We start from the raw sequence: 72,089 nt of genomic DNA, 5'->3' as shown, positions 1-72,089 counted from the left end.
GTCAAAAAATGTGAAATTTTTCACTACAGACAATCTGGTAAGCAAGGCAAACACTGTGTTTACCTTGTCTATTGGATACTCTGCCCCCAAATGGGGGCTGGGTCTTCTCAACAATGGGAAACTATTGGAAATTTTTAAAGTAGTAGAGTGACAGTCAAAGTGGTGCTTTAAGAAGATTAATCTGTCAGCAGTGCGTAGGATGGATGGGAGAGGGGAGAGACTGGAGGCAGTTAAGAGACTACTGCAATACAATAGTCCGGGTGTAAGGTAGTGTATTAAGCACTTGAATTAGGAAAGCCATAGCAGGAACAGACAGAATAGAGACATTGTGAAAGGAAAATAAATAGAAGTTCGTGACTAACTAGATGTGGGGGTGAGAGAGAGAGAGAGAGGTTGGAAATGAATAAGGGCCACTGAGGTTTGGAGCCTATGAGACTAAAAAAACTAGAAGAATGATAATGCCAGTGAAGGAGTTGTGGGACTGCTGTCTTGGAGAAAAGTCTGGACTTGAATAGAAAATGGTAGATATTTCTAAAAAGTGGTCCTTCCAACGATGGCAATGAATGAGATCAACTTGGGAAGAGAGGAAGTCTAAAGGCAAAAGCTTGGGGTGTGCCTTTTTGGAGTTGGCGGGACAAGGAGGGACAGTAAGTAATGGGGCTAGGCAACAGAAGTCAGACAGGGGAAGAAACAGGAAATTGTGAGAAGGGAATTTCAAGAATGTCGAATGATCAGCACTGCAAATATGGATAAGGGGTCAGAGAAAAAGGAGGATGGGAAAACACTAACGATTTTGGTGATCTGCAAGGAGCGGTTCCAGGATAGAGCCAGATATTAGAGGGTGAAGAAGAAACAGAATAGGGGTGACAAATTAGAGACAGTGAGTATATAAAATGCTCAGAATAATTTTGTGGTGAAATTAAAGAGCAAAACACACTTGTAAGGGTGCTAGGACCACTGAAAAGTCTCCTTAAGATAAGGATAAAGTAAGCACATTTGTTAGCTGAAGGGAAGAGTGGAGATATAAAGGTGTGGGGTAAGGGCAAGGGTGATAGTGGCTGGAAGAAGATCCTGATGAAGGTGATAAGGAATAGGATCAAGAGCTAAGTGGAATATTTGCTTTGGCAAACGTGAGGGTGGTCTCTTACTTGGAAAATGAAAAGAGAAAAAAAGGTAGACTGATGATACAGAGGAAACCCTGGTGGTGTAGTGGTTAAGTGCTATGGCTGCTAACCAAACGGTCGGCAGCTCAAATTCACTGGGCGCTCCTTGGAAACTCTATGGGACAGTTCTACTCTGACCTGTAGGGTCGCTATGAATCGGAATCAACTTGACGGCAATGTGTTTGGTTTTGTTTTTTTGATGATACAGAAACATTTGCAGATGGAGATGAGGGTATGAAAATAGAAACATGGATTTTCAAGGAAGGAAGTCTGTGGTGTATGCACTGGTTGGTTTTGCAGTAGATTATATGCAGAAGGGAGAGAGTGAACATGGGACTGAGAACTTCAGGAGCATGTGTCCTCAGAACCTGGCACAGTGCCTGGCACATACAAAATGTTCAATAGATATTTGTTGCATAAATGAGTGGATATGATTTAGAACAGCCAGTATGAGACCTGAGCTATTCTGTTATAGAAAGTGAATAAAAGGATTGCAGAACAATACTCAACCAGAATGGCTAAGATGGTAAAGATAAATGATACCAGAGTTGGTTAGGATGTGGAACACCTGGATTGTTCATACAATGCTGGTGGAAATGTAAATTGGTACAACCACTTTGAAAAACTTTTTGGCGGGCAATGTCTACTAAAGCTAAATATAGGTAGGCCCTGTACCCCAGCAATTCCGCTCATAGATATGTTCCCAAGATAAGTGAGTGCAGAAGACAAAAGACATAAAAAAGAATTTCCATAGCAGCTTTGTTTACAGTAGATCCAAACTGGAGGCAATCTAAATGGACCAGCACCAGTTGAATGGATGAAAAAAATGGCAGGTCATATTCATTGTTGTAGTTAGGTGCCATCAGGTCAGTTCCAACTCATAGCGACCCTATATACAACATCCTCATAGTCATTGTTATGCTTGAGCCATTGTTGTAGCCACTGTGTCAACCCATCTCTTTGAAGGTCCTTCTCTTTTTCACTGACTCTCTACTTTACCAAGCATGATGTATTTCTCCGTGGACTGGTCCCTCTTGACAACATGTCTAAAGTGTGTGAGATGAAGTCTCACCATCCTTGCTTCTAAGGAGCATTCTGGCTGTACTTCTTCCAAGACAGATTTGCTCATTCTTCTGGAAGTCCACGGGGGTATTCAATATTCTTTACAAATACCATAATTCAAAGACGTCAGTTCTTTGGTCTTCCTTATTCACTGTCCGGCTTTCCCATGCATAAGAGGCTATTAAAAACACCATGACTTGGGTCAGGCGCAGCTTAGTCCTTAAAGTGACATCTTTGCTTTTTAACACTTTAAAGAGGTCTTTTGCAGCAAATTGGCCCAATGCAATGCGTCATTTGATTTCTTGACTGCTGCCTCCATGGCATTGATTGTGGATCCATCTAAGGTGAAATTCTTGACTTTAATCTTTTCTCCATTTATCATGATGTTGCTTATTGATCCAGTTGTGAGGATTTTTGTTTTCTTTATGTTGAGGTGTAATCCGTACTGAAGGCTGTGGTCCTTGATCTTCATTAGTGCTTTCAAATCCTCTTCACTTTCAGCAAGCAAGGTTGTGTCATCTGTGTATCACCGGTTCTTAATGAGTCTTCCCCCAGTCCTGATGCCCTCCCTGGTCTTCTTCCCATAGTCCAGCTTCTTGTATTATTTGTTCAGCATACAGATTGAATAAGTATGGTGAAAGGATACAACCTTGACACACACCTTTCCTGACTTTTAACCACACACTATCTCCTTGTTCTATTCCAGCAACTGCCTCTTGGCTTATGTATAGGTTCCTCAGGAGCACAATTAAGTGCTCTGGAATTCCCATTCTTCACAATGTTATCCAAAATTTGTTATGATCCACACAGTTGAATGCCTTTGCAAAACGCAGGTAAACATCTTTCTGGTATTCTCTGCCTTCAGCCAAGATTCATCTGACATTAGCAATGATATCCTTGTTCCAGGTCCTCTTCTGAATCTGGCTTGAATTCCTGGCAGTTCCCTGTTGATCTAGTGCTGCAGCTGCTTTTGAATGATCTTCAGCAAAATTTTACTTGGTGTGTGATATTAGTGATACTGTTGGATAATTTCCACATTCTGTTGGATCACCTTTCTTGGGAATAGGCATAAATATGGATCTCTTCCAGGCAGTTGGCCAGGTGGATGTCTTCCAAATTTCTTGGCATAGGCCAGTGAGAGCTTCCAAAACTGCATCAGTTTCTTGAAACATCTCAACTGGTATTCCATCAATTCCTGGAGCCTTGTTTTTAGCCAATGTCTTTAGTGCAGCTTGGACTTCTTCCTTCACTACCATCAGTTCTTGATCACATGCTACCTCCTGAAATGACTGAACATCAACCAATTCTTTTTGGTACAGTGACTCTGTGTATTCCTTCCATCTTCTTTTGATGCTTCCTGAGTCTTTAATATTTTTCTTGTAGAATTCTTCAATATTACAACTTGAGGCTTGGATTTTTTCTTCAGCTCTTTCAACTTGAGAAATACCAAGTGTGTTCTTCCCTTTTGGTTTTCTATCTCCTGGTCTTTGCACATGTCATCATAATACTTTACTTTCCTTCTCAAGCTGCCCTTTGAAATCTTCTGTTTAGCTCTTTTACTTCATCATTTCTTCCTTTGGCTTTAGCTACTTTAGGTTCAAGAGCAAGTTTCAGAGTCTCTTCTGACATCCATTTTGGTCTATTCAGCATTGTCATTTTTAGACGATGAAATACTCTACAACAATCAGAATGAACGAACTACAACCGTGTGCAATAATTTGGATGGAGCTCAAAAACAAAATGATAAGTGAAAGAAGCCAGACACAGAAGAGCACATCCTGTATAATTCCTTACATATAGAGTGCAAAAACAGGCAAACCTAACCTATGTTGTTAGAGGTCAGGATAGTGGTTGGCCTTTGGGGTTAATGAATAGGAGGGTGCATGAAAGGGATTCCTGGAATGCTGATAATATTCGGATTCTTCACCTAGGTGCTGGTTACAAGTGTCTGGTCAGTTTGTGGAAATTAAATTGCTTATTTTTCTGTATATAGTGTTATACTTCAATACTTCTTTTTAAATGCAGAACATTTGATGGAGCCCTGTTCAGTTTGGAGAGCACATGGTGCATGGATCCAGTGTGGTGTGCTGGGAGTAATGTAGCCATATTTAGACTGGGCTTGGCTACTTACTAGCTGTGAGATTTGGGTAACTTGTTAAACTCTATAACTCTATCCCCTTGTCTTTCTAGTGGAGGTAATAATAACAGCTACACCTTATATAGCACTGGCTACATGCCCGACATTGTTCTAAATACGTTATTAACTTGCTTGCACCTAACAACAACCACAACAATAATACCTCACAACAACCTTATGAGTTAGGTACTATTCTCATTCTCTAGGTGAAGAAATTTAGGCATGTTGTTGTTGTTTTTAGATGCCGTCAAGTCTGTTTCGACTCATAGCTACCCTATGTACAACAGAACGAGACACTGCCAGGTCCTGCACCATCCTCACAATTGTTGTTATGCTTAAGCCCATTGTTGCAGCCACTGTGTCAATCCATCTCACTGAGGGTCTTCTTCTTTTTCTCTGACTCTTTACTTTACCAAGCATGATGTCCTTCTCCAGGGACTGGTCCGTCCTGGTAACATGTCCAAAGTACGTGAGACATAAGTCTCACCATCCATGCTTCTAAGGAACATTCTGATTGTACTTCTTCCAAAAAAGATTTGTTTGCTCTTCTGGCAGTCCATGGTATATTCAATATTCTTCACCAACACTGCAATTTGAAGGCATCAATTCTTCTTTGGTCTTCCTTATTCATTGTCCAGGTTTCCCATGCATATGAGGTGATTGAAAATATCATGGCTTGGGTCAGGTGCACCTTAGACTTCAAGGTGACATCTTTGCTTTTGAACACTTTAAAGAGGTCTTTTGTAGCAGTTTATCCCAATGCAATGCATCATTTGATTTCTTGACCTCTGCTTCCATGGGTGTTGATTGTGGATCCAAGTAAAATGAAATCCTTGACAACTTCAATCTCTTCTCCATTTATCATGATGTTGCTTATTGGTCCAGTTGTGAGGATTTTTGTTTTCTGTGTGTTGAGACATAATCCATACTGAAGGTTGTGATCTTTGATTTTCATCAGTAAGTGCTTCAAGTCCTCTTCACTTTCAGCAAGCAGGTTGTGTCATCTGTGTATCATAGGTTCTTAATGAGTTTTCCTGCAATCCTGATGCCCCGTTCTTTTTCATATAGTCTGGCTTCTCAGATTATTTGCTCAGCATACAGATTGAATAAGTATGGTGAAAGGATACAACCCTGACACACACCTATCCTGACTTTAAACCAATCAGTATCCCCTTGTTCTGTATAAACAACTGCCTCTTGGTCTATGTACAGGTTCCTCATGAGCACAATTAAGTGCTGTGGAATTCTCATTCTTTGCAATGTTATCCATAATTTGTTATGATCCACAGAGTCAAATGCCTTCGCATGATTGATAAAACACAGGTAAACATCTTTCTGGTATCCCCTGCTTTCAGCCAGGATCCATCTGACATCAGCAGTGATATTCCTCATTCCACATCCTCTTCTGAATTTGGCTTGAACTTTTGGCAATTTCCTGTTGATGTACGGTTGCAACCGCTTTTAAATGATCTTAAGCATAATTTTACTTGTGTGTGATATTGATGATATTGTTTGATATTTTCCACATTCTGTTGGATCATTTTTCTTTGGAATAGGCATAAATATGGATCTCTTCCAGTCAGTTGGCCAGGTAGCTGTCTTCCAAATTTCTTGGCATAGACAAGTGGGTACTTCCAGTGCTGCATATGTTTCTTGAAACATCTCGATTGGATAGGGAGATTATCCAGGTAGGCCTGATCTAATCACATGAGCCTTTAAAAGGAGAGAGCTTTCTCTGGATGGTGGCATGAGACAAAGTCAAAGAAATGGGAAATCTGAGGAGGATTTGATGTGCTATTGTTACATTGAAGATGGAGGGTGACATGTGAGAAGGAATGTGGTTGGTGTTTAGGGGCTGAGGGCAGATTCAGGATCACAGCCAGCAATAAAATGTGGGCTTTGTTCCTATATTCACAAGGAACTGGATTTTTCCTGAAGGATCTTGAAAGTGGATTCTTCCCCAGAGCCTCAGATAAGAGCACATCCCTGCTAGTACCTTAATTTTGGACTTTTGAGGCACTAAACAGAAAATCCAGCCAAGCCCACACAGACTTCTGATCTAGAGAAGAAATAATAAATGCGTGTTGTTTGTGTGGTAATTTGTTACACAGTAATAGAAAACTAATACACTATTAGAGGTTAAATTGCCTGCCCAAAATCATGAGTAGGATTTGAAATCAAGGCTTTCTCACTGCAACACCTATGTATTTGCTTCTAAATCACATTGGCTTCCATTTATTATGTCCAGCAATTTATGTACATTGTTGCTAATCTTCACACTCTTGAAATATGGGTATTGTTACTCTCATTTTATGGATTAGTAAACCAAGGGCCAGAGAGATTAAGGTGCTTTCCCAAAGTCACACAGCTAGCAAATGGTGGATATATTTTTTCCAAAGCTTAGATGTGAACTCAGGTTTTCCTGACTCCAAATTCATGCTTTTTCTCTTTCATCAGGGAATGGAGGATGTTCTCAAGCTTTGAGAAGCTTGAAGAAGGATGTGCAATGGGCAGGTAGGGCTCAGTGAAAGAGTCCTGGCTAGCCTGGTCTTCATTGCCCAAAAGACAAAGACCAAAGCCATAGCGAAGTAATGTCCACGCCTTTCTTCCATCTGTGACCATTCAAAACACTCACTTTATTATAAGACCCTGGCAGCCAAGGCTCTAGACATATTGGTGAAATAGAAAACTATTGTTTTAGCACTAACCACTCATCTTTTTCAACCCTCTCACCTAGCGTAGATAACCCTCTCACAATATATTTCACACATACACACACACACACACCTCTAAAACTGTTTCCTTAACAATCTATCTCCTCATTGCAGAGCATTTGTTAAATGCACAAAGGAGTGCTCATGCTGAGGTGACTTAGTGGCTTTTGTCATCCAGTACAGGGATACATATCAAGAACTATCTCCACTCACCCGAGTTTCAGCTCCAACTCCCTTTTTTGGGAAATTTTTGGCAAGTATCTTGAACTGTCATGGTGATCACATATGTGTCATAGTAGAATTGTTCTCCATAGGGCTTTCAATAGCTAATTTTTTGGACTCCCAGGTCATTCTTCTGAGGCACCTCTGGGTGAACTCGAACTTGCAACCTTTCAATTAGCAGCCAAGCACATTAACTGTGTGTACCACCCAGGGACACATGGGGTTGCCATGAGTTGGAACAGACTTAACAGCAACTGGTTTGATTATGTTTTGTTTTGTTTTTATTTCAGACTCTAGTTCTTCCTCATACAAGAGAGCCAGAGCACCCCTAGTATAACCCAAATTTCCCAGAGCTTAATATCTTCTCTGCCCAAATCCCCTCCCAACCTCTAATTATTAGTATCTAATTTTTAATAAAATGAGAGGAGAGATCCTACCAAGGGGGACTAATCCCAACAGGGCAAATCAAGTTCTGAGGACACCAGTTGGGTGCAGAGGCTCTGACCTTTGCCAGTTCTTCCATTACTTGTATTTTCCTGCAGTACAAGCCCTATTGCTCTCTCTATTCTTCCCTTCTCCCTCCCTCCCTCCCCAAGAGTCAGGTGTTTCAGACTCAGAAGATGAGAATTAGTTGCCATGGTAACCTGTAACTGTGCCCAATAGCTTCTTCTCTCAGCCAGTTCTAGGCCCCGGACATCTGTTCTGGGTTCACCTCTTCTAATGTTCCGAAACCTAAGCCGAGGGGTATATGCCAAGTTGCACAGTATTTGTGTGTAGGTGACACAGAGGCCCTCACCCACATCCAAGGCAAAAGAAACAAGAAAGGAGATAATGGAGCATCAGGAAAGCAGAGTGCTTCAAAGGACTTCTTAGGACAAGGAGGCCAGGGCCACTAATTAAAGTTAATTGCGGATCGTTCGCACTAATGCCACATCCCTTATTTCATTTAATTCTCTTCAACAATCATATAAAATATTATTTCCACTATAAGGAGGAGGGAAATGGAAGCTCAGAGAGACTATGTGACTTGCCTGACATTACACAGCTGTGATTTCAGCTCAGTCCTTTTCTTAGTTTTCAAAACTCAATCTCTTTGCATTACACCAATTTTTAATTCTTCATTCTTTTGAAAGAAATGTAAGAATTTCAGAGCACTCTTTCCTCAGTCCATGTGCCTATGAATCCTTCAGAGCCTTCCTCCAGGAATAGGCTCTGCCCTTCAAACATAGCCCCTGTTCAGATACCTCCTTCTCCTTTGTAGACTCTTCCTTCTCTCTTCGGTAGCCACTTTCTACCCTCCAGAGGTTCTCTGCAATTTCCCTCTGGCCAAATCCTCACATTTCCCACATTTTCAGATAGATCCTTAGCTTTTTCTTTCCTACGGGACATTTTTTTGTGGTGTGGGAGGACGAATGAGATGGGTTCATTTTCCTGACACAGGCGGCACAGAGGGCATCTGTATTAGTTTCCTATGGCTGCTATAACAAATTACCACAAAATTAGTGACTCAAAACCACTCAAAATTATTCTCTTACAGAAGTATGAAACCTGTTTTACTGGGTTAAAGTCCAGGTGTTGGTAGGGCCATGCTCCCCACAGAGTCTCTAGTGGAGAATCTGTTTCTTTGCCTTTCCAGCTTCTAGAGCTGCATTCCTTGCATCCCTTGGCTCATGATCCCTTCTTCCATATTCAAAGCCAGCACCACAGCATCTTCAAATCTCGCTCTGTTACATCACACCACTTTCTCCTCTGTGGTCAAATATCTCTCTTCCTCCTTCTTACATGGACTCTTGTGATTACATTTATGGCCCACGTGCATAATCCGGGATAATCTACCCATCTCAAGATTCTTAACTTACTCACATCTGCAAAGTCTCTTTTGCTGTATAAAGTAAGAGTCACAGGTTCCAGGTATTAGAACCTGGATATCTCTAGAGGCCATTATTCAGCCTATCACAGCACCCAAGACACACACTGCTAGGGGGAACTAAGGAGCCTTGGTGGCACAATGGTTAAGTGCTCGGCTGCTAACCAAAAGGTCGGCTGTTTGAACCCACCCAGCGGCTCCATGGGAAAAAGACCCAGCAATCTGCTCCTTAAAAGATTACAGCCTAGGAAACCTTATGGGGCAGTTTTACTCTGTTATATCGACAGCACTGGGTTGGGTTATAGGGTCTCTATGAGTCAGAATCCACTCAATGGCCCACAAAACAACAACAGAGGGAACTAGTTGTTCTCCATTTCTAGAGTGAATGATACAGGACCTCAGGAGTCAAATATAGAATAGAGGGCATAAGCATGGGAAAACAATATAAACTTGAATTTTGCTGAAAAGAGGCTGAGCATGCAGCAAATGATTCCTTCTCTCTGGTGAGAGGTCTCTTTACTTGCACACTGCCCCTGTATAGAAAAGAAGGTAAGACTTAGAGGTGAAGGCTTCTTCCCCTTCCCTTTTCAAAATTGTTGTCTTATTATTCTTCTCTCTTGTCTGGGCGGTTTCTCTGGCAGAGGAAAGTTGAGTAAAGGGTGAGACTCTGGCTCCTAAAACAAGGGGAGGAGGCTAGATTCTCTCCCTAGTTGACCTCTACTCTCTCTTGCCACCTCCATATTCAATCTTCTCTTCCCCTCCTTGGTTGCCCGTTGGACACCTCGTGTTTTTGGGAAATGAAGCTACAGTAAGAGAAACCCCCTTGTCCATACACCTCAGACCAGAGAAAGTCTTCCCCTTTAGTCAGGCTCAAGATGTGGGGCATTTGGGATGGTTGCCAAGCCAAGTGACCAAAAGTTACAGGGCTGTTCCTAGGTAATCATTAACTTCTCTTCCTTGCCACAGAGTATTGACTAGATTTTTGCTATCTAGAATGTGTAGACCCTAAAAAAACTCCTTTCTACAAGGTTCTAGCTGAGGAACAGTTTTAATTATACCTGAAAGGCCTGAGATAAGGCCTGGTAAAGAGGGTGAAGAATGGGCATTTGGAAGTTCAGATTCTGAGAAACATGGAAAGGCTTGTTGGGATGGGAGGGTGGGGGCATGCCTGACCCTGAGCTAAATTTTCATGGTCTTGGAGTGTAAGCCACAGCATCAGAAGCTCAGCAAGGCTTTGATTTATGAGCAGCAGATGCAGAGTTGTGAACCAATGTTTTGTAGAGTTAGCAGCTGACTCCCATATTTTGTTCCTGTTCCAGGATATCATCTATTATATTGTTCAATGTTCCTCCTTATATAAAGACTCATGACAAATTCTTCTCCAATATTGGGGCCAGGAAAGAGTTTGTTTCTCCTGGTGAACATGTCAGATTCTGCTAGACAATGAAAGCAATGAAACTGGTCATACAGAGGCATCGCCCCTCTTCCACATTCCAGCCAGGGGGTTGACATAACCTCTCCAGCTCTATGAGTTTTGAGCCTGCTGAGAAGAAAAGTGTCAGAAGTGAGGAGGAAGCCAAGGGGAACTCATAGAGCTCACTCAAAATTAGAGGAAGTCTAGCAAGTCACAATTCCTGAAGGGATGGACGGTATACCAAGACCAAACAGAGGATCAGAGAGCTCCCTGGCAGGCATGAGCACCAATAATGGCACCATCAACTTCTAAGCTGAACCATGCTAAGAAATTCTCTAGCAGAAAAATAGGAGCTAGACCTGGCTGCTGTGGTTAGAGACAGCAGGGAAGTGTAGGAAACACACCTCAGACAGGTCTTCCCCTTGGGTATCACTGGTCTGGAAGACAAAGAAGGTCTTGAAACTGATGGTACTTGGGCAAAGAGAAGGCCTATTTTTCCATTTTTCTGATGGCTCCGTAGAAGTGCACTGAACCTTCTGTGACTGGGCCCAAGAAAGATTTGGCTTTCTAAATCCTACTAACTCCCTAGGCCAGTTTGAATTATACTTTCCTGCTACTCTTTTTAACTGACCCTGAGACAAATATGTCATGTTTTATAGAAATCTGTGTGTAGACAAGCACGAAAGGTACAATTACACACAAAAACAAGGCAGTGGTTAACATCGTGTTTGGATTTTCACCTTGGTTTCCAGGAAACTCAGTTCTAAATTGTATGCTCAATTGTTTTAACATTCTAGAGGCATGAAGGGAGAGTTCAGTATATTTTCTTCCCTTTGCGCTACTTTTATAGTTTGTTAACCAAGTTTGCTCTAATTGTATCAAGAATTTACCAACTGTAAGTTTCATCAAATCCTTTTTGAAGATACGTGTGAAATAAATAACCATATAGCTATATGATATATGATATTTTCTTTGTAGGCTTGTCAAATTCTTCATATGCCCTTTCTTGGGTTTAATGTGGTAGGGCTATTGACCTTGACTCAAGCTATGCTCATTTTTGTTCTGAAGCCCTGTTACTATTGACCATGAGGGGGCCTGGGCCAGTGTATGTCCTGCTAGCTGTCCGTGGAGTCATTGTCAAAAAGGAAAGAAAGTACCTCATTTTGTTAGATGCTTTTATTTTCCATGGCATTGCAATAACACTTTCCTCAGGTTCCTTGCCTTGGGAACACCTAATGGCAAGATGCTTTTGGTACTTCAGTAACTAAAAAACTAAAGCTCCTTTAATGGGGTCCATGATGGACCTACCTTGTTTTGTTCTGTAGTGAAAAATGTTATAAGGAAATCTCAGTATATATTTTGTTGGAAACGATGCCTTAAGCTATTAAGGCCATTTGTTATTTTCTGAAAACAAGAGAGATAATGCTCACTAATAAAATTCACTGCACTGCGGGTAGCTCTAAGTTCCTTTCTTACAAAGTGCTCCAAAGGTCTCATAGGTCAGCCTCCCTCCTTCATCTTTCTTATGTCCTGTATAAGATGGGGAGGGGGCACAGCTCTTTTAGTGCTAGGGAAATGGACTCTGTCTAAATCAAAAATAAGTCATGAATAAGAGCCAGCTTAATGCAAACTCCACCTTCTTTTGAAGTCCCCTCTCCTGGCCCTGGCTCCTCTGTTTGCCTCTCCCTGTCTCCAGAGTCCAGCCTCCCTGGGCCACTGATTCTGTCATCTCCTTGAAGACCCTGTCCCTCACTCAATTCCTACTCCCTATCTACGATTCAGGCATTGAAGTTCCCCTTAACCCAATTTCTCCCCGGATTGAAAATGCAAATGTGTCTGCTTTGTTGTCTGTACATATTAAGCGTCTACAAGAGGCTTTGTGCTAGGCACAATGCTCTGTATGGGGAAGTACAGGAAGGTGGGGGTAGGGGAGCAGAATGGCCTCTGAACAGCCTGGGGTCAGCAGCAGGAGTGTTTTGCACTATTAAGGCCTCTGATTCTAGAGGAGAGCAGGCGAGCTGGATGGGGACAGAAGCAGGGAGAAGCACTGTGGACTCCTTCATGGGAAAAAAAAATGGAGCCAGGGTGAATTGAGAGCCATCTCAGGGAAAGGAAGCTGTAATTTCCATCTTATGACAAATCTCTGGGCGTAAAATCCTCTTCACAATTCCAGTGCTATTAGGACTTCAGCTCCTAGTAATGAGAGAAAAGGTTGTGGCGGGGGAAAAAGGCTGTGGGTTTCCCACCTCCCTTCTATACCAAATCTAAGACATCAGAAAAATGTACTTTTCCTCAGATCCAGTGCTGTGTGATGTTACACACAGGGACCTATGGCCTGTTTCACATGGGCAGGACTCTCTGACAACTTTGTGTGCTAATAGGTCTCCTGCAATACTGGTATTCATTCAAGATGTTTGTTTTTTCTAGTTTCTACTTTAAAAAATGACTGGAAGTTTGACAATATAAAAATTTGAACTTTGACATCTGAAGTATTAAACTCACATTAAACAAAACAAAAAAAATTTTTTTTTTATTTTAAACCCATTGAGTAGATTCTGACTCAGAGCAACCCTGTAGGACACGGTACAACTGCTCTATAAGGTTTCCAAGGCTGTAAATCTCTACGGAAGCAGACTGCCACATCTTTATCCTGTGGAGCCTCTGGTTTCAAACTGCCAGCCTTTTGGTTAGCAGTTGATCACTTTAACCACTGCGCCACCAGGGCTCCTTAAACCCCACATTAAAAAAAAAACCCACATTAGAGGGCTGTAATTTTATTCTTGCTATCTGACTGGACTCAAGTGTCTTAAAAACATAGGTTTTCACAGGGGCAGGCAGAGATGGTAGCAGTATGCAATACATGGATCAACAACCAGCTTCTTTTAACAAAACATAAAAGCTATTTCCAGCTGAAATTCTCAGAAACACTATAGGAAATTAGTATAACTGATTGATGTGCTCTCATCTAATAGAAATGGGAGTTGAAGCTTTATCCCTCTAGAACAGGTGATTAGAGGCAAATGAGGGGCAGGTTCCCATGGCAACCATTTGGCTATCTCAGACCTGAAGGAGGCCTCTGAAGGGGAAGCTTTGAGAAGGAATATGGGTTTTCAAAGGGAGGAAATATTAGACCTTTGTCTTTTAGGGACACACTGGATTGCTTAGGGTATTAGGATGATGTGGGAACAAAGTCTAGGCTTTTTCTGTGAGTGTTGGAGAAAGATCTTAGATGTTGTTCCAGTCACTGGAAGCCAGGGGGATTACTCTTCCATTTGGTTTCTCTTCTCATTCCAACCTCTAGTGAAAGGAAGCAGGTTGTCTCCGGACATAAGATGACATGACTTCCAGTGTGGTTGCGGTCATGGTGGGTGTGGGGGTGTCAGCTGAGTCCGTTGTAACCAGACTGTTTCATTCTCCCCATAGATCTGCCCTCTCGTGGTGAAATCATAACCAACTATTCTAGCCTATGATGGATCTGGAGAATCTTTGAGGTGGCAGTGCTTGGGTTGAGGGAGGTGTGGCAGGATATCGAACCTCCTTTTGTGAAGAGGTGTGGCTGAAAGCTTCCTGCTGACTGCCTTTTAGTAAAGGTAAGGCCCTACTTCTCGACAGCCCTTAGGGGATAGGGGTTCAAACCAAAGTCAAGGAGTGTTGCTCTTACTCTGGAGACTTTTCCAGCCTAAGGTACAATCTCTGCCTGACCTCTCTCTCCCCTTTTCCTCCTTTCTCTCATAAATAAAGTGTTACAAGGTCTTCTGTTATTTTCTTTCCCTAGCTATTTTTACTTCTCCTTGGTTCCATCCCCCACCCTAGCCCATCCCCCTCCCCCCCACACACACTCCCAAGGCCTTTGCTGATACCAGAGATGTCAGATTTGATGAAATGTCTGTCTGCCCCTGGAATCTCAGAGGACCTAAGAGATTCCTTATCTAGGCCAACAATACCAATGAAGGGCAGTGATAAATAGGGACAGAGTATAACATTTTTTAAATCCCTACTGTGTGCTTTGATATATGCTGTCTTGCTGAATCTGCAAAATAGCCCAGCAGAGTAGACTTATTAATCATTCCCATTCTGAAGGTGATGAAACTGTGGCTCACAATATTCAAGTGACTTGGACTAGTGATTAGAGCTTGTAAGTGGCAGAATTAGGATTTAAAACCAGGTCTTCTGGCTTTAAATCTGGTTCTTTTTCCACTCAACTAGGAGAGTGTGGGAGCTTGAGGACCACATGTTCCTGGGAGCTGATGTTGTGGGCTCCTGGAGGCTGTTGGAGAGTAGAAGGGAGCCTTTAAAGATTCGATTCTGTTTGGCTGCTACAACACCAGGGGCTTTGCAACCTTGGCGTTTCTGATCTGTTTTTACACTGAAAAACACCTCGTTTCTACCACAAGCTTGGTCATTAGGATGACATAAGCCAGAATTTCTCTCCACCTTGGGTTCTTTATTTCCATCATTTGTTCTTCCACCAATTAATTCATTCACTCATTCATTTATTTGTTCAACTTTATTGAGTACCTCTTAGGTGCTAGACACTATGCAAAAAGCTGAGGATCTATTGATGATGAAGCCATAGTTTCTGTTCTTCTGTAGCTTGTAGTCTCCCGGAGAATTCAGAGACTCTAAAAAAAAAAAAACAACCAAACCCACTGCCTTTGAGAGACTCCATAGATAGTGGAATTGCAATATGGTAAAAGCAGTGATAGAGCTATGGACTGATTTGTAGCATGGAAGCTGTGACCGGAGTGGGGCAATGAGGGTTTATTTTTGTAGGGATCAACCTTTCCTGGGTCCTAGTTACCCCCTTCACATTATTTTCCTTCCTTGTTTAGGTTCCAGAGAGTAGCAAATACTAGAAGTTGCCATTATTGTTGTTAGGTGCCGTCGAGTCATTTTCAACTCATAGTGACACCATGTGACAGAGTAGAACTGCCCCATAGGGTTTTCTTAGCTGTAATCTTGGAACAGATTGCCAAATCTTTCTCCTGCAGAGCCTCTGGGTGGGTTCAAACAGTCGACCTTTCAGCTAACAGTGCTTTGTCGTTTGCACCGCCAATATTCCTTTACAATATGTATAATATATGTTTAATATAGATAGAAAGAAAGATAAAACCATAGGCTGCTCTAGTAGCACAGGGTACAGTCCCCTAAGCCAGACTGTAGATTGGAGTTGGACGGGGGAGGCTTACTGGAAGGAGGTAGCATCTGTAATGAATTTTGATATATGAGTAAGAATTAGGTGAAAAAGACAGGTACAGTGGTTATTCTAGGTAGAGGGAACAATAACATATAGAAGTAGTTGCTTTGGGCTGGAGTGCTGTGTACCTGGATGAGGGTGGTGAATGGGGAGTGAGAGCAATTGAGGCTAGAGAGGGAGATAGGGATTAGAGATTATGAAGGGCTCTGCTTGCCATGCTAACTACATTAGACCAAAATCTCAGAGACTAGTTTTCTTGGAAATGGTGAACTAAAAGATTCACACTGTGGTGTAAATGAATCAAGACAGGTATTTACATCTTAATAAAGGACAGAATGTTCCAAAGGTCAGATTTCAAGCATTAGTAATTAGGAAAGTGGAATCTCCCTCATGTCCCTCAATTCACACATTTATGAGAAAATGACACATCTGGTTGTCTGGGTACTAGACTGTTCTACTCAGTGGGGAATCTGCCACCCTACTGAAGATGGGTTTCTATTTTCCAGAGGATTCTATATTCTAGAAGCCCCTTTGTTCAGGATTGGTGATAAGAGTCTGGGGAGAAGGGGTAGCTCCCATGATAACCAGTCATTTTTGCCCAGAACTCTGCGGAACTTGTCACTGAGAAGGACTAGAAGACAAACAGGTGCCCTAACCAGCTAGATTGGCTGGTTTCCCTCCATTGCCACTGCATGATACAGGGGAAAGTGCACAGGTTTGGGAGTCACACGGACCTGGATTTTCATACCAGCTTTAACACTTGCTAGCTCTGTGACCTTGGACATGTTACTTAAACTCTCTGAGTCACGATTTCCTTGTACGGCTTTGTGAAATAATGCATGTAAAGCCCTTAACACAATGAACATGCACGGTGTACTCAACAAGTGTTAGCTCTTATTATCATGATTATTCCCTCTTCCACGTGAGCCTGCTAAGGATTACTATTACTGTTGTCTTATTAGGGTTATAACTATCATTTCCCTTTCTTATCCCGTGAGTTCTCCCAGACTATTGTTGTTGCTGTAGTTACTTCCTCTCCCCCCATGGGCCCACCAGATATTACTATTATTGTTATTGTTATTGCTATTCCTTCTTCCTTATGAGCCTCCCACAGATTATTGTCCTTGTTGCCATTATCGTTATGGGTGTCATTGATGTTATTATTTGCTCTTTCCCATGAACCCTCCTAGGATTAGACACCTCACCATCTCCACATAATGACTTCTCCAGGCCCTGCCACTGGAGGGAGCTGCAGATCTAAGGCACCACATCCCGTGCTCCCTTTAAGAGCTGCCCAGCTAGCTTTCACCAGGTGGAGGAAAAAGAGAAGGGGCCAAGAAGGCAGAATTGAAAGAATTCCCTCTCTCTGCCTCCCACCCTGACCCTCCTTCACCCCTCCCCTTCAGACTCTCAGGGTCTCCAAAGGTTTGGGGTTTGTTTCCTCTGGTCCTTTCCTCCTTGGTGGAGTGATTGAAATAAGTAAGCTCGACTGGTAGGTGGAAATAAGTCATCTTAAGTTTTCCCAAAAAGAAAAGGAGAAACTAAGAGTAAAGAGAAGGTGAAAGGACCAAAGGACTCCTCAGATGTGCATGGAATCCATGAACACCAGATCCAGAAATCTCCAGAAGGGTTGAGCACAAGATAATGAGAACAACTTCTTTTTACCGAGCTCTCGTACTGTGCTAAGCAAATTACATCCTTACCACACTGATATGAGTTAAGTACTCTTATAGTCCCCTCCAGCAGATGAGGAAAATGAGGCCCAGAGAAAGTACAGGACTTGTCCAAAATCATGGAGCTGGTAAGGGACAGTACTGGGATATGATCCCAGTCTCGTCTCACTCCTGGACCTGGGGCTTTAACCTCTATGTTAGACTGTAGATTTAAAAGAAAAAACTTGAAGTCGAGCAAGTCTGGGGAAGAGACAGCTCAAGGTTGTTTCTATTCATATTTCAGTGATTACCACAGGTTGTGATTATTATAATTTTCCTCTTGTAGTTTTCTTTTAAATTGTTGTGACTTCGTAGCCTTCACCTTTTGTTTGCCGTTAGTACGGTTTAAACCTCACTAGTTGTTTTCTCTATAATTTCTAGTGGAAAAGACTGTAGAAAAAAAAGGTAAAGCCACCATTTATTAATCACCTACTGGATGCCAGGCACTTTACATACATCATAGCTAATCTTCATGAAATGCCTTGGAATTGGGTACTGTTATTATTCACTTCCATCTTACATAAAGAGAGGCTGCGATTCAACAAGTTTTAGTGATTTGCCCATGCAGCCGGTAAGTGGCAAAGTGGGGTTTCAAACCCTGAGCCCCCTCACTCCCAGGTTAGTAGCCACCACATCATACTATCAGCTGCTTGCGTACCATGTTGCCTCAAAATGATTCAGGGCTTGCTTTTGGCCAGAAAAGGTGAAAGAGAAGTATCATTTTTCATTAGCCTTGGGAGAATGAGTGGGGACAATCTAACTGAGAGCACAGGACAATGCCTAGGGTCCGTGGAAGAAAGGGGGTGAATGGTGAGCAGACTAAGAAGTCTCCCCAGGGGGTTTGAGTCAACAAACTCCTCAGCCTGATCCTAGAACCACTGAGTGGCATCTGGAACTAAGATGTGGTGCAAGGAGTTTTCTTTCTCTCTGAGACTGCCAGGTTGAGAGATTTGGAAGAAGTTTTGAAGGAGGCAAAGACTAGGGACAAGCTCAATTCCGGAGTCTTGTTTTTTTTTTGAATGAATGAATAAATGAATTTTATTTCTTTTTTCCCATCATCAATATTTATTGCCCATTTACAGTGTACTAGGCACAACAGGAAACCCTGGTGGCGTAGTGATTAAGTGCTAAGGCTGCTAACCAAAGGGTCGGTAGTTTGAATCTACCAGGTGCTCCTTGGAAACTCTATGGTGCAGTTCTACTCTGTCCTATAGGGTCGTTCTGAGTTGGAATCGACTCAACGGCACTGGGTTTGGTTTTTTTTGGTTTAGGCACAACAGGGTCACTATGAGTCAGAATTGACTTGATGACAAAGGGTTTTTTTTTTTTTTTGGCATAATAGAACATACAGAAAGCAAGCATTGTCCCTGCTCTTGGGGAGCTTACTTTCTAAAAAAAAAAAAAAAAAAATACGCCTCTTAAAAAAATTTTTTTTTCTTGTGTTTTCTGCAAGGTACTGAGGAAATATTCTGTAGGGTGAGCTTTGAGTATAACTTAGTCCCATCATTATTTGGACAATAGAGCTAGAGAGGAAGACCCGCAACCAGATGGGCTGATACAGTGGCTGCAACAATGGGTTCAAGCTTAACAACAATTGTGAGGATAGCATAGGATTGGGCAGTGTTTCTTTCTGCTGTACATAGGGCTGCTATGAGTCGGAACTGACTCAATGGCATACAACAACAACTACAACAGAGCAAGAGAAAAGATTTAAAGGCAGACAATGACAGACCATTGAGGATAAAAAAATTGAGGATAGGTAGGGTCAATTCTGAATTCTTGTCTCTTCTTTTTCTCCAGGAGGTTTTCCAGGAGAAGATGAGTTATTAGAAACCCTCCTGTCAGCGGCCTTGCTGAAAAGCACTCAAGGAACCACAAATTCTCCCTACCAGGTTGTCCCTTTTTGTAGACCCACTGATGTATGACCAGTGTGTAAAGAGAAGGGAGTTGCTGAATGTTGACTCTCTAGTGTTGGAAAATGAGCAGTAGTGTAATAATGGTGACCCTATTAGCATGCCTCGAAGTGGCCCTTTTACATGTTGTCCCAAAGGATTGTCAGGTCTGGCGCCAGCAAGAATTGCTGGCGAGGGAGGATTCTTGCCTAGAACTTTTTTGAGACCTGCCACCATCCAGTCTGCTCTTTGTTCCCCTTTGAGCTTGGCCTCATTTGGCTGTTCTCCCTCTGGTATGCCCCTAGCTGGAGTGCCAGCCAAGCCGTTGCCCTTCACACACCCCACCCGCAGACCGATATGCTTTCTCCCTTTGCTTTGCTGCCAGGGAGAGGATTTATATCAGGATTGCTCAACTAAGAAATGCCTAGCTCTGTAAAATTCCGATGCTTGCTCTCTATTACATTTTTGTTCTTTAGTAGTGTTGATCCTTAACCTTCATGTTGGGGAATCTTCACGAAAGATTCTACCGTTGAATGATTTGTCTTTGAGTCTTAGGTTTAGTATTCTGTGTCTCAAATTCTTTTAGTTGCCTGGGCTATCCCGCCTCCGCACTCATTGACCCACTGTCAATAAAGACAGGGTTTGCTTAATAAAGCATATTCTGTTTTACATGTGTACTCACTCTGATCAAAGGAGGCATGTTTACTATAAGTGGAGCTGTCTATGGGGATTCAGATAAACCACAACCAGGCCATGTCTATAACACTTTCTAAATTGTTGTACAAGTGGTGGCATATAAAATCACCCACTGGAGGAAAGTGAGTTTTTATTTCTACAAAACTATTTCTAACCTAAACTTCCTCCCAGGCATGCAGCAGTAGGAAAGCAAAAGTAACCCCAAAATCGCCAACATTGAAAAGCAGTCTCTTATGGCTTACAATACTCAGTCCTCTTGGTTAACAACGTTTTACCAAAAAGAGGGTGTCTTTATGCAGGGGCCTGTACTAGGCAGATGAGAAACTTCCTTTGAGTGACTTCAGCAGCTGCAGGAACCAGGGAATAATTTTTGAGTTCTTCCGAGGACTATTAGCCAAAAGATTAAAGCTAACTAGACTTAGAACAGCATTCTCAAGCTTGCCTGCACATTGGAATAACCTGAGGAGATTTACTAATTCCTGGGCCCCACACCCAGAGATTCTGCTTTATTTGTTATGGGATGCAGCTTGATCATGGGGATTGTTAAAAGCTCTTCAGGTGATTCTATTGGGTACTCAAGGTCTAGAACCATTCATTGATCTAGCACCTCGCTACAAAAAGTGTGGTCTGTGTACCAACAGTATGGGCATCATCTGGGAGTTCGTTAGAAATGCAGAATCTTAGTCCCCACACCAGACCTACTGAATCAAAATATGCCTTTAAAGAAGACCCACTGGTGATTCATATATGCATTAAAGTTTGAGAATCACTATTCTACAAGTGTCTGCTCTTGTAAAGCACTCCTTGGGAAAACAAACAAACAAACAAATGCTTTTGCATAGTCAACAGACCAATAACAAAGCTGCCCACTGACATTCTGGATTGTCTAAAATATGGCATATAAACCATGTGACCTCAATTGCAGGGAGTCATGTCTACAACTGCCTAACAAAGATGAATTCTCCTGCTTCAGAAAAATGAAGAACAGCGATGGACAGCCTGTTGTCTAGCATTGTTTCTTCTGGTCTGTCTTATAAGCTTGGAACCTCTGTTAGTCGTTTTTGAGGATTTATGGATAAAAAGAGAGGTGCCAAAAGACTAAATAAAACAATGATTTTTTTTTCCCCACAAAGCAAGGAGAATCCACAAATGTGATTTCCAGAAAACGTCTAGGGTGGATTATTAAGAAGATGATTTCTCCATTCTCTCTTTTCGTGTCTATTCGGCCAGCTTCTGACCCCTCTGCCCTCCCATCTCTCCTCCAGACAGGAGATGCCAACATAGTCTCATGTGCCTACTTGATCCAAGAAGCTCACTCTTCACCAGTATCATTTTCTATCCCATTGTCCAGTCCAATCCCTGTCTGAAGAGTTGGCTTTGGGAATGGTTCCTATCTTGGGCTAACAGAAGGTCTGGGGACCATGACCACCGGGGTCCTTCTAGTCTCAGTCAGACCATTAAGTCTGGTCTTTATACGAGAATTTGGGGCCTGCATCCCACTGCTCTCCTTCTCCCTCAGGGGTTCTCTGTTGTGTTCCCTGTCAGAGCAGTCATCATTTGTAGCCGGGCACCATCTAGTTCTTCTTGTTTTGGGCTGATGGAGTCTCTGGTCTTATGTGGCCCTTTCTGTCTCTCGGGCTCATAATTACCTTGTGTCTTTGGTGTTCTTCGTTCTCCTTTGCTCCAGGTGGGTTGAGGCCAATTGATGCATCTTAGATAGCTGCTTGCTAGCGTTTTAGATCCTAGACGCCACTCTCCGAAGTGGGATGCAGAATGTTATCTTAATAGGCTTAATTATGCCAACTGACTTAGAAGTCCCCAGAAACCATGGTCCCCAAACCCCCACCCCTGCTATTCTGGGCTTTGAAGCATTCACTTTATTCAGGAAACTTCTTTGCTTTTGGTTTAGTCCAGTTGTGCTGACCTCTCTTGTATTGTGTGTTGTCTCATTAGGGGGAGAGCAATTAGGAGTATATAGCAAGGTGTGTATAAATTTTTGTATGAGAGGCTGATTTGATTTGTAAACTTTCACTTAAAGCACAATAAAAATTAAAAAAAAGATGATTTCTGAGCCCTTAGAAGGCGACTTACTAATCACTAGGAACCAGCATGGGTTCATTAAGATTAAGTCATGCCAGACTAAACTCATTTCCTTTCGGATGGGCTTACAAGAGGAAGCTGCAAAAATTATTTACCTGGGCTTCAGCAAGGATCTTGACAAATACTTCTGTAATGGTTCTTTCAAACAAGGTGGCGAAATAGGGGCTAGTTGACAGTATGGGCATTGTATGTTTAACTGGTAAAATGATCATATACAAAATGTATAGATTTAACAAATTATTGTTAACCTAGAAAGACGTGTACTTTTCAACATTTGGATAAAGATAAGGATGAGATGTTGAGAAAACTTGGCACAAAGGCCAAGCTTACAAGGATATTGTATTGTATATATTGTACAACAGAAAATAACAATCACCATCGAGGTCATCTTCAGGCCTTATATTCACATGATACGTTTTTAATTACAAAGCACTTTCATACCTATTATTGCATTTGATTCTTAGCACAACCCTGAAAATTGAAAATAGTGATTATCTCCATTTCACACATATGAAAACTGAAGTTGAAAGATTCAGTAACTTGTGAAGGGGTCAAATAGTTGTGAAGGTGAACATAAAAAAAACAACTCTTATTCTAATGTAGTTGGGGCAAACATGAAGTTTTATATTCTAGCTCTAAAGTTAACTGCTCAAACTCAGAGCGAAGGCAAGGCTTAACAGCACTTCTGTAAAAGGCACAGGGGTTTCACTTAGCTCCAAACTAAGTATGAGTCCATAGGGTTAAGTAGTTGCTAAATATGCTATTGAGATCTCAGGGGTGTATTAATAGAAGTATAGTGTCCATCACATTGGAGGTGATAATTTTTCTGTATTCCACGTTGGTTAGAGCATCTCTAAGGTATTATGTTTCACTGCATTTGAAGAAAATGGAAATGTGTCACTCTACTTGAAGAAAATGAAGATGTTTTATTTGACTAAAAGAAGACTTAGGGAAGGATTTTGTGTTAGACATTTTCTGTGGGCCAGTGGGTGGAAGCTGGAAAAAGGCAGCTGTCAGAACATTCTAAGCATTTCCTCACCATTATAGCTACCTGATAATTGAAAGGGAAACCTCTCCTCATAGGTATTAAGTCTCCCATCCCAAAAGGTTCAAGAAGAGACTAGCTGCCTAAGGACTAATGTAATTTTAGATGGCATTAATAGAAATGGTGAGTTGAGATTGCAGAAAGTAATCGCTTCACTGTACTGTGTGCTGGTCAGATCATTGCAGACATACAGGACTGCATGTTGCGTACATTATTTCTGGATGGACAAACTGTTATGGAGTCAATCTATCTCATTGAGGATCTTCCTCTTTTTCGCTGACCCTGTGTTCAGAGGCAGTGAACTGGGTGGTTAGGGATTGGAAAACATTTTTCTTGAGGGTAAGATTAAAATAAACCAAGGAAGGAAACACTAAGGCAATATCTGAAACAGTTCTTTCTTTTAATGAAAATGTTTGTAGAACACACCCCGTATCCAATCTGCCAGCAAATCCTGTTGGCTCTTTCTTCAAATTATATCAATAATCTATCCATTTCTCATCACTTCTTCTGCTATTATCCTGATGTAACCCACCCTCTCTTTCCTGAATTGTTGCAATAGTTCCTAGCAGATCTCTCTGCTTCCCCCCTTGCCATCAGTCTATTCTTCTCTCAGAATTCTGGATGGCCCTATTAAAATGGGAGTCCAATTCAATCATGTCACTGCCATGATTTCTTATCTGGTTGAGAGTATAAGTCAAAGTCCTTACCATGACCTATAGGGTCTTACTTGGCCTAGCCAACATTACCTCTCTGACCTTATCTCCTTCTACTCTCCCTTTGCTCCCTCTGCTCCAGCCATGCTAGCAGTTCCCAAAACCAACTAGTCATTCTTCTATCTCAGGGCTTTTGAACTTGCTGTCCTTTCTGCCCAGAGCCCACTTTCCTTAGATATCTGGATAGCTTGTTCCTTCATGTCTTTCAAATCTTCCAGCCATATGTCACCTTCTCAGTGAGGTCTTCCCAGGGACCCTCTTAAAATTGCAACAATCTCTTCCCCCAGTGCACACACCTCCTTACCTTCTTTCTTTGCTTTATTTTTAAATAATTTATCACCATCTAATATCCTTTTTTTTTTAAATATCCTATATAGTTTGCTTATTGATGATATTGTCTGTTCTCTCACACTAGAAAGGCAGAGATTTGTGTCTGTCTCACTCACTGTTGTATCCCCAGCGCCCAGAACAGTGCCTGGTACATAGAAGGCAGCCAATATTCATCAGTAGAAAAACTGATATACAAAATATATAAAAGAGCTGCTGCTGTTCTGGTTGGATCTGGCAGGAGTGGGGTAGTCATGAACTCTGCCCTCTGCAAAGCCTGGATTGTTGGGAGTTACCATTGAGATAGATTTGCAAACAAACCTTCGCCAGACCCTGAAAGCACCCTGGAAGGAGATCTATGGACTCAGGGAGGGTAGCCCACATTTTCAAACTTTGTATGCACAATGATGTGTAAGAAGTAGACTTCATCTGAGTCAGAACTAGAGCCAGAGACTACAAAAGAATTACACACAGGCAGATATGGGATCAGTAGAACAATGTGAGTTTCTCAGGTCGTCTCACGAAGTGGTGCGTTCCCATCCCTGGAGGTGTACAAGAAGAGGCTATGTGCTTACCAGTCAGTTCTGCTATAAAGCAGATCCTGTACTGTGTGGGGAGATTGGACCACATGGCCTCAACAATCTTCGTAGCTCTAAGACGCTAGGACCAAAGGTGTGTGAGCCCAAGGATCAGGGGTAATTTACACTTGTTTTTTAGTACTGGGGAGAGAATCTTTGACCTTTCTTCCTGGAGTACCAGAGACAAATTCTCTTTTCAAAAGTCCATTCCACCCTAATTGAGATTCCATTTCCCAGAATTTACCTGATGCTGGGCTGATGATTAGAGCCCAGCCAGGGGTAAAGGGACTGATTCCCATGGCAACCAGGTTGAAAAAACAAACCATGTGAAGCATTGTCAGCAACAAGCTATGTTTGCATTATAAATAGATATTTAATTCATTGAGATAGTTTGTGATGACTTCTGCATTAAAAATAGATATTTAATTCATTGAGATAGCTCTGACAGGGAGCAGGATAGTGAAATCCCAAAGCCACTCTTTCTCTTTAAGTATTTCACCGTTAATTGACACCTATTTTTTCCCTTCTAGTTTTTTAAAACATGTAGAACTTGGTTTTCTAAGTGAAAGAATGGTATATGTGAGTACTTTTAGAAAGCCAACTAACAGTCCAGTGTCACAGTATTTCTCACTATTTGTTTCTCACTGAAAGGTTTATCAGAATTTTCCTTGATTGCGTCAGTATCTTTACTTGAAGCTTTTGGACACAGGAGTTCCCAGGTTCAATGTCTGGATTTCACAAGAGTCTTTTTCTGTCATGTTTGCCTCATCCTCTTGCTTTTCTAACTCTGAGGCTTCTCTCAATTTCAGTCCTTGGCCCTCTGCTCTTATCTTCCCACTTCTCTGTCCCTTGGTGAACAGATAAAACAATCAGGCTAACTTTCACAGCCCTAACACTAGCCTTGACAACATATACTTTGGAACACCCAGCGATTGGGAAGCAAAATCAGACCTGTTCAAAGGACTTCTATCCTGAAATCAAGGACCAAGGGCGGGCCTCCCTCCTGTGTTCAGATTGTACAGCTTGATTGAGGGTTAGGAATGGAGAGTTTGAAGGCAGAGAGTGTGTTCAATAGAAAGCAGCAATTAGGTTTGGCTAAACTCAAATAAAAAAGCACTTTTGAAATTCAATTTTTAGAATCACTTTTTTATAAGAAATTAGTATGAGCGACTAATATAATCTCAACAAATGGAAATTGGAGTGGGACTTTGTACCTCTACATTCCAAAGAGTTTAATACAAATTAGTCTATAGTACTCAGAGTGTTTCATTCTGTAAGGATTAAGGGAAGTGGGATGCATTTTTTCAAATTAAGTTGCTGGGTAAATAAGCTTCCTAATGCCAGAAATATAGGGGTTGCTCTCTAAACTTTATAACCAGGGATAAATAACTCACTGTGTTTGGCAGTCTTGTACCTTGCTTTTTTGAACAGTGTTAGCCTAAAATTAAATAGTGTAGAAGACGAGGAACTTTAGGGACAGGTTTGAAGAGGTTATAACCTTCTCTAGGACCCATAGTTCAACTCTTCTGAGACCTTGGACAGGTTCAAGGAATTAGGTAAATCTCCTTCCTCAGTCCAGCTTCCCTAATGTGTACTGAATTTATAATGATCAAGGACTGAAGGTTCCTGCTCAAACCACCCATCTCACCTACTTACTCACTCCTTGAGATCCCATCACTAGAGACCCATTCTTTTGGGAAAACAGGGCTTTCTTTAAGGAAGGTCAAAGTATTCAGCTTTAAAGTGTGAATGAATTTATACCCTATAATTGTCAGGTAAAAGCCAGCCACAAAGCTCAACTTTGCCCGTTTCAAAGTTTTGCAGAGGGGTGCTCCTGATGTTTTAAATCAGGTATACTGTGGACTTAGAAGTAACATGTAAAAACATGTAACTTCAATGTTTGTCCTCAGGCTCAGCTTGGAGACAACATTGCTGTTCATTCATTCATTCATTCATTCATTCATTCATTCAACAACGAGGTGGAAGCACAACAGGAACTCTGTTCAGTGGCCATGTCTCAAGCCAAATTGGGAAGTAGCTATTTTGGAGCCCTCCGTCCTTCTCCCTCCCTCAGTTCCCATCCTTGAGCTCCTTTCTTTGCACCAATAGCCCTGTGCTGTTTTGTTTTTCCATGGAGATCAGCTCCAATACACCGTTCTCACTAAGTTGAAAGTAGAGAACAGACCAATGGAAGACCACTGACATAGTTGTTGCAGTTAAATAGTGAATACTCTCTTTATTCAGAAGAATACATTTTTAATAGAATTTCATGCACCAGTAAATCAGTACAGTGAGGAGTTATAGGGTAGGGAACCTCTCTTCAGGAAACATCTCACTCTGGGAGAGCCCTCACCTCCCAGAATTCCTTTGACCCAACTCAGGTGATTACAGGCCAAGGAACAGTAGGTGGGGCTATCTCCCAGGGAAACCAGTTGGATTTGTAGGTAAAAGAGAGGAGAGGAAAGTTCTTGTAAATGAGGAGGTTATTATATTGGGACTGGCAGTTCCTCTGAGGTCCCCTGAGAGATGGATGAGGGAGAGTTGGTAGTAGTGCCTAGTTCTATTTCTTGGTTACACTCTTCAAGGGCTATGGACTGGTCTCTTCCATCTGTGTCTGAGCCCCTGCGTAGAGAAAAAGACAGGACTAAGGGAAGATCCAGAACCATCAATCTGAAAACAGGTTGCATTGTGGGACTTAGATGCTAAGGGAATATTTGGACCATTAAACCCAGCAGCTCTATGTTCACAGAAGGAGGCTGAGATATGACATTTACCTGGTTCGGAGTCGGGGCCATTTCTTCCACTCTATGGCTAGCACCACCCCCAATGCTACAACAACCACCACAATCAGGGTACTTCGCACAATGTTACCCACAGTGCACTCCTGAGCAACAGGCCCTGTGATGATAAAAAAGCAGAAACAAAGGCCGTGGAGGTCAGCACATATATGTTTCCCTTGATTTCTTGTTGACCTCTTACTCTGGTCTTCACCAGGCTTCATTTGGGAGCCATGTGTTGAGACTGAAAAGAGGGTGGTTAGTGGCAGTGCTTATGCTGAAGCAGAAGCAGCCATCTTTTTTTTTTTTTGTGGGGAAGGACCGTTGAAAGCATCCTGCTCACTTTCTCTGAGTGAATATGAGGTCTCATATCTTCATCACCCCTAAGAGAAAGATGACCAAACTTGAGGGCTCTGACTCCAAAGCACCCCTCCCCTCTCTGTGTTTGGGCTGTCTCTATGAGGACTGTTTCTGAGATTCCAGGTGTGTCATGGCAGGCTCATGGAGGGATTATTCTCTCACCTGCTGCCCCCACCAGCTCCAGGGGATCACTAGGTTCTGACCAGATGTCAGGGTTGGCCTGGAGGCGGTAGCTGCAGCTGTAGTTTCCAATGCCTTTCCCTTCCACGTTATTGATGACAAAGTCTCCAACCTCTGAGAATTGCTGGGGTGCTTCTTCTCCATCATGTTCCAGGACAAATTCAACACCTGGCAGGGGTCCTCGGCACTGAAGGGTGATATCTTTCCCCAGCTTGAACACAGTGCTGGGCCACGCTGACAGAGAGGGTTTGGGGGGCTTATCTGCAACCAACCAGGACAGAGAGTTAGAAGTAACCCTGAGTCCAGCTCTTTCCCCCTTTATGGCTAACTACTAAAAACCATGAAATATAGATTCTTACTGATGTCCCCAGAATCTTACCAGTCACCCAGATCTCCAGAGGATCACTGTGATTGGAAGCTACGAAGGGAGCAGAGTCCAAATAATAAACACAGCTATAGATTCCAGAATCTTCACCTCTCACTGCTGGCATCCAGAAGTCAGCCCTGTACCCGCTTGGCCTCTGTTGCTCTAAGGGCTGTTGAGCCCCCTCCTTCACCAGAACAAATGTTGAGTCTGGCAGTTCCCCTTGGCACTGAAGAGTTATGTTTTCTCCAGGAGCCACCATGGGACCAGGCTGGGCTAACAGGCTGGGCTTGGGGAGCAAACCTGGAAGAAATGAATAGCTAGTCAGAGAGTAGAGGCCCCTTTCTAGTACATTATCCCTGAAGTCTCTGTTCCTTAAACAAGAAAGACTATTGTTTTGCCCTCTTTGAGATCTTTGGAAACCATCTCCCATGATCCAGGCTATTCCTTGCTTCCACACTCTCACCCCCACTACAGGGCATCTTCCCCTTACCTGTGACTATGAGTTCCAGAGTGTTGCTAGGCTGTATCTTGATAGGGCTTGTCCAGTCAGGGTGGTAGCAGCAGCTGTAACGCCCAATGCTAGCACCAGATATATTGGTGATGAGAAATGCGCCATCATCACTGCTGGATCCCCACAGCTGCATTGAAGTGGCCTCTCCTTCCTTGTGCAGAATGTACCCTACTTCATGGACTGGCCCTTGGCACCAGAGAGTAACATTTTGCCCCAAGGGAATCACAGAACTGGGTTCAGCATATAACCAGGGCTTGGGAAATGTGTCTAGGAAGAAGCCAAAGATGTAAAGTGGTGAGTATGGGAACTTATCGCTCCCTGAATTAACCCTTTATCTTTCTCCTCCTGGATACAGCAGTTGCCCTCCATGACTTAGCCTAGCCTTCCAGGAGGGATCATTTTCCCTAACCCCTACTCCGATTGTTTCTATCCTAGTCCCAGATCTTGTCTGTCCTTACCAGTTACCCAAATCATGATGGGCATGCTGAGATGTGATCCCCTGTTGGACATGGTCGTCTCATAGTAGACACAGCTATAGTTTCCAGAGTCCTCTGCTCCAACAGTGTGGAGGATGAAGTCAGCCGAGTTTCCTGAGGCACTCTGGAACTGTAAAGGATCCTGGGTTCCCTCCTGCAAGAGGGCAAATCTCATACCCTGGAAGGCCCCTTGGCAGTGCAGGGTCACATTCTTCCCAGGAAGCACCACAGGACCTGGCTGTGCCAGGAGAGTGGGTTTGGGGTAGAATTCTGAAATTAAAGAGACCACAACATGAATGCCCTCCACCCCACCCCCCATGTTTTGCAAAGAACAATACATATTTATTGTAGAAAATTAGAAAATACAGAGAAAACCTAAAGAAAACACAATTCAACCACTCAAAGATAAGCACTCCTTAAGTATTTTATACATTTCCATTTTTTTTTCCTCTATATGCCCACATGGATACAATGAGAACCATTTACATAATTGGGATCCTACTGCATGCACAGTTGTGTAGTCTGATTTTGTTCACTCAACTTTATGTTGTAAATATTTTCCTATGATGTTAAATAGCCTTTGGAAAGTATCATTTGTAATGGCAGCATAATATGCAGCTGACATTTCAAGGTCTTCTCCCTTTCTCTGAGGGCCATCCAGCCCACCAATCTCTCACATTCCAGCTAAAGACAAAGTAGACATTGAGTCTAAAGCTCAAGGGCAAGCCACAAAAGGATTTTAGAAATAGGGCTGCTGGAGTGTGGCTCTTGGGATCGGACATCCCCCATCTTACTCTCCTTTTCCCCCTGTGAATGACTTGCCCTCCTCCCTCTCCTTTGTCTCTTTTCGTAGTAATATAAGCAGCTGCCTAGAGTGAACTGCTTACCAGATGCCAGGCACTGTCCTAAGCCCTTTCTGCGTGTCTTCTCATTCCGGAAGGAACACTTCTCCCTTTCCCACTGACCACTCTTCCACCCACCGTCCCAGGGTCAGCACTGCCTCTACCTGGATTCCCCCTCCTCCTTCTGACCTGTCACCACAAGCTCCACAGGGTCGCTGGGCTCAGACCAGACAGCAAAGTCGTAATAGCGGCAGGTGTAATTCCCTCCGTCGCCAATGCCCACGGAAACGACCAGAAAGTGAGCTGCACTGGCCCCTGGACTTGCCCAAGACCCATCACTGGATGCAATTTCACTTCCATCTTTGTAAAGAATAAAGCTCATGTGCTGGTGGGGAGTCGAGCAATTGAAAGTCACTTGGGCACCAAGGGTGACCACCGGGCTGGCCCATGTCTTGAAGAAGGGTTTGGGGTACATTTCTAGAAAGCAAAGACAGAACACAAAACAAAATTCAGGAAAAAAAAAAGGAAGAAAGCAAATATAAATATTGGTTCTAGGAAGCTGCTCTGCTTTCTCTAGTATCTCATTAAAAGTGTGTGCACTAAAAACCGAGGTAACTCCACCTTGCAGACGGACTTCTCGCACAGGGACCCCTTCTCTTCCCTTTATATCCCCCCAAAGATGCCTCACTGTCGTCAAGGCAGGCAGTGGAGGCTAGCTAAAAGAGAATTGTCATCAGGGTTTTGCTGGTTCTTTGAGCCTCAGTTTGCCCATTTGGACAAGAAGGGGAAATGGTACCTGCTTCACCTCCCTTGAAGATTTGTTGCTTCGCTAAATGAGACAATTGATGTGAAAATAATTAGAAAAATTAAATCACCCTCCACAAACCCAAGCTATTAATAACAATTATGGCTATTAATATCATGCAGCCAGAGGCCCTGGCACTCCCAGCGCCACGCCTGCCTGGCTCTAAGATTGGACACAGGCTCCTAGGACCAGCAGCAAAGTTTGCTGTTGGGAGAGGAGCGTCCGATTCCAAGCTTTACCGCCCCCTCCTCCCTCACACACCCTTTTCAGCTCTACCTTTTATGACAAGCTCCAGGGGCTCACTGGGCTCAGACCACTTGAAGGGGCGCTTTTCAGTGTGAGTACGGCAGCTGTAATTGCCTTCGTCTTTATCCTCCATTCTTTGGATTGTAAAGAAGGCTTCTTTCCCAACGGCACCAAGTTGCTGGACAGGTTCCTGCTCTCCCTCCTTATACAGAGCAAATCCCATGCCTGCCAGCCATCCTTTACACTGGATTTGTAGTTCTTGGCCCCGGATTGGGGGGGAAGCAGAAATGACAGGTTTGGGGAGGATGTCTGGAAAGGAAAATGGGGGGGGGAAGGGGAGTCAGAAGTTTGGAAGTGTCCAGATGGGACACTCAGAGTCACTTTGTCAGCAAAAAGAGAAATCCATTCTTGGCCGGCCTGTGGCTCTTCCTGACAGTTTCTTCTGACTCTCTGTCCCCTTCTTATCCCCCCATTCAGTCTCCTCCAATCCTACCTGCAGCACAAAGGTCTCCGGGGGCTCTGGGCATTTCCCCCATTCCCAGGGAACAGTGTTGGAGTTCTGGGGTACCGCGGCTCGCTCCGGGAGAACCCTGTGCCTTTTCTTACCAGTCCCCACCAGCTCAAGCGCCTCACTGGGCTCCGACACGGCCATCTCTTCCCAGGAATGGCAGTGGTAACTCCCGATGTGGCTCTGGGTCAGGGCACCAAGGGGGAAGGCAGCCCGGACCAGCTCTGAGGCTGGGCGAGTTGCGATCCACCCGGTCCCGTCCTTCAGCAACACAAACTCCTTAGTTGAGCTAGAAGGGCTTCTGCACCAGAGGGTTAAGTTCTTCCACGGGGCCAGAGGAAAGTTGGTCTCTGCCCACAGCTCAGGCTTAGGGGTTGGCATGATTATTTCTAGAAACAGCAGAGTTAATGAAGCCACCCCCCCTCCTCCCTCCCGCTTCCCCTTTCCATGAAGCTGTCTCTCCTGTCCTTGAACCCCCTACCCAAATCATGCTGCTTACCTCCTCTTTCACCCCCAATCCAAACAAACCCTTCCCTTCCTTCCGCAGGTGCTGGGGAAAGGGAAAGCTGATGTCTCAGCTAAGCCTCAGAAAAGTGCAGAAGCTTGGGGGAAATTTTGCAGGCAGTAAAGCAGAGTTGGAAGCTGAATTTTGCCAGCAGCTTTAGCAAGTGCCCCTTCCTGGCTGTCCTTCCCTCCCAACCAGTCACTCCCTGGCCACTGACACTGACGCTCTGTAGTTATTTCGGATCTCCAGGGAGGAATGTCCCAGTCTGGAGCAGGAAAAACTCACCAGTCTGTTCTGTCAATACCCCATTACACAGTCCTGCAAAAGAAATTCCTGCCAGGGCTCTGCCCCCTCCCCCACGGACTTCACCCCGGGCTTCTGCCCAGGCCCCTTCCCCACCCCCTTGTACTCACCACAGCAGAGAAGGGCCGTGACTATGAAGAGCATGGTGACCCCTTGAGCTGTTCTCAGCAACCAGGCTTCTCTAGCGAGACCAGAAAAGAGATGAGAGTAGTTGCTGGGATTAGGGGGAGGGCGGAGAGAAGGGGGCGGCAATTTATGTCATTGGCTTACTCACCACCCAATAGGGATTGGATGTGGCCAGGATAATGGGATACAATCTTTTCTGACATCGATGACTTTTCCTTTTGAGGGCCTCACCACCTACAGCCCCCTTGCTCTTTCAGGATCCACGTGCCCCCCGCCTCCTCCCCCCTCCCCAGCTTATATCATATGTCAGCTTCCCATGCCCCCTGATTAGGCTGTTGCTGAAATTGAGATGTCAGATGTGAAAATGCTTTTGTGTCTCCAGCTCTCAGAACCCCGGAAGCTCAGAGTGATCGGCAGCTCAGGGTGCTGGGGGTGGGGGTGGAGGGAGAATTTCTCCATCATCAAATTCAAGTTTGGAAGCAGTTGTTATTGTGGCAGCATAGGTCCTCAGACCAACCTGCCTCATTTGCCTTTGTTATGGAAGGGTTGCCTAGGCAGCCGCTGTGAATTACTAGAGGGTTGTCGGTGCTGAGCTAAGCTTGTCAGAGAGTGGGATCCCCTCCCCCCACCCAGATTATGACTAGAAATGTGTGGTGGCTTTGGGTTATGGGTCCTGTAATATTAGATGATATTAAGCCAAAATCCTTTTCACAATTTTTACTTAGAAAACACTGACCCTCCTTCCTGGTTGCTAAACATGCTTTTCAAGCTGCTTTCTCTGAAATCTGATTTTTGATCTCATTCTTTGATGCAGTGATCCTGGGCTGGGGTGGAGAACATGAAGCTACATTTTTTTTTTTTCCTAACTGCTGGCTTGGAGGTTACCTCAATGTGTTGTGGGAATCAGGGCAGATTCTAGGAAGAATTAGCAACTAACACCCACTGATATTTTTGAAAACTCAAGGGGTGGTGGTTTCTGCAGAAGGCTTGGGTAGCTCCCCTCCCATGACCCAGGCACTCCGCCCCTCAGTGGAAAACAGACGCACGCACACATAATCATAGTTATCAGCCATTGAGTACTGAATACTCTCAGACACACAAAGGCTTATGGGTGGGGGGTACAGCCAAAGGCAGAGAGTGGGAGGCAGTGGGCAAGGCATTCAGGAGCTGAGGCCCCCACCAGGCTAGGAGCTGTCATTTCTTTTCTCATTGCCAAGCAGAGTAGTCTGAGCAGAAGCCATGGGGATCAGGGAGAGAGGGGCATGCCCGAAAAGACACCGAAAGATCAAAGGAAATGAACGGCAGGAGAATCTGTTTGGCTCACCATGTTGTGGGTCAGAGGAAATAGTCTGATTTCCCTGGCCTTATTTATTGCCTAACTACTTGCCTACCCAGGTTAAGATCATATTCCCAGAATGCTCTGCCCAGGTGGTTGGAGGCCAGAGAGAGGCAACTAGGATGGACCACAAGGCTCTCAAGCCTTTGAGAACTAGGGCTTCAGGTGAAAAGTTGGGGTAGGGATTGGATAACAACACGAGACACAGGACAACATGACTTCTTACAAGAGAAAAAGTTCAAACCAAGGTAATGGGGGACACATCAATCTTCTGTGAGGGGCAGGGTGGTTTGAAGGAGATTTGGGCACTGTCCTGGGGGGATCAGTGAATGAGGTTCTGATTACTTCTCCAGCCTCTGAGAATTACTCATTTTTTTCACCCTCTGGCTCAGGTACTGACCCCTCTGTGAGGTGAAAGAGAAACGGCTGGGGTGAGAAAGTCTTGTCCCCTAATCCCAGAAGGTGGGGAATATACAGTGTGCCCCTGTGGCTTGTCTCACCTGGGGCATGGCCCATTCCTTAGACTCTGAGGAGACTGGGCTCAGCTAGGTTGAGGAAAAAGGGGCTGGGACAAGACAGTTACCTGATTCGGAGTCTCCGGCATTTCCACCTTATCCACAGCACTACCGACAGCAAGGCAACAAACTGCGTGATTAGGGATAACCTGATCGCTTCATTCAGAACGTAATTCCAGGTGAGAGAGCCTGTGGCCAGAGAAGACGAGAAGCAGGGGCCTTGATGGGAACACGGGCAGGCAAATACATTCATGGAGGGGGTGGGGAGAGGTGATTACTAAGAGTGCTTATATTGGGAAGGCAGACGTGGCCTTCCTTTTCTTAGGGTATGGGAGCCTTGAAAGCACCCTGCTCACTGCCTTTGAGTGATTGTGAGACCCCACTTCACCCCCCAGGGGAAGGGTGCCCGAACCCAAGGGCCCTGACTTCCAAGTCCCTGACTCGTCATTCTATATCTCCCAGGGGTATCATGGCCAAAGCCATGGAAGAGGTTCTTATGAAGAGTTGTCCTCTCACCTGCTGGCCCCATCAGCTTCAGAGGCTCACTGCGATGTGACCAGATGTCAGGGTGTGCCTCTACACGATAGCTGCAACTGTAGGTTCCTGCGCCTTTCCCTTCAACATTACTGATGATGAAGTCTCCATCCACTGAAAATTTTTGGGATGTCGCTCCATCTTCCCGTTCCAGGGAAAATTCTAGTACTAGATGAGGTACTCGGCACTGAAGGGTGATGGTTTTTCCCAGCTTGAACATAGTGCTGGGCCAAGCTGACAGAGAGGGTTTGGGAGGCTTATCTGGAACCAATTCAGAGACCAGAGTTAGAAGAGGTGACCTTGAACCCAGTACCCCTACCCCCAATCCAGCATTTCTCAGCTCCCTATTTGGTCTTCTCCTCCTTGTCATTTCCACTAAATTGGTGGCTTCCAAATTTGACTGTGCATCAGAATCCCTTTGCCCACTCCTTGGTGCTTTAAGGACTTCTGAGTCCATGCCTTTAATCAGGTAGACTTCATACCTGTAATCTACCCTGGCCCTGAAGGAAAATACCATTTACAGGGGCCACAATGGGGCTGGGCCATATTTAGAGGTAGGGCTTGAGGAACAGTCCTGGGAGAGAAGGTTCCTAAATTTTGTGGAGAAAGTCCTTCACCACACTCCTGGTGTATTTTTCCTGGGATCATATCTTTGAGACGGGACAAGGCCACTAGTTCCTTCTTAACCAGTTAACTAGTTGAGATCAAGTTGATTCTGACTCAAGGTGACCCCCTGGGTAATTACGATAAAAACAAACAACAATTGTTAGCACTTGTCTACAACCACAAGCTCCATAGTGTTGTATGCTATCATTCTGATGGAGCTCTTCCAGGTGAGGAGATAGTGGCAGCTATAGATGCCAGCATCACTGTAGGTCACATTGTTGAGGAAGAATGAATCGTCACCATCAATGTTGGTGGCATCCAAGAGCTGAAGTGGTTTGTCTTCTCTCTTATAGAGTGTTAGCCCCACTCCATCCACTGGCACTTGACAACACAGGCTCACATTTTGACCCATTTGAACCACAGGACTGGGCTGAGCAAGTAGCCATGGTTTGGGGGGAAGTGTCTAGGTTGAGACCCAAAATAGAAAGGGCTAATGGTCTGATCTCCTCCTCCCACTAAAGGTTTTTTTTTCCTGTCTCTTCTAAATGCCTTTCACCAGTCCCCCTTTAGAAAATCCTTGCTAAGCTCAGCTGGACACAGTCTGTACCCTTCCCCACTATTAGTCCTGCCTGCATGATTAGATTTTCCAGGGGACCAGAGGGAGTTTCATATCCTTAGCCCCTACGATATGTCTCTTGCTCTCCCCTTTTCTTACCAGTTACCCAGATTTTCAGGATATCACTAAGGAGTGAACCCCTATATGACCCATCATAGTAAAAACAGAGGTAATGTCCAGCATCGTTGATTTTCAGAGCCCGGAAGGAGAAATATGCCTCATTTTTTGTTGGCCTCTTGTGGTGAAAGGACTTCTCCAAGTCTTCAAGCCTCATCAAAGCAAAAGTCATTCCATAGATTGGCCCTTGGCACCTGAGATTCAGGCTTTCTCCAGGTGCTAGGATGAGCCCAGGATAGGCTGTCAGAGTTGGTTTGGGGTAGAGTCCTAGAAAGGGAAGAAACCCTGAAGTTAGAGATGGAGTGATCCTTCTCCATTATCTTTCATTTTTATATTCCTAGTCTCTTTGGACAGGTAAGTTTTACCCTCCCCTCCTTTTCCCACCCTTTGATCCTTACTTCCCCCAGGAGGTAATCAAGAATTGGTCCCACTTATGCTCCTGCTCTCTTACCAGATTCTCTCAGTTCCACTAAGCTATAACCATGTGTAGGGGTGTCTCTCAGTGGAATATCTATAGCTGTAATTCCCTGCATCTTCAGGTCCCCAGAATGCCAAATGTCATCCTCCCAACCACCCAAGAAACCAAACTTCTGAAAATGGCTTTGATTCCATCTTTTGTAGAGCATGAATATTACTACAGTATTAAGCATGACTTTTGAGCACATTAAGTCCATGTAAGACCCTACTTTCAACATGGGATTGGAGGAAGCCAATAAAGAGGGTTTGGCCAGTAAGTCTGCAACCCAAAGTAATCTCTATTAATGGGGCCGCATGCTGATTTCCATGATTGTTCTTCCAAAGAGACCATACTATGAAGCAGGGGACAAATCTCACACCCAAACCATCCCTTCTTACCCCAACCCTAAGTCCAGGTAGACCCACTCATCCATTATGGATGATCAGCTCCATCATATGCTCACTGAGCATTTAGGATGTGTCAGGCATGGTGTAATGTAGGATTACACAGGTAAAGACAGTTCCTGCCAGCAAAAAGCTCATGGCCTAGTGGTGGATACTGATGAACAGATAACTACAGAAGTGTGTGTTAGTGGAATCTATGCTAGAATGACAGACACACAACAGACACCCATATACATAGTTCAAACAGTCCTTTGTTCTTTGGTCCTCAAGAAAGGCTGTAGTAATGGAATTAATATCTACCATTTATTGAGAATTTATATGCCAGACACTGTACATATATTTAGGGAATTCCTCACAACAACCCTGTGAGGTAGGCATTATTATTATACCCATTTTGCAGATCAGGAGACTGAGGAACAGAGAGGCACGGAGTAGGTTGGATAGATAATATTATCCCATTTTAGAGTTGAAGGAACCAAAATACAGAGAGGTGCAGTGACTTGCTCAAGATCACACAGGGAGGCAGTGTCAGAGGTGGAACTAGAAACCAGGATTAGTGCTCTTAAGTCCGGCGTACTTTCTATAGCACCACAGCTGCCCCAAGCTTATTAAGCCTGGTAGAAGGACTAAAGCAAATGTGGCCAATTTTGCCAAGAAGCTTCCAGGCCATGGGGTTAGGGAGATGGGACTAGAGTGTGTGTCTGGCATTTGGGACATTTTGAGAAGCCTTCGGCTGTGTTTAGAGATTGGTACGGCCTTAATAGATGTATAGATATGGGACTAAACTGATTTATAAAGCCATTTCTAAAATATGAACTATCACTTTTCTTGTCCTTGTTTTTTTTATTTTTATTATTAGCACTAGTAATTGGTTCCATTTTCCACACTTAAAGATAATAATGATAAATAAAATAAAAATACATTAAAGAAAACAGTTTATAAAACTGCAGTGGCAGTGCCTGGATCATATTAGGTGCTCAATAAATATTAGTTGAATGAATGAATGCATGCATGATATTCAACAGGTAGAGAATAAAAAGATGTGATGAGCTGAAGCTGCTGGGCAGTTGGCTGGGCTCATCTGCCAGCCAAGTGATTGGATCCCACATACCTGACTTGAAGTATGTGTGATTCTAATTTGCATCTCAGTAGAAGTTAAATGACTCTAGTTCATGGACCTTGCAGGGCCTAGGAACTGGCTGAGGAAAATAAAATCAGAAACCCTGGTTCACCCAGCCATGATCCCTGGAACAATGATTGTCAGACCCCAGCAGCCATAGCCACACCCACCTGCTATAATCAGCTTCAGGGGGTTGCTGGGCTCTGACCACAGAGTGGGGAGAATCTGGATATGAGTGCGGCAGATGTAAACCCCTTCGTTCTCAGGTGTCATGTTGTCAATGGAGAATATAGCCACTGTCCCAGTTGGGACTTGGTAATCCACAGGCTCAGCATATCCCTCTTTAAACAGCAGGTATACCAAATCCTGTAGCCATCCGTGGCAGAACACATTAACGTTACATCCAGGAAGAGTGGAGCTCTCGGCCAGGATCCAGAAGATGGGCTTGGGAAGTTGGCCTGGAAGAAAAGAATGAACTGGAATTCAGGTAGAGCAAGGGCAGTGCTGCCCAGGGAGAAGTAGATGAGAGCTCTACTTTAGATAAGGCATCCCTGTATGATCCTTACTTGCCAACAACCCTCCTTCCCCCAACTCTGAGCCTCCCCTTTATTGAGAGCTTTCTCTCTAAATCTGTTCCAGAGTCTACATCTCCACCATGCACTGCATAATACAGAGTAGGCACTTATTTAATATCTGTGGAATGCATGCATCCAGGTACTTGAGATAAACGAAGGAATGAGTTAAACAAACCCTGTCCTGGGATGACAGGTTGAGTCCCAGGAGCTGGAGTTTATTCTTGAGTATCTATTGCTTCTTACCTGGTGCCTCCAACTCCAGAATTTTACTGGGCTTTGACCAGCCTGTCTCCTGCCAGTAGCAGCACCTATAAAGACCTGTATTGGACTCATTAAGGGCACCTATGGGGAATGAAACTTGAAAGGTCTTGTAGGTAGGCTGGACCCAGGTCATCTGTGTCTTATCCTTCAGCAGCAGAAACTGGCTAGATATCTGAGAAGGGCTTCTGCACCAGAGTGTGATGTTCTCCCAAGGGGCCTGGGGGTAGTTGGTCTCTATCCACAGCTCCGGTTGAGATTCCATCACTGTCATTTTGAAAGACCACAAAGATATGAGTAGTTCAACCCTCTCACTCCCATCAGGTGCTTTCCCCATGTTCCTTAAAATTAGCCCCAACTTAGATCCCTCTTTTTATGTTAGAATCGACTCGATGGCTATGGGTTTTTGTGTTTTGGGGATAGGAGTGTCTACTCGTCTGGGGGAATGGGATAAGGATCCCAGAGTGTTTTTTCAAGGAGTCCAGGTGAGTTGGGGGAATAAAGGGCAAGTCTGGGTTCCTTTCCATCTGAGATAAAGCTTTTCACTATTCCATGGGGAACCAAGTCATGAATAAGGGGCTCTGATTCCCAACCAGCTCAATCTGGGAATTGTCTCTGGGATCTCAAGGCAGTAATGTCCAGGGGCATGGAGGCAGGCCAATGCGTTGGAGCCTGTAGGAAGTAAGGTACTTGAGGTAGCACAGGACTCACTTACCCATCTGTGTCATATCCAGACTCAGCCCTGCAAAGAGAGATTGTGGTAAAGGAGAGCCCCCTCCATGCTCCCACTCTATCCTCAAACTCCAAAGCTCTTTTCTCCCTCCCCAAGCTTCCTACTCCCCTACCCTTATGGCAGGGTGATTTGTCCCTCATTTGCCTCTCACCCCCTTCCTTGTACTCACACATGCAGAAGAGCAAGAGAGTGAATGTCTGCAGCATGGTGGCCCTCGCCCTTGAACTGTCCAGGGTTGTGGGCCTCTGGTGCTCACTGTGGGCTTTGAGTCTTGAGGAGTTTTGCCCTTCAGCAGGTGATGGAGTCTGAAAACAGAGCTGTTTTTACTCAGGGGACTTATTCTGCTCCTTAAAATTTAGTTTAGATCGCTCAGTTGCACTTAACAACTCTATCCTCCACTCCCTCACAGGCACACAAAGTATTACAAAGTTCTACTTCCCCATCCTCCCACCCAAGTTCTTTGCACGTATCTAAGATTTGTTAAAATGTTTGTTTGTCCCTGGGATCTCAGAGGCCCAGAGGACTACCTAACCTAATCCAGGCCTGCAGAAGCCCTCATGGGATGGGAGAGATGGAAAGTGCTGTGCGTCACCTTTTCAGATCTTTTATACACACACACACACACACACACACACACACACTGAGTCCTCCAACAAAACATTCCTACATCCCCATTTTGCTGATGAGAAAATTGAGCCTTGGAGAGAATATATAATTTACTCAAGGTCAAAGATACTAAATATCAGAGCCAAAATTCAAATCCAGGTTTGAAGCCAATACCCATACTCTAAAACCATTATTTAAACTTCCGGAGGCAACCCATGCCCCGTTTCTCACCCTCTTTCACCCCCTCCCATCTCATCCCATCCAGGCCTTCACTTCTATGGAATGCTTCAGATGCAGTGTTACTCTCATTCTTATCTCTTACCCCAAAAGCTCAATAACTCCATCTCAATTAGGTGTAAGTGAATCAAGCTGCTTGAACTAATTCATAAAATTAATAATTCACATAAGGTGTAAATGATTTATTGAGTGCTCTTAACCTTCCAAGAATTTTTGTTTGTTGCCCATAGGGAAAATGGAATTGGTTGAATCTCAGGGAGTATGGTGAAGTATGGAGGCCTGCCCCTTTTCCCAGAAATCACTAGTGACTATAGGCCCTGCATGTACTAAGGTAGGCCCCTGAGTTTTTGTGCCCCCAGGGCATCCTTTTGCCAAAGGAAGATGCACCCTCAACACACAAACTCAGCCTAACTACCCCACCAGGTCTCTATTCAGAGCCTGAGGTCCTGGCTGCCCCCAGTAATTTAATCCCTACTTCAGGAGACTGGGTTAGAGGCAGCTCCCAGAACAGAGAAATGGGCTGCTTTCACTTCTCCAAACTGACTCTAGGACTCCAGCCCCTAACTTGTTCCAGCGCCAACACCAAGTGGGGTGCAGGAGCTAGAAGAGATTCATTTTCAAAGCACCTGGGCTTCAGGAAGCAGCTGGACAGTCAGAGATCCAGGAAATCACAGCTCCTTTCCGTATTGGTCACTTTTCATTTAAGGATGCTCAAATTACCCTCTCTAAACTTTATAAAGTGGGGAGAATGATATCTACCTAGAATCGTTGTTGTTGTGTTGTATTAGAGATGCACGGTGCCAGGCACATTGTGAACATTTCATAAAAAGGTGGCTGTTTTCTTTTTTATTCTTCCCAAAGGGGGCATCAAACTGGTGTAGGACCCTAAAGATGCTCTCTTCATCTCAGCTCTTACAGCCCCTTGGCCCCTCTTCCCTCAGGCCAGGCCAAGGCTTTGTTGCTTTGTTCCTCTGGGGCCTGTTGCTTTGTTCCTCTGGGGCCTTGGGCCAGGGCTTATTGGGGAAGTCCAGTTCTACTGCCAAGGGAAAGGTCCCACCTGGAATTCCACACAGGAAATGCCATCTGAGGTTCTAGCCTTGTCCCTTGGGCCCCCAGTCTAGGGTCTTTGCCTCTTGAGTATTTGAATGGAGTCAGAGCAGCTGGGCTTCTCAGCATGGCTGACCCCTTCCCAATCATAAGGAAACTACCATTTATATACAGCCACACTGATGAATTTTATGCCCCGGGAGCACCCTCAAGCTTCAGGAATGAAGAGGGACGTTAGCCACACCCATCTTTGCCTTTCACCACCCCCCCCATCTCAGCTCTCAAGCGATTTTACCCTCTCCTTCTACTCCAACTCAAGCACTTTCCCCGCCCTTAGGCAGCGCTGCAGTGCTTTTTGAGGGTGGCATACTCCGAAATGTCTAATGGCTCGCCCCCTGCATAGTTTAGAGGGCTCCAGGAATTAAAGGGGTTGGGCTCGGCGGGGTGCGGGGTACAAGCACCGCTGAATGTTTGGAGGGAACACTGAGAAGGAAAAGGGAAGAAAGGTATCTACAGTGTCCAGAGATTCCCAGCGAGGCAGGGCTGGGATCCCGGGAGGGAAAGAGAAAAGGAGGGATGAAAGGGGGTGGCGGGGGGACAGACTGGGAAGCAGTTTAATTTACGGCAATTAATTACAACAAGGAGACTCTTTCGGGGGTTTTGTTTAGGATCTGGTGGCTGATATTTAGCCTTCAGCCACTGGACTATGCGCTCATTTGCAGGTACTTACGGTAGCTGAAGACCCGCTCCGCTGCTGGAGATTCTCCAGTGAGCTCCTCCAGATGCAGCAAACTGCCCGGCATGGGAAGAACTGGCTAAGGACAGCCTCTTGTGCTCTGGCCCCGCCTCCCAGTGTCCCCAGCCCGCCCGCCGGCCCGCCCCAACCTCCACTCCTCCCTCCGCTAGGCCTTGGTAGCCCACCTACACCAACTCTGCGGGCCACCTGCAGTCCTCTGACGACCGGGATTTCTACGCGCCTCCCAGCTGCCCGCCTCTCTCCAGACTCCCTGCAGAGGCCTTTGGAGCCAAATTCTGGCCCCAGCCCCCTCGCCTGCTGGTGGCTCAGAGTTTCACTGGGAGAGGTCCAGCTCTTGCCAAAGCTGTAGATCCCTTCTCTCCAGCGCCCCAGTGCCTTCCAAGGGATCTCAGATCTTTCATTGCCTATTTAATGCCCTCTTTATGCATAAAGATCCTCACCACGATTTAAATGCCTACTATGTGCTGCTAGGCCCTGAGCATATATTATTTCTAATCTTCATAGCAACCCTACAAGTGTTATTTCCCCCAGTTTTACAGATGAGGAAACCAAAGCTCTGAGAGGGTTAAGTAACTTGGAGAGCCTTCAAACTCCAGTTTGGGATAAAAGCCCAGGTTTTAGAGACATACAAACTTGGGTTTCAGTCCAGGTTCCACTATTTCATAGCGGTGTGACCTCAAGCAAGTGACTCTCTGAGTCCCAGTTTCCTCATCTGTAAAATGAAGAAAACAACAGAACAGGGCTTCAATGGGATAATGTAAGTAAAACTCACAGCACAGTGCCTGGCACAGTTGGTGCTCAATAAATGATTGCTGCTTCTGCTGCTGCTACTACTATTAATCTGTAAAGCCTCCCCCAACAGCTCAAGAGTAACATGATTTTGATGATGTAGAGCAACCTTTCACAAATTCAGTTGGCTGTGAAAAAATTAAAAAAATGATAATGTATGAATAAGACACTAGCCGAAGCTTTTGAGATATGACATGTGATGGGATTAAAGTAGCACATCCAGTGGGCTCATAGATCAATAGATTTTCATAAGAAATAACCAAAGTTTTAATGATGTGTATTTGGAATACATTTTTATTGCAGTAAATATGTAGGTACAAAACAGTTACCATCTCAACAATCTTCACATGTACAGTTCAGTGACATTAGATATGCTCCTCATGTCGTTCAAGCATCACAATTAACTGTTCCCAAATAAAAACTTGACGACCATCACCCTTAATATGTGTATTTTTTACCATCATAAAAGATTACAGATTATCTAATGAAAAATACTTTAAGAACAAATTATATAAAAATAAAACAGCTCTTTTGATGGGCCAATTGAATATCATATCTTCATGCATCAGGTGATCTCCGTTGTGGATTCCTGGCATCTTTGACTACTATGCACCATTATAAACTGCAGATTATATGTATAATGAATAGAACAATCATGTTGTTGTTCAGTGCCGTCAAGTTGATTTCAACTCATATCGACCCTGTGTACAACAGAACGAAACTGCACAGTCCTGTGCCATCCTCAAACAATTGTTATGCTTGAGCCTATCATTGCAGCCACTGTGTCAATCCATCTCCTTGAGGGTCTTCCTTTCTTTCACTGACCCGCTATTTTACCAAGCACGATGTCCTTCTCCAGTGACTGGTCCCTCCTGATCACATGTCCAAAGTATGTCAGATGTAGCCTCGCCATCCTTGCTTCTAAGGGGCATTGTGGCAGTACTTCTTGCAAGACATATTTGTTGATTCTCCTGGCAGTCCATGGTATAATTCAAAGGCATCGATTCTTCTTAGGTCTTCCTTATTTATTGTCCAGCTTTCTCATGCATATGAAGTGATTGAAAATACCCTGGCTTGGATCAGGGTTATCTTAGTCCTCAAAGTGACATCTTTGCTTTTCAACACTAGAGAGGTCTTTTGCAGCAGATTTGTCCAATGCAATATGTCGTTTGATTTCCTGACTGTGGCTTCCATGGGCATTGATTGTGGACCCAAGTAAAATGAAAACCTTGGCAACTTCAATTTTTTTCTCTGTTTATCATGATGTTGCTTATTGGTCCAGTTGTGAAGATTTTTGTTTTCCCTCTTTTGAGATGTAATCCATACTGAAGGCTGTAGCCTTTGATCTTCATCAGTGAGTGCTTCAAATCCTCTTTGCTGTTAACAAGCAAGGTTGTGTCACCTGCATATCTCAAGTTGTTAATGAGCCTTCTTCCAATCCCGATGCCACACTCTTCTTCATATAGTCAAGGTTCTCTGAGTATTTGCTCAGCATACAGATTGAATAAGTATGTGGAAAGCATACAACCCTGACACACACCTTTCCTGACTTTAACCCACACACTATCCTCTTGTTCTGTTCGAATGACTGCCTCTTTGCCTATGTACAGGTTCCTCATGAGCACAATTAAGTGTTCTGGAATTCCCATTTTTCACAATATTATCCATAATTTGCATGGTCCACACAGTCGAATGCCTTTGAGTAGTCAACAAAATACAGGTAATCATTTTTCTGGTATTCTCTTCCTGCCAGGATCCGTCTGACATCACCAATGATATCCCTTGTTCCTCATCCTCTTCTGAATCCAGCTTGAAATTCTTACAGTTCCTTGTCGATGCATTGCTGTATCCACTTTTGAATGATCTTCAGCAAAATTTTACTTGCGCTTGATATTAATGATACTGTTCGATAATTTGCACATTCTGTTGGATCACCTTTTTTTGGAATATGCACAAATATGAATCTCTTCCAGTTGTTTGGCCATGTAGCTGTCTTCCAAATTTCTTGGCATAGACGAATGAGCCCTTCCAGCACTGCATACGCTTGTTGAAACATCTCAGTGGGTATTCCGTCAATTCCTGGAGCCTTGTTTTTCGCCAACTCCTTCAGTGCAGCTTGGACTTCTTCCTTCACTATCATTGGCTCTTCAATAATACATGTAGCTCAACCACATATAAGAGACTAAATGGGCACACCAGCTCAGGGGCAAGGATGAGAAGGCAGGAGAGGACAGGAAAGCTGGACGAATGGAAACAGGGAATCCAAGATCAAGAAGGGGAGAGTGTTGACATGTTGTGGGCTTGGCAACCAATGTCACAAAACATTGTGTATTAATTGTTTAATGAGAAACTAATTTGTTCTGTAAACCGTCATCTAAAGCACAATAAAAAAAGAAAAAAAGTATCGTCGGTTCTTGATCATGTGCTACCTCCTGAAATGGTTGAACATCGACCATAGGACTATACATATATGTATCTGGGCAAGTTATTTAGTCTATGAGCCTCAGTTTTCTTATTCATAAAACGGGGAAAATTGCATTTACTAATACACAGGGTTTTGGGTAGGATTGAATGAATTCCCCCCCCACCTCCCCCCTGCCCCGCTTGCATAAACCACTACATAGTGCCTGGGCCATAGCAGGCATCCATTAATTAAACAAATGTTTACTGAGTACTTTCTTTTTGCCAGGCATTGCTCTAGATCCTAAAGATTTAGGAAGAATGTCAGTTTCTGCTCTTAAGGAGTTGGTAGTCTGTAGACAGAGAGTGATAGAAACAGACAATAAAGTGAGTGAAAGCTTCCTGGAGGAGAAGATACTGTTGCGAGTTAGCCAGGGAAGGGGGAGCTATGAGAGGTGAAGAGGATTGAAATAGGAAAGACCACTAAGAAAAGTATAGCAGTTTGTGCTCAGACAACTGCAAGCAGTTTGCTGTTGCTGTGTGTCTGTGTGACGAAACTAGGGCAGTTGAAACAGAGAAGGAAGGAAGAATAAGGGTTCCCCAAACGTTTTGGAGGTAAAATTAGCTAGATTCGATGCTTATTTGGGACCCAGTAGCAATAGTTGTTGTCTTTGTCAAATTGGAAGCATCTATGCCAATTTTCAAAACATTTATATAGAAATCACATAACAGTATCAGGCACTAAATGGTTTATAAATATTAACTCATATTTTCCCTATAGCAACACTATGGGTTCGCTACCATTATCAGTCCATTTTACAGATAAGGAATCTGAAACACAGAGCCATTAAGCAAATTGCCCAAGGCCAACATAGTCATCAAGTGGCAGAACTACGATTCGAATTCAGGCAGTCTGTATCTAGAGTCCTTATTCTTAACCACTACCCTATGCTGACTCTGCATTGGATGGTTGGAATGATAAAACTAAGAGCAAAGATGTAAAGAACAGGCAAATATATAGAAACCAAAGTTTATAAGTGGTTTCCAGGGGTGGGAGGGAGGGCAAAATGGAGGGGGAGTTGCCGCTTATGGAGAACATAGTTTCAATTTATGGCGATGGAAAAGTCATATTGATTAAGGGTAAATGTTGCACAGCCAATTAATGTAAGTGCTGTCAATAAGTCGTACACCAAGAAAAAAAAAACAAAAAACAACTCGTACACCTGTAAAAGTTGAATTGGCAAAAGTTGTGTGATAGACATATTTACATATTTACCTCCTAATTCATTGTATAGTGTCTAGGGTGTTAAAAGCCTTCGAGCAATTATCCAAGATACAACAATTGTTCTCTATTCACCTGGAGCAACAGAAGACAAGGAAAGTCAAGAAGAGAAGGAGGAAATGGAATGTATGGCTAATTGTCCCCTTTGCCATGGGACCAGAAGAAGATAAAATACTTAGGAATAAATCTAACCAGAGACATAAAAGACCTATAAAAAGAAAACTACAAGACACTACTGCAAGAAACCAAAAGAGACCTATATAAGTGGAAAAACATACCTTGCTCATGGATAGGAAGACTCAACGTTGTGAAAATGTCTATTCTACTCAAAGCCATCTACAGATATAATGCAATCCCGATCCAAATTCCAATGGTACTTTTTAATGAGATGGAAAAACAAATCACCAACTTCATATGGAAAGGGAAGAGGCCCTGGGTAAGTAAAGCATCACTGAAGAAGAACAAAGTGGGAAGCCTCACACTACCTGATTTTAGAACCTATTATACCACCCTGGTAGTCAAAACAGCCTGGTACTGGTACAATAACAGATACATACACCAGTGGAACAGAATTGAGAATCCAGGCATAAATTCATTCACCAATGAGCAGCTGATATTTGACAAAGGCCCAAAACCTGTTAAATGGGGAAAAGACTGTCTCTTTAACAAATGGTGCTGGCATAACTGGATATCCATCTACAAAAAATGAAACAAGACCTATACCTCACACCATGCACAAAAACTAACTCAAAATGGATCAAAGACCTAAACATAAAATCTAAAACGATAAAGATCATGGAAGAAAAGATAGGGACAATGTGGCATAAACAGTATACAAAACATTACTAACAATGCACAAACACCAGAAGAGAAACTAGACAACCGGGAGCTCCTAAAAATCAAACACTTATGCTCACCAAAGACTTCACCAAAAGAGTAAAAAGACAACCTACAGACTGGGAAAAAAATTTTGGCTACGGCAAATCTGATTAGCATCTAATCTAAAAAATCTACAAGATACTGCAAAACCTCAACAACGAAAAGACAAATAACCCAGTTCAAAAGTGGGCAAAGGATATGAACAGACACTTCACTAAAGAAGACATCCAGGCCGCTAACAGATACATGAGGAAATGCTCATGATCATTAGCCATTAGAGAAATGCAAATCAAAACTACAATGAGATTCCATCTCACCCCAACAAGGCTGGTATGAATCCAAAATCACAAAATGACAAATGCTGCAGAGGATGTGGAGAGACTGGAAGATTATACACTGCTGGTGGGAATGTAAAAAGTACAACCACTTTGGAAATCGATTTGGAGCTTCCTTAAAAAGCTAGAAATAGAACTACCATATGATCCAGGAATCCCACTCTTTGGAATATTTCCTAGAGAAATAAGAGCCCTCACATGAATAGTTATATGCACACCCATGTTCATTCCAGCAGTGTTTACCATAGCAAAAAGATGGAAACAACCAGGGGCCCATCAGCAGATGAACAGATAAACGAATTATGGTACATTCACACAATGGAATACTAACCCAAAAAACTATGCAATGATAAAGAACAACAATGAGTCCATGAAACATCTCATAACAGGGAGGAATCTGCAAGGCGTTATGCTGAGTGAAATTGTTGTTGTTAGGTGCCGTTAAGTCGATACCGACTCAGCGACCTTATGCACAAGAGAACAAAACACTGCCTGGCCCTGAGCCATCCTTACAATCGTTATGCTTGAGCTCATTGTTGCAGCCACTGTGTCAATCCACCTCGTTGAGGGTCTTCCTCTTTTCCGCTGACCCTCTACTCTGCCAAGTATGATGTCCTTCTCCATGGACTGATCCCTCCTGACAACATGTCCAAAGTATGTAAGATGCAGTCTTGCCATCCTTGCCTCTAAGGAGCATTCTGGCTGTACTTCTTCTAATACAGATTTGTTCGTTCTTTTGGCAGTCCAACACCACAATTCAAAGGCATCAATTCTTCTTCGGTCTTATTCATTGTCCAGCTTTCACATGCTTATGATGCGATTGAAAATACCATGGCTTGGGTCAGGTGCACCTTAGTCTTCAAGGTGACATCTTTGCTCTTCAATGCTTTAAAGAGGTCCTTTGCAGCAGATTTACCCAATGCAATGCATCTTTTGATTTCTTGACTGCTGCTTCCATGGCTGTTGATGGTGGATCCAAGTAAAATGAAATGCTTGACAACTTCAATCTTTTCTCCATTTATAATGATGTTGCTCATTGGTCCAGTTGTGAGGATTTTTGTTTTCTTTATGTTGAGGTGCAATCCATACTGAAGGCTGTGCTCTTTGATCTTCATCAGTAAGTGCTTCAAGTCCTTTTCACTTTCAGCAAGCAAGGTTGTGTCATCTGCATAATGCAGGTTGTTAATGAGTCTTCCTCCAATCCCGATGCCCTGTTCTTCTTCATATAGTCCAGCTTCTCGTATTATTTGCTCAGCAAACAGATTGAATAGGTATGGTGAAAGAATACAACACTGACGCACAGCTTTCCTGACTTTAAACCAATCAGTATCCCCTTGTTCTGTTCCAACAACTGCCTCTTGATCTATGTAAATGTTCCTCATGAGCACAATTAAGTGTTTTGGAATTCCCATTCTTCACAATGTTATCCATAATTTATTACGATCCACACAGTCGAATGCCTTTGCATAGTCAATAAAACACAGGAAAACATCCTTCTGGTATTCTCTGCTTTCATCTAGGATCCATCTGACATCGGCAATGATATTCCTGATTCCACATCCTTTTCTGAAACCATCGCAAAAGGACAAATATCGTATAAGACCACTATTATAAAAACTCAAGAAAAGGTTTAAACACAGAAGAAAATATTCTTTGATGGTTATGAGGGTGGGGGAGACGAGAGATTGGTATTCACTAACTAGATGGTAGACCAGAATTATCTTAGGTGAAGGGAAGGGCAACACACAATACAGGGGAAGTCAGCACAACTGGACTAAACCAAAAGCTAAGAGTTTCCTGAATATAACCAAACACTTCGACGGACAGAGTAGCAGAGGTGGGGGTTTGGGGACCGTGGTTTCAGGGGACATCTAGGTCAATTGGCATCAAAATGTATTCAGAAAATGTTTCTCATCCCGACTTTGGGGAGCAGTATCTGGTGTCTTAAAAGCTAGCAAGCTGCCATCTAAGGTGCATTAATTGCTCTCAACCCATGTGGAGCAAAGGAGAATGAAGAACACCAAAGACACAAGGAAAATATGAGCCCAAGAGAAAGGGCCACATAAACCAGACTCCATCAGCTTGAGACAGGAAGAACTAGATGGTCCCCAGCTACCAACAATGACTGCCCTGACAAGGAACACAACAGAGAATTCCTGATAGAGCAGGAAAAAAGTGGGATGCAGACCTCAAATTCTAGTGAAAAGAACAGACTTAATGGTCTGACTGAAACTGGAGGGACCCCAGAACACACAGCCCCCTGACTCTGTTAACCCAGAACTGAAACTATTCCCTTGGCCAACTCTTCAGACAAAGATTAGACTGAACTATAAGACATAAAATGATACTGGTGAGGAGTGTGCTTCTTAGATCACGTAGACACATGAGACTATGTGGGCACCTCCTGTCTGGAGATGAGATGAGAAACCAGAGGGGGACAGGAGTTGGTTGAACGGGCACGGGAAATACAGGGTGGAGAGGAGTGTGCTGTCACATTGTAGGGAGAACGAGTATAGTCACATGACAATGTGTGCATAAGTTTTTGTATGAGAAACTGACTTGAACTGTAAACTTTCACTTAAAGCACACACACATAAAAGAATACCTGCCTTGAGCGTTGTGCTCTTTTAAGAACTATCTATACGGAATCCCATTGATAACAGCAACTCGAAAGATTAGATAGGAAGCTTAAGGGGTAGTGAGTTTATGTTAATGGTAGAGGAACAACTCAGAAAAGGAGAGTGAGAATGGTTGCACAACTTGAAGAGCATAATCAATGTTACTGAATTGTACATGCAAAAATTGTTGAATTGGTGTATGTTCTGCTGTGTATATTTTCAAGTACAACAACAAAAAGAAATTTTAGGAAAAGATGTGAAAGCACTTAGTAAAACAGAAAAGACAATGATCAGATACACTGTTAATAATGTGGAAAAATGCAACGATCTCGTCAGCAGGCACTCTGCAAGTCCTCTGCAAGAAGCTTGTGCTCTTGGACAAGTGACCTGCATTTGGGTCCCAGGATTCTCATCCCCTGGCTCTGAAAGCCTGAGAATATCTTGAGGCTGTGTGAGTGAGAATACCACTCACTTATGCTTTTTGCTCTGGAACATTATGAAGGCTTCCAAGGGACTTATTATTCAGGCTTCAAAGAAGGTCCTTATTTAAACTATAACTAGTAATTGAGATCCCAAAATCTCCATATCTAGACTGCCTCTGTGGTCTTGCACCTGCAGGAGGAGACACATTCTCCGACCAACCTCCCTGGAGAAACCTTGAGTGGCCCAGTATCATGAAGCGGGGGGGGGAGCCAATGTGGGACAGGGTCTGGGGCTGGGGCTCAGCTGACATGACGTTCTTGCCATTGGTTCTACTGACCTTTCCCCATCAAGAACCTGGAAGGCTTGTGGCTCTGCATAAACTCTGTACTTTTTTCTTATACACACACACACACACACACACACACACACACACACACACACACTCCAAGAAGCCTGAGCTTCTCTCCTGGTTTATTACTTCAAAGTTGGCTGATATTAAGCAATTTCCTTTCAGGAAATATTTTGAGAAGATAGTATGACCTATCTTGTTCCTAATAGCCAGTCCCCTCTGACTCTCCATCCCCTATACAAGGTGGGGTGGAGAGGAGGGGGTTAGTGTGGGAGCTCCCACCCTCATCGTCCTCCTGGGAGGTGTTGCTCTTGTTGTTTTTAGGTGCCGTTGAGTCGGTTCCAACTCACAGCGACCCTATTCAGGACAGAACGAAACACTGCTTGGTCCTGCTCCATCCTCGCAATAGTTGCTATGCTTGAGCTCATTGTTGCAGCCACTGTGTCAATCCACCTCGTTGAGGGTCTTCCTCTTTTCTGCTGATCCTGTACTCTGCTAAGCGTGATGTCCTTCTCCAGGGCCTGATTCCTCCTGACAACATGTCCAAAGTTTGTAAGATGCAGTCTCACCATCTTTGCTTCTAAGGAGCATCCTGGTTGTACTGCTTCTAAGACAGATTTGTTCGTTCTTTTGGCAGTCGATGGTATCTTCAATATTCTTCTCCAACACCACAATTCAAATGCGTCAATTCTTCAGTCTTCCTTATTCATTGCCCAGTTTCCACAAGCATATGATGGCTTGTGGAAAATACCATGGATTAGGTCAGGTGCACCTTAGTCTTCAGGGTGACATCTTTGCCCTTCAACACTTTAAAGAGGTCCTTTGCAGCAGATTTACCCAATACAATGCGTCTTTTGATTTCTTGACTGCTGCTTCCATGGCTGTTGATGGTGGATCCAAGTAAAATGAAATGCTTGACAACTTCAATCTTTTCTCCATTTATAATGACGTTGCTCATTGGTCCAGTTGTGAGGATTTTTGTTTTCTTTATGTTGAGGTGCAATCCATACTGAAGGCTGTGCTCTTTGATCTTCATCAGTAAGTGCTTCAAGTCCTTTTCACTTTCAGCAAGCAAGGTTGTGTCATCTGCATAATGCAGGTTGTTAATGAGTCTTCCTCCAATCCCGATGCCCTGTTCTTCTTCATATAGTCCAGCTTCTCGTATTATTTGCTCAGCAAACAGATTGAATAGGTATGGTGAAAGAATACAACACTGACGCACAGCTTTCCTGACTTTAAACCAATCAGTATCCCCTTGTTCTGTTCAAACAATTGCCTCTTGATCTATGTAAATGTTCCTCATGAGCACAATTAAGTGTTCTGGAATTCCCATTCTTCACAATGTTATCCATAATTTATTACAATCCACACAGTCGAATGCCTTTGCATGGTCAATGAACACAGGTAAACATCCTTCTGGTATTCTCTGCTTTCAGCCAGGATCCATCTGACATCAGCAATGATATCCCTGGTTCCACATCCTCTTCTGAAACTGGCCTGAATTTCTGGCAGTTCCCTGTCGATATACTGCTGCAGCCGTTTTTTGAATGATCTTCAGCAAAATTTTGCTTGCGTGTGATATTAATGGTATTGCTCTATAATTTCCACATTCGGTTGGATCACCTTTCTTGGGAATAGGCATAAATATGGATCTCTTCCAGTCAGTTGGCCCGGAAGCTGTCTTCCATATTTCTTGGCATAGACGAGTGAGCACCTCCAGCGTTGCATCAGTTTGTTGAAACATGTCAGTTGGTATTCCATCAGTTCCTGGAGCCTTGTTTTTCACCAATGCCTTCACAGTAGCTTGGGGTTCTTCCTTCTGTACCATCGGTCCCTGATCATGTGCTACCTCTTGAAATGGTTGGGCATTGACTAATTCTTTTTGGTATAATGACTCTGTGTATTCCTTCCATCTCCTTTTGATGCTTCCTGCGTCCTTTAATTTTTTCCCCATAGAATCCTTCACTATTGCAACTCGAGGGTTGAATTTTTTCTTCAGTTCTTTCAGCTTGAGAAACGCCGAGCGTGTTCTTCCCTTTTGGTTTTCCATCTCCAGCTCTTTCCACGTGTCATTATAATACTTTGTCTTCTCAAGCTGCCCTTTGAAATCTTCTGTTCACTTCTTTTACTTCATCAATTCTTCCTTTTGCTTTAGCTGCTCGACGCTCAACAGCAAGTTTCAGAGTCTCCTCTGACATCCATCTTGGTCTTTTCTTTCTTTCCTGTGTTTTCCTGTCTTTTCAGTGACCTCTTGCATCATGGATGATATCCTTGATGTCATTCCACAACTCGTCTGGTCTTCAGTCACTAGTGTTCAATGTGTCAAATCTATTCTTGAGATGGTTTCTAAATTCAGGTGGGATATACTCAAGGTCATATTTTGGTTCTCGTGAACTTGCTCTGATTTTCTTCAGTTTCAGCTTAAACTTGCATATGAGCAATTGATGGTCTGTTTCACAGTCGGCCCCTGGCCTTGTTCTGACTGTTGGTATTGAGGTTTTCCATTGTCTCTTTCTGCAGATGTAGTCAATTTGATTCATGTGTGTTCCATCTGGTGAGGTCCATGTGTATAGTTGCCGTTTACGTTGGTGAAAGAAGGTATTTCCAATGAGGAAGTCGTTGGTCTTGCAAAATTCTAATATTCGATCTCCGGCATTGTTTGTATCACTAAGGCCATATTTTCCAACTGCTTATCCTTCTTCTTTGTTTCCAACTTTCGCACTCCAATCACCAGTAATTATCAATGTGTCTTGATTGCATGTTCGATCAATTTCAGACTGCAGCAGCTGATAAAAATCTTCTATTTCTTCATCTTTGGCTCTAGTGGTTGTCATTCCCAGCGTAGTAGACTGTATGATTGTCTGATTCAAAATGGCCAATACCAGTCCATTTCAGCTGACTAATGCCTAGGATATCGATGTTTATGTATTCCATTTCATTTTTGACGATTTCTTTAATTTTCCTAGATTCATACTTCGTACATTCCGGGTTCTGATTATTAATGGATGTTTGCAGCTCTTTCTTCTCATTTTGAGTCGTGCCACATCAGCAAATGAATGTCCCAAAAGCTTTACTTCATCCACGTCATTAAGATTGACTCTACTTTGTGGAGGCAGTTCTTCCCCCGTCATCTTTTGAGTGCCTTCCAACCTGGGGGGCTCATCTTCCAGCACTATATCAGTCAATGTTCTGCTGCTATTCACAAGGTTTTCACTGGCTAATTCTTTTCAGAAGTAGACTGCTGGGTCCTTCTCCCTAGTCTGTCTTAGTCTGGAAGCTGAAACCTGCCCTCCATGGGTGACCCTGCTGGTATCTGAATACTGGTGGCATAGCTTCCAGCATCACAGCAACACCCAAGCCCCCACCTGTCTGTCAGTTTGTTGTACTGTGGGGGCTTGCGTGTTGCTGTTGCTGGGACGTGTGGATACCAGCAAGTACTCCTGGACTACACCCCTTTTCATATTCAGACCTTGAGCACAGGGGCTGAGAGGATTCCTACCAGAAAAACTTCAGAGTCACATCTTATATATTGTGAGACAACTATTAAACTCAATATTATATTGAGTATATACTAAACATGTTGAAATAGGACTGGTGGGATGGAAAGGAAGGAATAAAGTGATTTGTTAGGCAGGGCTCCTGAGCTCCAAGGACCCTGAGTCTAAAGAGAAGAAAAGTGATAACAGAGTTCCAAAAAGGTTGAGCTCCAAGGAGATGGAGCATCAGCAGTAATGTATGTACACAGGTTAGTCTGGGGAGTCTTTCTCCTTGAGTCCAGTGTAGGATGATGAGATTTTTTTTAGCTGAACCTGTCTTATAGCATCCCAGCCCAGAGAAGCACAGGGCTAATGTGGTCACTTCCTAGGGATGTGCTAGAGCTAGCTAACGCTGGCTCAGGAGAGCTGAATATATCCATCTTATCCCAGCTTGGCATTCCGTGACATCATGTTGGTAGCTTGAAATTGGCCATGGTGGGAGAATTTACACCACTGAAATAAGCAAATGCTACAAACCAGTTTTTCCCCCAGAGAGCTGGTTATGAAATATTTACTACCACACCACTTTCTTCCAATTCTTATTCAAAAGCAGGGACTTTTCCAAACTACTCAAGAATTCTGAAAATTTTCATATGCTTTTAGTGGAGTTAAGAGAATCATGTTCAACTCTGCTTCCCCCTTTCACTGCTATGGTGAGCTAGCTAGGACGGTGTCAGACCCTTCAGGTGTCTGGTGCATGCAAATGTTGATAATGTGTTTTTGCACCCCTCCCCAGCCAACGTCCTTTTCTGTAATGGAGAGGGGATGTGAAGCATACAAGCGAGGAACTCAGAGATGGGAATAAACAAGTGGTCTGCTGGGACAGTGAAGAGGACTAACCAGACAGGTTAAGTTCCAACAGCAAGACTTGGTATAGGGATAGAAGTGTTGGTCGGTGGAGGCGGAGCCTCTCTCAGTGTTGTGCTGGAGTTTGCTAACTCTGGCTCAGAAGAAGGGAAGCTGGGGCCATCCCACAGAGCTTGGGTTTCAACTTACCCTTTGTCAAGCATTTCAATTATTAAGGGCACAGTTTGGGGAACTAAGCCACTTCCAGAAGCTATAACTGAGGATATTTTCAGGACTGTGGAGGAATCTTCCTAGAATAAATTAAATGCAAGTGATGAAGCCAGAACTGAAACTTATTTAAACAAAACACTCATCTCATCATGAGCCATAAGGCATAGATAGAGGTTTGCATGATCAGGCTTCTGGGTGCCCGTCACAGAGCAAAAAAATAGTGTGATTACCTAAGTGAATTTAACTTGAGGTTAATGGGTGGATACAGAAAATGAAAATTTGTTGTATCCAATCTAGCAGGACCACAAGGTTCTGTTTGGCTTACATACCATTTACCAAAAAGGTAAACTACTGGTCCACTGTCTCCAAGTGACAATACTCCTAGCATCACAAGATGCCTTTTGTTTATATGAAGAACAACATGATGTATGTGTGTGTGAGTGCGTGTCTGACTGCATGAGGAGAAATCAGGGATGCACCTTTATAGTGCACGAGGACTCTGAAGTTGGGCTGCGCTGCTTCAGAATCCCCTTTCCCTGTGTTAGATGAAGTTGGTGGTCCCAGAGGGAAAGCAGCTGAGTTTACCCCACTGCCTGGGGCAAGCGAGCAGAGAGCCTCCTATGAGCTGTTTAGGCCTCACCCAGGTGGGAAGCTTGAAAGTGCCAGGACCAGGAAAGCTTTTTCTGCTTTGGAGTCTGACTTGCCTCCAGCATGTCCAAGTCGTAGGCATTTTCATGGGGCAGGGGTGGAGGGATGGAATGGGGAGTGGAGTGCCATTCATGAATTTACAAATGGTCTCTTTCAAATATTTATTTACTTTTAATCACTTGTCCAAAGCAAGTCTAGAAGTCAAGAATTAAGGTTTTCATCACAGTAGTCAAAACAGCCTGGTACTGGTACAACAACAAATGTATAGACCAATGGAACAGAATTGAGAATCCAGACATAAATCCATCCACATATGAGCAGCTGATATTTGACAAAGGCCCAAAGTCAGTTAATTGGGGAAAAGACAGTCTTTTTAACAAGTGGTGCTGGTATGACTGGATATCCATCTGCAAAAAAATGAAACAAGACCCATACCTCACTCCATGCACAAAAACTAACTCAAAATGGATCAAAGACCTAAATATAAAATCTAAAACAATAAAGACCATGGAGGAAAAAATAGGGACAACGTTAGGAGCCCTAATACATGGCATAAACAGTATACAAAACATTATTAAGCATGCAGAAGAAAAACTAGATAACTGGGAGCTCCTAAAAATCAAACCCCTATGCTCATCCAAAGACTTCACCAAAAGAGTAAAAAGATTACTTACAGACCGGGAAAATGTTTTTAGCTATGACATTGCCGTTCAGTGCCTAATGTGGAAAATCTAGGTGATACTGCAAAAACTCAACATCAAAAAGACAAATAACCCAATTAAAAAATGGGCAAAAGATATGAACAGACACTTCACTAAAGAAGACATTCAGGTAGCTAACAGATACATGAGGAAATGCTCACGATCATAAGCCATTAGAGGAATGCAAGTCAAAAGTACAATGAGATTCTGTCTCACTCCAACAAGGCTGGCATTAATCCAAAAAACACAAAATAATAAATGTTGGAGAGGCTGTGGAGAGATTGGAACACTTATAAATGGTACAGCCACTTTGGAAATCGATTTGGCACTTCCTTAAAAAGCTCGAAATAGAACTACCATATGATCCAGCAATCCCACTCCTTGGAATATATCCTAGAGAAATAAGAACCTTTACATGAACAGATATATGCACACTCATATTCATTGCAGCACCGTTTATAACGGTAAAAAGATGGAAGCAACCAAGGTGTCCATCAATGGATGAATGGATAAATAAATAAATAAATTATGGTATATTCACACAATGGAATACTACGCATTGATAAAGAACAGTGAGGAATCTGTGAAACATTTCATAACATGGAGGAACCTGGAAGGCATTATGCTGAGTGATATTAGTCTGTTGCAAAAGGACAAATATTGTATAAGACCACTATTATAAGAAATGGAGAAATAGTTTAAACAGAGAAGGAAATATTCTTTGATGGTTATGAGAGGGGAGAGGGAGGGAGGGTGGGAGAGGGATCTTCACTAATTAGATAGTAGATAAGTCTTATTTTTGGTGAAGGGAAAGGCAGCACACAATACAGGCGAGGTCAGCATCACTGGACTAAACCAAAAGCAAAGAAGTTTCCTGAATAAGCTGAATGCTTTGAAGGCTAGCATATCAGGGGAGAGGGTTTGGGGAACATGGTTTCAGGGGACATCTAAGTCAATTGGTGTAATAAAATCTATTAAGAGGAGGCAAAGCAAGATGGCAGAATAGTCAGCGATTCCAGCGAGCCCTCTTTACAATAAAGACCGGAAAAAACAAGTGAAACGAATATATTTGTGACAATCTGGGAGCCCTGAGCATCAAAGGCAAGCTTAGACAACGAACTGAGGGGCAGGGGAAGGAAGAGGCTGTTCAGAATTGGAGAGGAGTTACCGGACCTGAAACGCGGGGAGCCCTCAGGCACCATTCCCAGAGTGGCAGGGGCGGCGGCGGGCAGGTACTAGTGTTCGGCCGCAGGTTCCTCAGGGAGAAGCAGCTAGGCACACAGCCTACTCACACCTCCGGAACCTGAGGAGAACGGTGCTCTAGGCAAAACCTAAGTACTTGCGTATATTTTACCACGCCCCCCCCCCCCGACTCCCAAGCCGGCTTCAGCGGCTGAATCCCTGGGACTGAGATAGGCCGTGTTGAGCACCAAGAGCCATCCTCCTGGCCTTGGGGAAGGAAAAAAACTGCAACTGGGGGGAAAAGATAATCTGCTAGCTCCATTAACTGGGGGAACTCAGGACAGAAGCAGCTCCTGTCCAGGCATAAACCGTCTGTAGGCCTTGAGCACTTTCCTTTCTGCAAGGACCTGTGTGGGCCTATTTTGGAGAGAATACACCCTTGTTGGCAAACTTCAATCATTTCAGCTGTGCGGTGGACGGTGAGTGTCTGATGTATGACATTGCTTTGCCTATTAAACAAGGTCCTCACCTACCCACATCAGGGACCTAAGGACTGGTAGCTCCACTCAGGTCACCCAGTCACCTATGGCAGGGGTCCAGAGATAACTGGCACCTCCCAGTCCTTACAACCAAAAGCTTTGGGTGCCCGAGGTCCATCTACAGAACCCACCCACCTGCACGCTCTTGGGAACAGAGGTGCTTTTTCCTCAGAGACACTTGGGGGCCAGTTCTCAGTCCCCTGCCTTGTTCAGAGTGTGACCCCCTGCTGCAATCAGATACCGGTATATATGCCAATCACCTCTGTCCCTCTAAGACTGTAGGACAGACCCTGTACCACACACTTGATGATGAGCTACCTAGAAAGATGAGCTGAATTCATACAAGAAAACTGAATGGACTCCTACACTGATATACCTGATAACAGCTCTAGCCAGCTGGGGACAGGACACCAGAGCTCCAAAGGTGAAAATAATCAAGCTAGCTCACCCAAGCAACCCATAGGGATATACCAAAACAAAACAAAGCAAGTAGCTATGACAAATAAGCAAGCATAAACTAATACAATAACTTACAGACGACTCAGAGACAACAGTCAATATCAAGTCACATAAAGAAACAGGCCATGATCACCTCAACAGGCTCTCAAAACAAAGAATCTCGGGATCTTCTAGATGAAAGTGCATTCTTGGAATTACCAGACGCAGAATACAAAAGCTTAATATACAGAACCTTCAAGACATCAGGAAGGAAATGAGGCAATACACAGAACGAGCCAAGGAACACACAGATAAAGCAACTGAAGAAATCAGAAAGATTATTCAGGAACATAATGAAAAGTTTAATAAGCTGGAAAAATCCATAGAGAGACAGCAATCAGAAATTCAGAAGATTAACAATAAAATTACAGAATTAGACAACTCAATAGAAAGTGAGAGGAGCAGAATTGAGCAAGTAGAAGCTAGAATTTCTGAACTCGAAGATAAATCACTTGGCACTAATATATTTGAAGAAGAATCACACAAAAGAATTTAAAAAATGGAGAAAACTTAACAATCATGTGGGGCTCTATCAAGAGAAATAACCTACGAGTGACTGGAGTACCAGAACAGGGAGGGATAACAGAAAATACAGAAGGAATTGTTGGAGATTTGTTGGCAGAAAACTTCCCTGATATTGTGAAAGATGAGAAGATATCTACCCAAGATGCTCATCGAACTCCACGTAAGGTAGATCTGAAAAGAAAGTCACTAAGACATATTATAATCAAACTTGCCAAAACCAAAGATAAAGAGAGAAGTATAAGAGCAGCGAGGAATAAACAAAAAGTCACATACAAAGGAGAGTCAATAAGAATAAACTCAAACTACTTGGCAGAAACCACGCAGGCAAGAAGGCGATGGGATGACATATTTAAAAAAATTGAAGGATAAAATTGCCTGCCAAGAATCATATATCCAGCAAAACTGTCTCTTAAATATGAAGGTGAAATTAAAACATTTCCAGATAAACACAAGTTGAGGGAATTCGTAAAAACCAAACCAAAACTACAAGAAATACTAAAGGGAGTTCTTTGCTTAGAAAATCAATAATATCAGGTATCAACCCAAGTCTGGAACACTGGGCAGAGCAACCAGAAGTCAACCCAGACAGGGAAATAATAAAAAAAAAAAAGCAAGATTATATTAAAAAAAAAACTCAAAACAGGGTAACAGCAATGGTATTATATAAAGAAAACAACATTAAAATAATAAAGAGGGACTAAGAAATGTAATCATACATCTTCCATATGGAGAGGAAGATACGGCAATACAAAGAAATAAAAGTTAGTTTTAAATTTAGAAAAATAGGGGTAAATAATAAGGTAACCACAAAGGAGACAAACTATCCTGCTCACCAAAATAAAATACAAGGGAAAAGTACAGGCTAAGTAGAAAGAAAATCATCAACAACAAATATGAGGAAAGGACAATATATAAAGATAATCTACTCAGCGCATAAAGTTAAGTGGGAAAAAGAAACTGTCAACGACACAAAAAAAGACATCGAAATGATAGCACTAAATTCATACCTATCCATAATTACTCTGAATGTAAATGGACTAAATGCACCAATAAAGAGACAGAGAGTGGCAGAATGGATTAAAAAACAAGATCCATCTACATGCTACCTACAAGAGACACACCTTAGACTTACAGACACAAACAAACTAAAACTCAAAGGATGGAAAAAAATATATCAAGCAAACAACAATCAAAAAAGAGCAGGAATGGCAATACTAATTTCTGACAAAATAGACTTTAAAGTTAAATCCATCAGAAAGGATAACGAAGGACACTATATAATGATTAAAGATACAATACACCAAGAAGATATAACCATATTAAATATTTATGCACCCAATGACAGGGCTGCAAGATACATAAAGCAAACTCTATCAGCATTGAAAAGTGAGATAGACAGCTCCACAATAATGCTAGAAGACTTCAGCACACCACTTTGGGTGAAGGACAGGACATCTAGAAAGAAGCTCAATAAAGACACAGAAGATCTAAATGCCACAATCAACCAACGTGACCTGGTAAACATATACAGAACACTCCACCCAGCAGCAACCAAATATACTTTCTTTTCTAGTGCACATGGAACATTCTCTAGAATAGACCACATATTATGTCACAAAGCAAGGCTTAGCAGAATCCAAAACACTGAAATATTACAAAGCTTTTTCTCTGACCATAAGGCCATAAAAGTGGAAATCAATAACAGGAAAAGTAGGGAAAAGAAATCAAACTCTTGGAAACTGAACAATACCCTGCTCAAAAAAGACTGGATTGTAGAAGACATTAAGGATGGGATAAATAAATTCAGAGAATCCAATGACAATGGAAACACTTCCTATCAGAACCTTTGGGACACAGCAAAAGTGGTGCTCAGAGGCCAATTTATAGCAATAAATGCACACATCCAAAAAGAAGAAAGGGCCAAAATCAAAGAATTATCCCTACGACTTGAACAAATAGAAAGAGAGCAACAAAAGAAACCCACAGGCACCAGAAGAAAACAAATAGTAAAAATTAGAGCTGAACTAAATGAAATAGAAAACAGAAAAAACAATTGAAAGAATTAACAAGACCAGAAGCTGGTTTTTTTGAAAAAATCAACAAAATTGATAAACCACTGGCCAAACTGACAAAAGAAAAACAGGAGGGGAAGCAAATAACCCGAATAAGAAATGAGATGGGTGATATTACAACAGATCCAACTGAAATTAAAAGAATTATATCAGATTACTACGAAAAACTGTACTCTAACGAAGTTGAAAACCTAGAAGAAATGGATGAATTCCTAGAAACACACTACCTACCTAAACTAACGCAAACAGAGGTAGAACAACTAAATAGACCCATAATAAAAGAAGAGATCGAAAAGGTAATTAAAAAAACTCCCAACAACAACAACAAAAGCCCTGGTCTGGAGGGCTTCACTGCAGAGTTCTACCAAACTTTCAGAGAAGAGTTAACACCACTACTACTAAAGGTATTTCAGAGAATAGAGAAGGATGGAATACTACCAAACTCCTTCTATGAAGTCACCATATCCCTGATACCAAAACCAGGTAAAGACACCACAGATGCAAAAATCCTCACCAAAATTCTAGCCAATAAAATTCAACAACATATCAAAAAAAAATTGACCATGGCCAAGTGGGATTCATACGAGGCATGCAGGGATGGTTCAACATTAGAAAAACAATTAATGTAATCCACCACATAAATGAAACAAAAGACAAGAATTACATGATTTCATCAATTGATGCAGAAAAGGCATTTGACAAAGTTCAACGCTTATTCATGATAAAAACTCTCAGCAAAATAGGAATAGAAGGAAAATTCCTCAGCATAATAAACGGCATTTATACAAAGCCAACAGCCAATATCACCCTAAATGGAGAGAGCCTGAAAGCATTCCCGTTGAAATCGGGAACCAAACAAGGATGGCCTTTATCACTGCTCTTATTCAACATTTTGTTGGAGGTTCTAGCCAGAGCAATTAGGCTAGATAAAGAAATAAAGGGCATCCAGATTGGTAAGGAAGAAGTAAAAGTGTCTCTACTTGCAGATGACATGATCTTATACACAGAAAACCCTAAGGAATCCTCTAGAAAACTACTGAAACTAATAGAAGAGTTCAGCAGACTATCAGGATACAAGATAAACATACAAAAATCAGCTGGATTCCTCTATACCAATAAAAAGAACATCGAAGAGGAAATTACTGAATCAACTCCATTTACAGTACCCCCCAAGAAGATAAAATACTTAGGAATAAATCTTACCAGAGATGCAAAAGACTTATACAAAGAAAACTACAGTACACTTCTGCAAGAAACGAAAAGAGACTTACATAAGTGGAAAAACATACCTTGCTCATGGATAGGAAGACTTAACATTATAAAAATGTCTATTCTACCCAAAGTAATCTATCCATTTAATTCAATTTCGATCTAAATTCCAAAGGTGTTCTTTAATGAGATGGAGAAACAAATCACCCACTTCATATGGAAGGGAAAGAGGCCCCGGATAAATAAGGCATTACTGAAAAAGAATAACAAAGTGGGAGGCCTTACTTTACCTGATTTCAGAACCTATTATACCGCCACAGTAGTCAAAACAGCCTGGTACTGGTACAACAACAAATGTATAGACCAATGGAACAGAATTGAGAATCCAGACATAAACCCATCCACACATGAGCAGTTGATATTTGACAAATGCCCCAAAACAGTTAAATGGGGAAAAGGCAGTCTTTTTAACAAATGGTGTTGGCATAACTGGATATCCACTTGCAAAAAAATGAAACAAGGCCCATACCTCACTCCATGCACAAAAATTAACTCAAAATGGATCAAAGACCTAAATATAAAATCTAAAATAATAAAGATCATGGAGGAAAAAATAGGGACAACGTTAGGAGCCCTAATACATGGCATAAACAGTATATAAAACATTATTAAGAATGCAGAAGAAAAACTAGATAACTGGGAGCTCCTAAAAATCAAACCCCTATGCTCATCCAAAGACTTCACCAAAAGAGTAAAAAGACTACCTTTGGACTGGGGAAAAGTTTTTAGCTATGACATTTCTGATCATCGCCTGATCTCTAAAATCTGCATGATACTGCAAAATCTAAACTACAAAAAGACAAATAACTCAATTAAAAAATGGGCAAAAGATACGAATAGACACTTCACTAAAGAGCACATTCGGGTAGCTAACAGATATATGAGGAAACTTTCATGATCATTGGCCATTAGAGAAATGCAGATCAAAAGTACAATGAGATTTTGTCTCACTCTAACAAGGCTGGCATTAATCCAAAAAACACGAAAGAATAAATGTTGGAGAGGCTGCGGAGAGGTTGGAACACTTATACACTGCTGGTGGGAATGTCAAATGGTACAACCACTTTGGAAATCAATTTGGCGCTTCCTTAAAAAGCTCGAAATAGAACTACCATATGATCCAGCAATCCCACTCCTTGGAATATATCCTAGAGAAATAAGAACCTTTACACGAACAGATATGTGCACACCCATGTTTATTGCAGCACTGTTTACAACAGCAAAAAGATGGAAGCAACCAAGGTACCCATCAGGGGATGAATGGATAAAGAAATGATGGTATATTCACACAATGCAATACTATGCATCGATAAAGAACAGTGAGGAATCTGTGAAACATTTCACAACATGGAGGAATCTGCAGGGCATTACGCTGAGTGAAGTTAGTCAGTTACAAAAGGGCAAATATTGTATAAGTCCACTATTATAAGAACTTGAGAAACAGTTTAAGCTGAGAAGAAAACATTCTTTTGTGGTTACAAGAGAGGGGAGGGAGGGAGGGTGGGAGAGGGGCATTCACTAATTAGATAGTAGATAAAAACTACTTTAGGTGAAGGGAAAGACAACACACAATACAGGGGAGGTCAGCACAATTGGGGTAAACCAAAAGCAAAGAAGTTTCCTGAATAAACTGAATGCTTCGAAGGCCAGTGTAGCAGGGGCAGGGGTCTGGAGACCATGGTTTCAGGGGACATCTAAATCATTTGGGGTAATAAAATCTATTAAGAAAACGTTCTGCATCCCACTTTGAAGAGTGGCGTCTGGGGTCTTAAACGCTAGCAAGCAGCCATCTAAGATGCATCAATTGGTCTCAACCCACCTGGATCAAAGGAGAATGAAGAACACCAAGGACACAAGGCGATTACGAGCCCAAGAGACAGAAGGGACCACATGAACCAGAGACTACATCAGCCTGAGACCAGAAGAACTAGATGGTGCTTGGCTATAACCGATGACTGCCCTGACAGGGAACACAACAGAGAACCCCTCAGGGAGCAGGAGAGCAGTGGGAGGTAGACCCCAAATTCTCATAAGACCAGACTTAATGATCTGACTGAGACTGGAAGGACCCTGGTGGTCATGGCCCCCAGACCTTCTGTTGGCCCAGGACAGGAACCATTCCCGAAGCCAACTCATCAGACATGGATTGGACTGGACAACGGGTTGGAGAGGGATGCTGGTGTGGAGTGAGCTTCTTGCATCAGATGGACACTTGAGACTATGTTGGCATCTCCTGCCTGGAGGGGAGATGAGAGGGTGGAGGGGCTTAGAAGCTGGTGAAAAGGACATGAAAAGAGAGAGTGGAGGGAGAGAGCGGGCTGTTTCATTAGGGGGATGGTAATTGGGAGTGTGTAGCAAGGTGTATATAGGCTTTTGTGTGAGAGACTGACTTGATTTGTAAACTTTCCCTTAAAAAAAATTATTAAAAAAAAAACCCGTCTGCATCCTACTTTGGAGAGTGGCTCCTGGGGTCTTAAACATTAGCAAGCAGCCATCTAAGATACATCAATTGGTCTTAACCCACCTGGAGTAAGTAAGAATGAAGAACACCAAAGACACAAGGTAATTATGAGCCCAAGAGACAGAAAGGGCCATATAAACCAGAGGCTACATCAGCCTGAGACCAGAAGAACCAGATAGTGCCTGGCCACAACTGATGACTGCCCTGACAGGGAACACAACAGAGAACCCCTGAGGGAGCAGGAGAGCAGTGGGATGCAGACCTCAAATTCTCGTAAAAAGACCAGATGTAATTGTCAGACTGAGACTAGAAGGACCCCGGTGGTCATGGTCCCCAGACCTTCTGTTAGCCCAAGACAGGAACCATTCTCAAAGCCAACTCTTCAGACTGGGATTGGACTGGACAAAGGGTTAGAAAATGATACTGGTGAAGAACGAACTTCTTGGCTCAAGTAGACACATGAGAGTATGTTGGCATCTCCTGTTTGGAGGGGAGATAAGAGGGCAGAGGGGGCCAGAAGCTGCCCGAATGGACAGGAGGAGAGAGAGTGGAGGGGAAAAGTGTGCTGTCTCATTAGGGGGAGAGCAATTAGGAGTGTAGAGCAAGGTGTAGATAAATTTTTGTATGAGAGACTGACTTGATTTATAAACTTTCACTTAAAGCACAATAAAAATTAATAAAAAAAAAGAATTGGGGGTTTTCCCCCATTTATTGTGTGATTAATGAATTATGTAATTAAAGTTAAACCAAAAAGAAAACGAAACAAACCCATCGGCGTCCAGTCGATTCCAACTCATAGTGACCCTATAGGACAGAGTAGAACTGCCCCATAGGGTTTCTAAGGAGCGCCTGGTGGATTTGAACTGCTGACCTTTTGGTTAGGAGCCTTAACACTTAACCACTTAAAAAGAGTCGTCTAAATTGGAATAGCAACAAGCGTTAATAATTTAAAATCACATCACTGCAACATTATTCACTGTTTACAATGTTTTTAAAAATCTCAGTTTACAGGCAATCATTTCAATATATACGCATCTCTTCCGGTGCTACATTTTTCATGCCCTAGCATGTGGTCAGATTTTCTAATACATCCATGTACCCTTGACAGATGAGGGGTGGGGGAAGGGAGAGACTTTCTCTAAACAAATCTGTTACTTTCATATCATTGATTGGTGTGAAGATTGACAAAAAATTGTCGTTATTATTTGAGGTACCATATCCCCATGTCTCCCTATCCCACAACCCTTAGTTATCATTTTACTTTATTCACATCCTTATTCCCATTTATCCCTCCTTATCCCTTACCATTTTCTTTTCTCTTCCTCTCTTCCCATGCAGTGTGCATGTGTGTTTGCACGCGCATGTGCACACCTGTCTGGTAACATAATAACAACTTGGTGCAACATTACATTTTTTCTTCCTTTTCCACTAACTACCCTGGCAAAAATACAATTAATCATAAAAAAATAAAATCTACATCCTAGCAAGAAACCTGGCTTTGTAAGTGAATTTAGTCACTTATCTCCAGGAGCACCCTCTCCCTGGGCTGTAGCTGTTTGCACTAAAGCCTGTAGTTTCAGAGTTTTGTTGACAAATGCCTGGAAGTCATCTTGATTATTAAAGATTCTTCTCTCATCTTCAGAGAGGAAAGAGAGCTTGGCTGGATAGTTCACCTGGGGCTTCAGATCCAGGAACTTCAGCTGATAACAGATTTTGCTCCAACTTTGTCTCTCTTCTACTGTTAGTAAGGCATAGTCAGGAGTCATTCCTACCTTCACCTTGTTGAAAATCAGTTCTTTTTTCTGAGCAGTTTGTGGGATGATTTCCTTTTCTTTTAAGTTTAAGAATTGTACAGTTATGTGCCTTGGACTTTTAGATTGAGAGGCATATTTGAGTGGGGTCCTATAAATTCTCTCTGTATGTAAGCTAAATTCTATGTTTAGCTCTGGAAAATTTTGATCAATAATTTTCTTAATAATGGTTTCAAGGCTACTGTCATTTTCTGTACGTTCAGGGATGCTGGATACACGAATATTATACCTCCTTAATTTGTTTTCAAGATCCATCACCTTTTCTTGCACTGTGAAGAGCTGCTTGTTTAAAATGTTTATCTTTTGGGACTGAAGCTTGATTTGGTCCTCATTTGTACTGATTCTCTCTTCAATGATAATTGTTCAGCAGTTTTCCTCTCACAGAGTCTCTTTCAGTCCTGCAACCTCATTTGTCAGTGCCCCGAAGTCTTTGATGAGCTTTTCTTGTGTGCTCTTTAAAATGTCCACTTGTTCCTGCATCATTTTCAGGGTAGAAAGCATCAGGTCCCTCATGCTGGCCCTTTCCCTGGGTTCTGCCCGATGCTCCTCCAGACCAGCCATACCTCCTGAACTCTCTGAAGTCTCTGCTTCCTTCCTGGCATTGCAGTACTTCTTGCTTGCTCCTAGGCTTGTTTTCATCATTTTTCTCATTCTCTTTGAAGTTTATGTTGTTTTATTTTCTTTTTTCCCACTGTCATACCTGAGGCTTCTGCTGGCTTGGAGGTATTTCTGTAGCTCAGCAATTTGGTTTTACACACGGCGGCTCTGCTCTCTGTTCTTTCCCCTAGAAGCTTGAGAGCTGGGATCTTTTAATCAAAATGCAAGACCTCTTTTAAGCTGAAATCCTCAGAAACACTATAGGAAACTAAGGTATAAACAACTGATGTGCTCTCATCTAATAGCATTGGGAATAAGAGCCTCATAAAAAAGGTAAGATAAAGAAATACATAAATGCATAAATAAAAAATAAACATGCACACATATAAATACACAAGTACACTAAATATCTGAATATATAAATATACAAATACAAAAAAGACTATAAATAAATATTCAAATACATAAACAGGGAAATAAATATGCACATAAAATGAGCCTCATGTGTTCAGAATATTTAGCTTTCTGCCTGGCGGAGGGTACCTAGGATATGTTTATGATTAAGTTATAGGTGCATTCAAAACATAAAGCAGAGAGAGGAATTCATCTAAATGTTTTGGTGATTGTGGAAGGAGATTTTGACTGTATGTCAGGGGACTTGAATTTCAGTTCTGGCAGAGCCACTTAATAGCTGCGTAACTGTGTGACACTTGGCAAACCACTGAAAGTTATTTGAGTCTCCCTTTGCTCATCACTAAAATGAGTATTCAATAAGTATGAGTTAAATTTGAATATAGAACTCCGTTTGCCTCAGCCTAATCGTTTTTGTTTTATTTTCAATATCTTCAGCAGTATAAATCTGAGATGTCTATTACTGATGATGGGTAGATGTGGAGACAGGACAGTGGTAGGGAGGGGGATATATGAGTCTCAAATGGATCTGCTTCTACATCCCACAGCGTGATTTGTCTTCCTTTTTGAACAATTAAATATATATATATTTTACATATATATATATATTCCACTTGATTTTACCCAAATTATTGTAGAAAGTAAAAAAAAAAATTTTTTTTAAATTGTAGAAAGTGTTGCAAGAGATGTGGAAATAAAGATAAACTCTGCCTTCAAGATTATGATCTACTGGGAGGTACGACCATGTTCACAGCTACCTACAATGTAATGCAGACCATGGTAAACTTTGAAAGAGTCAAACAAAGTATTATGGAAGCATAGAGGAGAAAGCAGTTAATTCTGATTGGCAGCACTTAGGAGTTCTTCATCCAAGTCCCCCAGATTCAAGCATCCCCATCATCGGGCATGGTGAGGGTACATATGAAGCCTCCTGCTCCAAAACATCTGCTTCCCCACCTCGCATCTCCCCGGCATTCCACCATATGCCTTATTTCTTTGGGAATACAGGGCAAAAAAAAAATGCAAAGTATGGTGGTGCAAGGTGTGGGGAAAGTGGTTGGAAATGAGGCTGGAGGCATAGACAGGAGTCAGATCATTAAAGGCCATGTGTGCTCCATAGCACTTTTTAAAAAGATTTCATATATGTGCCAAATAGGAAGGCCAAGACTTGGTCTAGGTCCAAAGGGATGGCTTCTAACAAGCAGAAAGTGACCTTCCCTAGCTCCTAATGCTCCCTGATGTTAGTTATGCTATCCTGGGCACAGATCCTAAGGGACAGGGCTTGAAGGCGACTCTATGAGCTGAGAGTCCACCTGTCTCTCTAATTCAGGCTCTCAGTAGTTCAAGCTTCTGTTCCAAAAGAAAATGAAAACTAGAGATGGGGTAGTTTACCATTAGAGTCACACATTTTAAACGCCAATATATGAAAATGTTGACTCTTTTTAGAGATCTGGTAATTTTAAAATCAAGGTCTATCTTGGACTCCAATGTGTCCAAGCAGATAACTTTTAATGGGGTTTTCAGGAGGACAGTTTAGAAGGAGAGATGGTCTGTAAGGGTAAAATACAAATTAGGTCCAGTAAGTTCAAATGCAAAAGGTGTTTTCATCTGAAATACTCAGAATTGCTATAGGAAATTAATATAAACCCCTGATGGTATTTGTTTAACAGAATTAGAACAAGTACTTGGTACCTCTATATTCAAAACAACTTAAAAAAAAGTCTATAGTACTCAGAGTGTTTACGTATTGTGAGATCTTCAGCAAATGAGGTTCATTCATTCATGCATTTATTAAAAAATATTGATTTCACACCTCCTTTGCTTTCTAGTTCTGAGAATACATCAATGAACAGAACAAAAAGCAACACATATTACTTAGTGCATTTTTACGAATTATCTGAGTGAATACGTTTTCTAATACTTGAATATAAAGAGCTATTTTACATAATTTACTGTTAACAACGACTCGATAGCACTATTTTTTTGTTTTTTGTTTTTTACTGTTAACAAAAAAGACTTTTGCTGCAAACTATGGCAACTGAATTTTTGGATGCCTTGTAGTATTGTCTGGAATTGTTTGGGGTGTAGATGACTCTGAAGAGATTTTGGGATGACCCTATCAAATCTCCTTTCCCTGAACCCCTCTATTCAGAATCAAGTGTAGGAAAAACTTATGAAAAGCCCTCTACATGATTAAAAAGGGGTAGAGAAAAAGGTTTGGCCACTTGGTATTAAAGATCCTTTTGGTTAACTGTGTGGCTTTTACCTACAGAAGATTGTTTCTTAGCATTTTTAACAAGATCTCCAAAAGTTTAGGATGACATGATCCAGTGAGGAAATTGGAATGCCAAGGAAATCTGCACTACAATTAGGCACTATGATGTTAAAAATATATATTAACTAATGGGAATAGTGCTGAACACTAATTAAAGTATCCAAACGACTTGTCATTATTAATAACTCAGGACTTGAACAAGGAGCACTTGCTGTGGAAGTTCTGTGACTATCCTGGGCATGGCATGACAATATTTTAAAAATATGTACACCATGAAAGAATCCCACTTGAAATAGCTGTAAGATGGTGCCAAAAGTTACCAAGTGTAACAACACAGACTCGAAATGAAGCAGAAAGTCATCCTTATGACTTCAAGAAGTAGTTTAAATCTTACGCTTTTAAAAAAAATATATAGCAGATTTAATAATGCTTTCTTTAATTCTAGGGCTTAACTCCAATGCTTATTCACTTAACCAACCTCTATTGAATATCTACAAGAAACAAGAAGTCTGCAAATATTTAGTGGAATAATATGGGTAATGGATGGAATGAAGGACAAATGAATGCAAAACCTTCTGCTCATACATTGAAGCTGCAAGATGAACAAAACACGTTCACTGCCATTCTAGGAGCTGAAGGTCTAGAAGGGGAGCAAAAATATGCAAAACAACTAAAAATAAAAAGTCCAATGTGTTAAAGTTTGATAAGA

The 72,089-nt window shown here is 42.7% G+C and overlaps 1 protein-coding gene across 1 annotated transcript; it reads right to left on the bottom strand.

Annotated features, from left to right (window-relative positions):
• Window positions 1-27,097: 27,097 nt before the first annotated feature.
• On the bottom strand, window positions 27,098-68,658 carry IGSF1 (immunoglobulin superfamily member 1). The gene is made up of 20 exons (XM_049873043.1): window positions 68,480-68,658; window positions 42,737-43,079; window positions 40,286-40,421; window positions 40,099-40,125; window positions 39,369-39,650; window positions 38,721-39,008; window positions 36,552-36,836; window positions 35,213-35,491; window positions 34,765-34,885; window positions 32,830-32,900; window positions 32,702-32,734; window positions 32,010-32,300; window positions 31,434-31,712; window positions 30,542-30,829; window positions 29,493-29,780; window positions 29,014-29,301; window positions 28,536-28,823; window positions 28,139-28,417; window positions 27,614-27,737; window positions 27,098-27,461 (listed from the first exon to the last, which is right to left on the bottom strand). The coding sequence occupies exons 1-20, from the start codon at window positions 68,656-68,658 to the stop codon at window positions 27,326-27,328; spliced, it is 4,305 nt and encodes a 1,434-aa protein (XP_049729000.1). The 3' UTR covers window positions 27,098-27,325.
• Between the last annotated feature and the right edge of the window lie 3,431 nt (window positions 68,659-72,089).

The sequence above is a fragment of the Elephas maximus genome, chromosome X, assembly GCF_024166365.1.
Source record: "Elephas maximus indicus isolate mEleMax1 chromosome X, mEleMax1 primary haplotype, whole genome shotgun sequence".
Lineage (NCBI taxonomy): Eukaryota > Metazoa > Chordata > Mammalia > Proboscidea > Elephantidae > Elephas > Elephas maximus.
The sequence above is the reverse complement of the archived record's forward strand: the minus strand, read 5'-3'. Positions and strand labels throughout refer to the sequence as shown.

Excerpts from the sequence above, each read along its gene's own strand:
- IGSF1 (XM_049873043.1), bottom strand. The coding sequence starts at position 68,658 with ATGGCTGGTCTGGAGGAGCATCGGGCAGAACCCAGGGAAAGGGCCAGC. Across the intron at positions 39,651-40,098 it reads TCTGGATATGACACAGATGG|TGATGGAATCTCAACCGGAG; the intron begins GTAAGTGAGTCC and ends TCAAAATGACAG. Across the intron at positions 34,886-35,212 it reads GAAGCTGATGGGGCCAGCAG|GCTCTCTCACCTGGAATTAC; the intron begins GTGAGAGGACAA and ends CTCTGGCCACAG.